General features: G+C 38.8%; 4 protein-coding genes across 10 annotated transcripts in view; 2 read left to right on the forward strand and 2 right to left on the reverse strand.

Moving 5' to 3' along the window:
* The first annotated feature begins 7146 nt into the window (after positions 1 to 7146).
* LOC123760658 (regulator of G-protein signaling 10) lies at positions 7147 to 25433 on the forward strand. 5 transcript variants are annotated; one of them, XM_045746422.2, is made up of 5 exons: positions 7154 to 7486; positions 9219 to 9357; positions 9576 to 9771; positions 10696 to 10866; positions 14311 to 18956. In XM_045746422.2, exons 3-5 carry the CDS (start codon positions 9598 to 9600, stop codon positions 14521 to 14523), a joined length of 558 nt encoding a protein of 185 aa, XP_045602378.2. In that variant the 5' UTR covers positions 7154 to 7486; positions 9219 to 9357; positions 9576 to 9597; the 3' UTR covers positions 14524 to 18956. The 5 variants fall into 5 exon arrangements, with proteins under 5 accessions (XP_069184372.1, XP_045602378.2, XP_045602377.2 ...); XM_069328271.1 differs by lacking the exons at positions 9219 to 9357; positions 14311 to 18956 and adding an exon at positions 24466 to 25433 and having other exon boundaries at positions 7147 to 7486; XM_045746421.2 differs by lacking the exon at positions 9219 to 9357 and having other exon boundaries at positions 7186 to 7486.
* Positions 25434 to 27250: 1817 nt separating this feature from the next.
* Positions 27251 to 35826, reverse strand: LOC123760657 (coiled-coil domain-containing protein 38). The gene is made up of 11 exons (XM_045746420.2): positions 34632 to 35826; positions 33919 to 34113; positions 33380 to 33543; positions 32799 to 33009; positions 32506 to 32620; positions 31195 to 31380; positions 30681 to 30768; positions 30144 to 30357; positions 29271 to 29388; positions 28458 to 28636; positions 27251 to 28259 (listed from the first exon to the last, which is right to left on the reverse strand). Exons 1-11 carry the CDS (start codon positions 34869 to 34871, stop codon positions 28131 to 28133), a joined length of 1839 nt encoding a protein of 612 aa, XP_045602376.2. The 5' UTR covers positions 34872 to 35826; the 3' UTR covers positions 27251 to 28130.
* Positions 35827 to 36059: 233 nt separating this feature from the next.
* Positions 36060 to 49031, reverse strand: sau (Golgi phosphoprotein 3 homolog sauron). Of its 3 annotated transcripts, none has more exons than XM_069328273.1 (6): positions 48523 to 49030; positions 45862 to 45993; positions 44418 to 44532; positions 43715 to 43890; positions 43326 to 43463; positions 36060 to 36772 (listed from the first exon to the last, which is right to left on the reverse strand). In XM_069328273.1, the coding sequence occupies exons 1-6, from the start codon at positions 48715 to 48717 to the stop codon at positions 36719 to 36721; spliced, it is 810 nt and encodes a 269-aa protein (XP_069184374.1). In that variant the 5' UTR covers positions 48718 to 49030; the 3' UTR covers positions 36060 to 36718. The 3 variants fall into 3 exon arrangements, with proteins under 3 accessions (XP_069184374.1, XP_045602375.1, XP_069184373.1); XM_045746419.2 differs by lacking the exon at positions 36060 to 36772 and adding an exon at positions 37735 to 42040 and having other exon boundaries at positions 48523 to 49026; XM_069328272.1 differs by lacking the exon at positions 36060 to 36772 and adding an exon at positions 42547 to 42886 and having other exon boundaries at positions 48523 to 49031.
* Positions 49032 to 69201: 20170 nt separating this feature from the next.
* Positions 69202 to 72089, forward strand: part of LOC123760761 (protein split ends) — a 7772-nt gene continuing 4884 nt past the window's right edge. The window contains 4 exon segments of the mRNA XM_069328647.1: positions 69202 to 69907; positions 69909 to 69984; positions 70020 to 71584; positions 71746 to 71851. Of these exon segments, the coding sequence (XP_069184748.1) occupies positions 69212 to 69907; positions 69909 to 69984; positions 70020 to 71584; positions 71746 to 71851 (2443 nt within the window). The 5' untranslated portion in view covers positions 69202 to 69211.

Genomic DNA, 72089 nt, shown 5'->3' on the forward strand with positions numbered 1-72089 from the left:
GCATTAGAGGGGATTAAAGGATCAATTAAAGGGCGATTTGAGTAGGATCATTGATACACAATTGTCTCACTAATTTATTGTAAATATTTACTATCTTCTGCTATTATTATCCATGTGTGGGCCTATTGGTGGGTATGAATAGGAGCTGCATCGTATGGGCCAATAGGCCTTCTGCAGTTCTTATGCGGCTCATATTTGTGTCCAGCTGATTCCCATTCATTTGTCATTGTAGTCAAATTGTAGGAGAGAGAGAGAGAGAGAGAGAGAGAGAGAGAGAGAGAGAGAGAGAGAGAGAGAGAGAGAGAGAGAGAGAGAGAGAGAGAGAGAGAGAGAGAGAGAGAGAGAGAGAGAGAGAGAGAAAGAGAGAGAGAGAGAGAGAGAGAGAGAGAGAGAGAGAGAGAGAGAGAGAGAGAGAGAGAGAGAGAGAGAGAGAGAGAGAGAGAGAGAGAGAGAGAGAGAAAGAGAGAGAAAGAGAGAGAGAGAGAGAGAGAGAGAGAGAGAGAGAGAGAGAGAGAGAGAGAGAGAGAGAGAGAGAGAGAGAGAGAGAGAGAGAGAGAGAGAGAGAGAGAGAGAGAGAGAGAGAGAGAGAGAGAGAGAGAGAGAGAGAGAGAGAGAGAGAGAGAGAGAGAGAGAGAGAGAGAGAGAGAGAGAGAGACAGACAGACAGGCTTCCAGTCTCATACCGCCGAAATTTATTATTATACACCAGGAGGTGGATCCTGGTTCTGGGAGTGTATACACAGGAAGTTTACAGCTTCTGGGGGTGTATACACCGGAGGTTTACTAAAGGCTTGCACTAAATTCATGACTTAAGTGTACTTTACAAATTGGCTGGAGTAAGTGATCTTCGACCTGATGTATACCCGCAGACATTTAGATATACTGATCCCCCCCCCAGACCACCGGTAGATTCTTTCACTCCTCCGGTATATACAACTTCACCTACATTCACCCCCCCCCCCCCCCGCCATTCCCCGGTCGATACATGGACAAGAGAGCCAGCCGCTACACTCACACCTCCCTATTGATCAATTTACACCACTCAACCCATACACTAACGTACTCTCCTCTCCCCTACACCCGCGATACACTCACCTACGCTCCCGGGGGTACACCCTGTCTCCAGGTGTTGTTTGGACTCAACACTAGCCACGCTGCTAAAGTGGACCACAACACCACGGTGGACCACAACACCATGACCTCCACTACTGCTCAAGTGGACCACAACACCACGAACCCCCCCCCCCCCCCCCCCACACCTCAAGTGAACCCTGCGCGTCCATTATATGAGTTCAAGCCTAGCACAGCAACCAGAAAATCGAAGAAACTGTGGCTATTGTCGCCCTTCCCACAGAAATCGATCCAACCCGCCTAGATGGACCGCCCTCGCGCCCCTAACTCCGGGTCAATGGCCGTGTTAATATCCCTGTGGGCGGTGCTGTTCCTTAACCTTGTCCACATATTGAGCTGTGTAGAATACGCCTGTCAATATGTCTCTTCCTCTCCTTATTTGGCAATTATTTTCACGCATGTCTTTAATCTTTGCCTGTCTGTCTTTTAGTGTGTCTACAACGTGCCTTTTATATATTTGTGCCAGTCTATCTCTGCCTGTACCTGTCTATCGCTGCTGTCTGTTTCTCAGCCAGTCTGGTTCTATCAGAATGTTCACCTGCTCCTCTTGACACTTTACCTACAAATGATGCTGTTTTATTCCTGATTGCTATAACTCCCTTGGACATAAATGCATCACGCGTGTGTCAGAAGCCAAACACAAGTACAACAAACTAATTAATGATGTAATCAGAATCTTACCTTATATTGACAATTAATGCATTTCAGACCTAATGAGTCAGTTGCTAACTTAAGCAAATGGTCTCGGAGTTTATTATAACGTTGAATTGTTTACACTCAGTCTCATGGCAATAATTCACAATGAATTTTAACAGAATTACATGGACCTGAGACAGAGTAATTAATATCAACAACAGTAAATTAATGTATCTTTATACTGTCATGCAAGAGTAATGTGTTTCGACGGGATTATCTAGTAAGATCAGCAAACACTATGGTGACACTACTCTGCTCTGGGAATATGTTCTGCTTCGACTAGGTTACAATATCAGCAGACTCCTAGATAGAACTAGGCTACAAGTGTCCCAGGTAGTTTACACAACTTGATAATGTAATATTTATCAGCAGAATTATTATCACTGTTTTAAGAATAAAACAAATTTTTATAAAACACAATGTCATGGATTATATTAAAGAATCAAGATACTGTACTACATACATGAATTAAAGAAAACTGATTGTCAATAGTGCTTATATTAGGTATACTAAAATAGATATGTAAATACGTAGAAAATACATATAGCATTTCCTGAAGTAACTCTGAAAAATGAAGTTTATGGAGCAATATTTTGGCGGCATCTAGCGAGGGCGCAAGGCAGCCTAGCGAACGACATCACCCAATGCACTCTCACAAATAGCTTCTTTATCAGACCTAAAAAAAACTCTTGTCTCTTTTTCGTGTCAATATTTTTTTAAATTAGTGTTATCTTTATTTGATTTCTATACTGAGACAGCTATACTAAAACAGGTGCGGTTAAATGAGTTTGTTAAACAGGTGCGGTTAAATGAGTTTGTTAATGTACACAAACGATTCAGAAGGGAAAAACATCATGCCGTCACAGTATCTTGCCTACCAGATCAGTAGCATAGCTTTATGTTACACATAAACTACGTATTAACTGGTCCTAACTACATTATCAAGCCTTGTTAAGTTCACCACCTATAATGACCACTATTGCTTTAGGCATGCTTATAATTTCTTGAGTAAGAAATGTATTGACATTTGACTTCAGTAGAATGTAAGTATTTATCTTCTGCAGTAGATAGATTTCCTTATGCAAGGAAACCTATCTGTTGCATATTGTTGCTTTTGAGGAAGCAGATACAGCTGCAGTGTATGAAGGATGATGGACACCAAAGGAGTATCCACATCACTCCTTCCACTAGGTTGCTGCTACTCTTCCCACACTACATCACCGAATGCCCAGTTATTCGACCTTTCAGACCAGTTGGCATGAGGTACCTGGAGCTTTGCAATTAATTTATTAACTCGTGTTCTTGAGGATATCCTCATAATGTAGCCAGAGTTTGCCAGTGCAGACAACTGATCCCACGGCCCTGTATGACAAACCCTCCGGTTTGGAAACCTATTACTGTGTTGTATAATCCTACAGCCAGAGAGGATTGATGTGTACTGGAGTTTATGGGGGAATGTCCAAGTGTATGTCTTCTTCTGAGACCAGTAGACCTACCTAGAGTCTTGACCTTGTAATTCATACTCCTGCCTATGTGGGGTATTGAAAGAAGAGTAAATGTAGAATGAGGTAGTACAAGTGGGTTTTGTTATGGTGGTGGTGATTACTTTAAAAAGTAATTTAAATTGAGAGCTTTCTGTGCACCAGCATGGGGTTATACTGATCATCCGCTGATACGGACAACTTGAAGGGAGTAGCTTCCCTGGGGGCCGGGCCTTGTTCAACTCTACCTGGGAGCCGGACCTTGCTGGCGTTTAACACATTATTGTTAAGGCAGTCCGAGACCAACAGAAGGACTAAGATATATATATAATGAAACACATTTAAGGCCACCGCTTGTAACATACATGGGACATAGTCTATCATAGGGCATTATTTACATCTATTACTGCGACAAACATTGACGAGGAACATGCAGCTAGGTCACTAATAAATTTATTCTTGCATGCACATATCCGAGCCTATAGTAGGTTGGACTATACCTCTTGAAAGAGAATCCAAAGTGGAATTCAGATATAGCAGTTATAAAAGACGATGCTCATTAAAGCTGCATTTAGCGGCGTCGAGAGAACCCTGAGGTATCGTTAAGCCATAATATGTAAAGTGGGAGAAAGGTAAAGAGACGAGACACACCTAGTTGCCAGTCAGACAGCCTATCACCAGGCCAGCCTGCCAGCCAGTCAAGCAGAGAGCCTGCCAGAGAGGCAACCAACCTGCCAGATAGACAGACAGCCAGCCATCCTACCAGACATCTAGGCGAGGTCTTGGGTTGGTCTCCAGGATTAACTGTCCCGAGACGCCTGATGGACGGCTCAACTTCATTGTGCTTTCAACATTTATCTTCTGTGTAATTACCTTGTGAGGGGAGTGGCAAGGTTTTACCAAGGCTTGATAATCAGGACGTTGCTAATACCAGCTCGGCTTTCCCTTATTTTGTACCGGGTTACTGTTTAGGCTCTTTATAGTTTAGTTCATTTATTATGCACCCCGTACTCATCCTGTGAGCGGTAGTGCATCTAGTACTCATCCTGTGAGCGGTAGTGCATCTAGTACTCATCCTGTGAGCGGTAGTGCATCTAGTACTCATCCTGTGAGCGGTAGTGCATCCAATACCCATACTGTGAGCGGTAGTACACTTCATACTCATCCTGTGAGCGGTAGTACACCTCATACTCATCCTGTGAGCGGTAGTACACCTCATAATCATCCTGTGAGCGGTAGTACACCTCATACTCATCCTGTGCGCGGTAGTACAACGGTTACACAACTGGTCGGGGTCTGGTTACACAACTGGTCGGACTCCGGTTACACAACTGGTCGGGCTCCGGTTAAATGACTGGTCGGGCTCCGGTTAAATGACTGGTCGGGCTCCGGGTGTGTCACTTGGGTTTCGGGTTGTGCATGGTCAGGCTTCGATTCGTGCATAGTTGTGCTCCAGGTTTGTTTGCTAGGGCTCTATGGTTATATGTTTGCTAGAAATCCGGGTTTCTTTTTTTCGTGCATAGCTAATTTTTTGTTTGCTATGGCTCCATAGTTGGTTTCTAGGTCAAGTGGAGGGTTTTAGGTAGGGCTAAGGAGATTTTTGTTTAGTCGAGCTACGAATAGAGTTTGGTTGGGCTCTGGGTCTGTTTAGCTTGGTGGGGTTGGATGAGATGTATACTTGCTAGGCTTGCGGTTACACAACTGGTCGGGGTCCGGTTACACAACTGGTCGGGGTCTGGTTACACAACTGGTCGGGGTCTGGTTACACAACTGGTCGGACTCCGGTTACACAACTGGTCGGGCTCCGGTTAAATAACTGGTCGGGCTCCGGGTGTGTCACTTGGGTTTCGGGTTGTGCATGGTCGGGCTTCGATTCGTGCATGGTTGTGCTCTAGGGGTTGTTTGTGTACTAGTGCTCCAGGTTTGTTTGCTAGAAATCCGGGTTTCATTTTTCGTTAATAGCTAATTTTTTGTTTGCTATGGCTCCATAGTGGGTTTCTAGGGCAAGTGGAGGGTTTTAGGTAGGGCTAAGGAGATTTTTGTTTAGTCGAGCTACGAATAGAGTTTGGTTGGACTCTGGGTCTGTTTAGCTTGGTGGGGTTGGATGAGATGTATACTTGCTAGGCTTGCGGTTACACAACTGGTCGGGCTCCGGTTACACAACTGGTCGGGCTCCGGTTACACACCTGGTCGGGCTCCGGTTAGATAACTGGTCGGGCTCCGGTTAAATAACTGGTCGGGCTCCGGGGGTGTCATTTGGGCTTCGGGTTGTGCATGGTCGGGCTTCGATTCGTGCATAGTTGTGCTCCAGGGGTTGTTTGTGTACTAGTGCTCCAGGTTTGTTTGCTAGGGCTCTATGGTTATATGTTTGCTAGAAATCTGGGTTTCTTTTTTCGTTCATAGCTATTTTTTTGTTTGCTATGGCTCCATAGTTGGTTTCTAGGGCAAGTGGAGGGTTTTAGGTAGGGCTAAGGAGATTTTTGTTTGGTCGAGCTAGGAATGGAGTTTGGTTGGGCTCTGGGGCTGTTTAGCTTGGTGGGGTTGGATGAGATATATAATTACTAGACTTGCGGTTACTCAACTGGTCGGGTTCCGGTTACACAACTGGTCAGGCTCCGGTTACATAACTGGTCGGTCTCCGGGGGTGTTAGTTAGGCTTCGGGTTGTGCATTGTCGGGCTTCAATTCATGCATGGTTATTCTTCAGATCTTATTTCTTTTAAATTGATTGTTTTGTTCAGTCATGATAAGCTTGCGGTTACACAACTGGTCAGGGTCCGATTACACAACTGGTTCGGACACCGGTTACATAACTTTGGGGGTGTGATTTGTTGGTCTTTGGGTTATGCACGGTCGGGCTCCAGTTCGTATATTACTCAAAGTAAGATTTTTGTTTGGTCAGGCAAGGAATGGAGTTTGGTTAGGCTCTGTGGCTGTTTAGCTTGGTGGGGGTTGGATGAGTTGTATACTTGCTAGACTTGCGGTTACACAACTGGTCGGGGTCCGGTTACACCACTGGTCGACTCAGGTTACGTAACAGATCGGGCTCCGGGTTGTGCGTATTCGGGCTTTGATTCGTGCATGGTTGTGCTTCAGGGGTTTTGTTCGGTTCGTTCATGCTAGGCTTGCAGTTACACAACCGATCGGGGTTCGGTTACACAACTGGTTGGGCTTCGGGGTGCACAATAAAACTACCACTCGCTGGTTGAATAGGGGATGCTTAATGAACTATCCATCTCTGGCGGGAAAAAATCAATGCAGTGTGCAACTATGGTCTAGTTGTAAACATTGCAAATAATCCAATGGATTATTGCAGTTGTATTGTTTGCATCATCTTGAGTCTATTCGTTCTGTAATGAGACAAAGCTCTCGCTGATGGATAATAATAAGATATACGACAGTATAAGCAGTGCGCTACGCACGTCAGCCCACCTTTAATATCTATATAATAATAATAATAATAATAATAATGTTTATTAAGGTAAAAGTTAATACATTCAAAAAGTTACAAGTAGAATGTTGGACTTCTAGATAAAGCTAGTACATACTATGCCTAAAGCCACTAATACGCTCAGTGTTTCGGGGATCTACCTGCAATGATTTTAGTGTAGATATTTTGATATGATTTTGCAATATGAAAGATGTTAAGACAAACTTATTTAATTCATTCAATTGTATAAGGATGCCCCTAACAATGATTCTTGAAGCTATAAATTCCCGACAACAGAAAACAATCACTTGTGTACATAGCATACCTCTTGAATGCCGATCCCTCGACCGTCGTCGCCCATATATCAACAACCTCTCGAATGAACAGTAAATAACATGTAATACTGTGCACTGAGTACTGTGCACTCTGCTGCTACTGCTCCTCGGAGTGCTCAAGCTATTCTCACCCCGTTCAGTACACCATGTTAATATATACATATACACACATCACAAACAATAAACATATTACCGAACATTCTGAGAGAGAAACATCTACATTTCCCCTTGTGAAGAAGTTATGTGAAGACCATGTGAGGATAGTCGCTAGGTTTGAAGCGCCAAGCGCTAACTTGCAGGAAGTTAGCGTAAACAAGAGTGACAAACATTCCCAAGAGATAAATATTCCTTATCGCGTGATCCCTGGCTGTGGACTGTGTGTTGGCCCTATATGAAAGGGAAGTTGAGTTATAGGGTAAGTTGAGTACTGGCGAAATAACTGAGTGCAGGTATTGGTTAAATAAGAGTGAGAAAGGAACACTAGTGCCTGGCTACGACTGGCCTTGACTACTCGTTTTTGTTCTGGTTCCGAGGATATAGGTAGTGCCAATCCTTTGTTGTTGAATTACTTGAATGTGGTCCCTATACCCACCCTGTGGGCAGTAGAGATAAAGTTAGAGTTGCATAATGTGGTAAAGAACTGTATAACTTGTTATTTAAGGTCAATTTAGGTCTATTAAGGTTATTTAGCAGTACTCGTGGCCTAGTGGTAAGACACTCGCCAGGTGTTTCGCGAGCGCTTTGGCCTGGGTTCGTATCCTGGCTGGGTAGGATTTACTGGGCGCCAATCTCTAACTGTAGCCTCTGTTTACAGAACAGTAAAATGGGTACCTAGTTGTTAGATGATTTGGCGGGTTCTATTCGTGGGAATATTAGAATTAAGGACTTGTCCGAAATGTTATGCGTGCTAGTGACTGTACAAGAATGTAAGAACTCTTCTATATATACATAAATAAATAACAAAACGTCAGCAACAAATGTTGAGACTGTTAAACTAGTTACCTTCTGTATTTATAGTCACAATTCAACTTAATACCATTGGCAGCCATTGTTATAAAATAGTCAATATACAAACAAATTTGTAAAGCCAAGTGAACTTTGTATTACCCGAGACAGTAATGTTCCGGTGCAGTTTGGAAATCCTGACATATTATACATTTGAAAACTTGCTGTGCCTTTTGAACCCTTATATAAAGTAAGGATTGTAAATATGTAGGATACAGAACCATGGTACATTGCATAATTTGAATACTAGCCCATGGGGTGCTGCATCAATTGAATTCAGCCCCAGGAGATGCTGCACTAACTGGATGCAGGCTTATGGAATGCTGCATTGACTGAATACAGGCCCATAGGACACTGCACTACTACTATGCAAGATAAAGAATTATTTGGCTTTGTCATACAGTGTTAAATATGTCCTATATATGCTCTCCAAGTAGTGCAGAGGCTGTGGTATCACAGGTTCCTCATCTTAGACCCATTAGTTCCGATGGTCCTGGAATCAATAATACCCTTGGCCCCACCCCATGCTCAGGGCCTGCTTGTATCCACATGGTATTACATTTAGCCAAACTTAGATAAAGGGCCAACAAATTATTGAAAGAAATGAAGCCTAATGTAGAGTAATCTTAATACAGCACAGAGAAAATAAAAGTTGTTAGTATTTATTTCCATCCTGCTTGCCAATTTTAAAGTACAGTATGTGTGCAGCAATTAAATTTTTGCTTTAAAAATATAATGATCCAACAATTTTGCAAATCAGAATTGGGGTACTAGATGGGCCTTCTCATAAATCCAGGTAGAACCCACCAATTCTTAGGTTCCAAGCTTTTTATAGCTTCAAAGAGGAATGGTAGGTGGTGGGTTTGTTGACATAAGACTCCAGTTTGAGCACTCTATAACCTTTACAAATTTATTTGAATTGCAGAGCACCTTGCAAATATTACTGGAAACTGCTGCCAGTTTATATAATTCTATTACTGTATTACAATATATTTAAATTAGTTTATTTTAGTTAACTCTCAGAATTATAATTTTTTATATTTTTTTATTTTTATTTATATATACAAGAGTTACCACATTCTTGCAAAGCCACTAGCACGCATAGTATTTCAGGCATGTCCTTAATCCTAATTTTTCCCCAGAATGCGACCTGCCAAATTGTTTAAGAACCAGGTACCCATTCACTGTTGAGTGAATAGAGGCTACAGTTAAGGATTGGCTCCCAGTCAATCCTCCCTGGCAAGAATACGAACCCAGCCCAAAGCGCTCACAAAGCGCCGGGTGAGTATGTGCCACAGGAACTGCTATAAATTAAATTACATAGACTACACTACTGTAATGGATGTTACTTTATCCTTAGGCTGTTTCTCTTATCAGTTGGTTTCATGTAGTTTAAGAATGTTTTTTTTAATTTTTGTTTTTATATATTTGATCCATTGAAGCAATTAGGGTTAAATTATAAAGACTAATGTCACTAAAGGGAAAATTGTATTTTTCAGGTCTTGGTTCATCACAGCTGTCATGAGTGCGACAAAGACGGATGAAAAATCAAAAACAGAGAATCTTAAAAAAGAAAAAGATAAGACAGAAAAAGATAAGAAAGAAAAAGAAGATGCAACAAAAGCCGAGAAAAATAAGCAACCAACTAAAGTTCAGCTAGAGAAATGGACTTCTTCTATAAATTCTTTATTAGTGGTAAGTATATTACTGTACTGTACCCTGTACAATACTCGTTTTCTCTGTATTCAATTCATGTTTTAGTGCCCTTGTAATGGATGTAAATTTTTTTTACAAATTTGCTATTTTTTTTTTTATACATCTAGCATAATTTGTATTACCACATAAAATAATTATGGATTTACATTGTTATAGTAGCATCTTCATATAATACATAAAACAGAATGACAATAACGTAAATTTTAACTTACCTTGGTGGAGTTAAGAGATCATTGAAGGATTAACTTTTGCACATTAACCTAACCCAAGAATTATTCCTCATCACAGCCCTTGTGGATTTGTTCATTTGATGCATCACGCTATTGTGATTTCTGTGTGTAATGATTTGTTTTGCTGGTGTGTACAAGTGTAAACATGATTTGTTTTGCTGGTGTGTACAAATGTAAACATGATTTGTTTTGCTGGTGTGTACAAATGTAAACATGATTTGTTTTGCTGGTGTGGACAAATGTAAAGATGATTTGTTTTGCTGGTGTGTACAAATGTAAACATGATTTGTTTTACTGGTGTGTGAAGAGTATTAGATAGAATGCCAGTGGAGTAGATAAGCTTACCTATAGAAGAGGAAAATGCATCGGATGTTTTTCCTAACCTCAAGGGTTATCAGTAATACTGTACTTCATTTATATTTTATCGTTAAAAAAACGTCATTACATCCTTGTCACTTTATTCCTATCGTATTTGCATGGTTTAACACACATATGAAGTTCGTTTAAAATGCCTAGATCTTCATAGTTTCTGTGCATTCTACAAATTTTTGAACTAGTAAAATTCACATACAGTATTCAGTATGCAAACATAAATGTTTGCATGTTGGTAAATACTTTGTTTTAGTACAGTATTTGAGAGGCATTATTATTCACTTTAAATCATTTTTTCTAGGATCCTAATGGTGTGGCAGCATTTCGAAATTTTTTGGTGGAATTAGAAGCAAACGGAGAAGAGGGAGAATATACAAAATATATTGACTTCTATGTTAGGTGTGAGAAGTACAAAGTTAAATTTAAAGAACTGGAAGACGAAGCAAAAGAAATTTTTGAGGAATTTCTTGCGGTGAGTACAATACTGCACTTGGACTTCACATATTGCACACACCTCATCTTATTCCTTACTTTTTTATATAATTTTGCAATGAATACTGTCACTAATATTCATTATGTATTCATGTTACAGATATAAAGATTTATACTTTCAATAGCTGTTTACTTTGGTGCTTTCTGACAAGTGTTGCAGTGAGCCTTGATCTTCATTTTGTGAAATTATTAATTTTACTCAGCATTTTACCATGTGTGGGAGTAAGGGGAAGATTGAGGTGGCTCCACGGTTCACTATTGGGTTATGGTTTATGCCCTATACCAAAGTAGATATTTTTGATGACACTGTTTAGTAAGAGAGATAATATGAATGAAGTAGGGATATTTTAAAAATCTTTAGCCTTCTCTCTCGTCTTATCTGTGCCAATGCTTCCCTAACTCCATGGAAGTAGGGGAAACAGTAATAATGGTGATAGTGATAAATAACTAGTGAAAATAGCTAATTGGAACACAGGAATGTTACTCATTTGATTATATTTACATATAATATAGTTTTAAAGAATATGATATTTCATGTACAGTACTCATGTCTTGAGGCTAGTTAAAATTGTTTTGTATGTTAAACAAAAAAAAAAAATCATGCCTAGGAAGTACATTTATGTGCTTTCATTGTTTGAAGTGAAATTAAAAAAATAATTTTTTTTAGAAGCATTCACTATTGATACTCAAAAACAATTAAACTTTTTATACTATATATTTTATACTATATACTATATTTATATATATATATATACACACCATGAAATTCTTCAGGCTTATAGGTTTTGCATATCAGTTAGTTCAGACTAAAATACTTATGAGAGACTTGCGTGATATTTGTATAAGAATTGTATGTTTGGAGCATTGTTCCTTTTTTGTTCCGGAGGGAGGGGAGGGTGGAAGGGGTTTGGTAGTTGAGGCCTAACTCTCAATAAGAGCTGTCTTCTTCCTATTCTTTAAGTGAGGGAGGTGATTCTTTCCTCAGGGAAAACTGGAGGCCCTTAGGAGGCTATGTCTTTTCTGTGCTGGTCTGGAGATCTGTTTCATTTGACACCCAGGAATGCATTTTCCAGCTTAGTGTAAATGGGCTGAGCAGGAGTGTTTGTTCACATTATTTCCAATCCTTTTGAGGCTTCAGAGCTTAATGTGTCCCATGAAATTCTTCACTTCTCTGTGGCCAGTTCAGTTATGGTTCCTGGCCTTGCTTTCCAGGTGCTTCAACCTTTTTCATATTCCATGTCTTATTATCCATGCAGAAGATCTGCCTTTAGTATTGTGAAGTTTTGGGATGGATGCACCACTATCTTTATGGGGAGACTGTGGCAATGCTTCTCATGCAACACCTAAGAGTTGATGATATGCAGTTGGAATTGGGTTAATGATCTTCATGGCCACTGTCCTGACTTCATCTTGTTTGTCAAGGAGATGTTTTTGCACTTCCTGACCCTAACCCTTAATTCTTTGTTCAAGTTAAGACAACTGCAGGCTTCCATTGCTGCCTCATATCCTCTGTCCTGTTGCAGCATTGTGATGTTTCCTTTAAACTTCTTGTGTTTCTCACTCAGGAGTCCTTCTGCTTGAATCATCTTACCATAATGCAGTGAACTAATGCCATGTCCTATTCTAGCACCAGAGCTCATGGGTTTTGAAAGTCACAAGAAGCATTTGTAGTCTGGTACCTCAGTAAGATTTCACACCTGTGTTGCCCTTTGGAAGCTGTCAACCAGATGAATATCTCTTCTTTGGAAGAGTTACTATGTATGTGGATATGGGACTTCCTGGGTTGCAGAATCTTCTTTCTTCTTCAACTTCACTCTGCAGAGCATGCGAGTTAAAGCCCCCTTTTCTTTTTATGGTAGTCTTTAACCTTCTGATCCTACGTTTGTCTTAGGATGCTTCTTTCTGAACAGGACACTTGGTTACTTCCATTCTCCTACTTCTTCAAAGTTTTATAGGTTGTTCAAGTCAGATTAGATGTGCGTTAGCTCAAATCAGGGAACCATTTATGCATCTGTGGCAGTGTGGAGTAGCAGCTAGGGTGGGGGTGGGGGGGGGCAACTAGCAATTAGTGAGATACTAAGTAGAGCTTGGATGAGCCTTGACATCACCTAAAGGTCATTCCAGGCTGGATCAAGTGTTTTTCAGTGTTGCCCTTGCTCCAGTATGACTTGGAAGAGATGTTTAAAAAGATACTGCAGTACCATGCACAATATTTTATCTGCTATAAATGATTGATAATGTCCATGGAACCAGAAAAACCTTGTCTAAGGGAGCAATTAAATGGCCAGCTTAGAAAGGAACTTTCATAACTCGGTCAGATTTTTTTAAATTACAGTAATATAAAGGTAATTATATGTAAATGCAATTATGCATGTACTGTACTGTATTGTAGCTGGAAACTGTGTGTGTAGTTTATGGTAATGTATGCAACCCATGAAGTTCAAGTTTGTAAATATTATTTGTGTGTGTTGTGTGTGTGTGTGAGCTTGCTTATTTGTGATTTAAAGAGAGCCCATACTTGCTAATTTCTTAGATACTGAAAATTTTTCACTTTTTGTTTCACCACCATATTGTTCAGCTTGCTTTAGACACCCACATTATTATTTAATAAGAAATACACTTTAATTTTTAAGAAACTTTTTTTTTTTTTTTTTTTAACTAATGCATGTCCTCTTGTTAAAAATTTACCTGAATTTAACTGAGGATCACCATCTCTATTGGCCTTGATGAGGACAAGAAGGCTTTCTCATTGTTTCTGATTTTTTTCAGCTGAATTTTAAATTGAAATATTGTCTTGCCATTTACAACTTCAGTCAGTAGGCCATTCCGTGGGTTGTTTACCTTATTGGTGACAAAGCATCTCCTGTTTTGAGTCCTATATTGTAGCTTGTTGAGCTTGAAGCTATTGCCTCGTGTGTGTGTGTGTGTGTGTGCCACAATAGACATTTTAGAGGAATGATAAAATTGTTCGTATCTGTCCTTTCCTATTATAGTAAACTACTGTACTTCTTCCTTCCTTTTGTGACACCACATAGCCAGGGTCTGTCCCAAAAGTAGGCTAATATCTGCGGTGAAGTCTGATGCTCCCACGAGGGTAGCTTTGGTTGTGTGAGTACCGCTTCGTTGTTTTAGTCTCAGTTATGCTCCTTATTTCCTGGTTACCTTATTATTTTTAAGGATTTGGATGGTGTTAACATGCTCTAGCTTGAGTTTGGGTGGGTGGCGTAAATATCTTAGGTGATTGGGTTTGATACACCAACCTCTTCTCCAGGCAATTAAAACCCTGAATTTACTGTACCATTTTAGTTGAATATTAATTTATACAACAGATATTCAATTTTTTTTTGTAACCCCTGACTTTTTGTTTATTTTTCATTCTATTTTTTACTTTAGTTTTATATTTTTGTTTATTTTATTTTTACAGGATGCTGCTCACCAGCTAATTCTTTTACAGATTGGAGCAGATAAGGAAGTTGCAACTGGTGGTAAGAGTGTAGAAATTGGGGACAAGTTAGAAGATGAAGGTCTGGAAGGTGTGACAATTTTTGATGAACCTATGTTGAAGGTCAAACAGAAGCTTGCTGATAAACTGTATGGAAATTTCTGTATAGATCTTAAAAACAAACTGAAGTTATAACAGCTTTTGAATCATGAATCATGACTGGTTTATGATGGTAATTTTGTACACAAATACTGAGGCTAGAGCTTTCACAAAAGTTTGTTGCATTAGGTGTAGTTACCTATTTGTAGTTAGATAAATAGAGCTATGCTCATTGTGTCCCATTTCTCAGAGTTTATTCAACCCATCTGCCAATACCTAGGGTATTGGCAGATGGGTTGAAATAATACCACCACCAAATACCACCAGGTATTTGTTTGTGTGTATAATATCTCGTCTTCTGTTCAACATGAGCCCATCCAAAATCTTTAGTCTTTCCTTGTAGCTCTGGAATCTATTTTATTGCATGTCTTTGTACTTTATATATATATATATATATATACATATATTTATATTTATTTTGCTTATTTCTTTCTTTGGGTGTTGGCATAGTATCCCAGCTGCCTGTTGTTGGGAACTGGAAGCTTGATAGGCTTACTAATATCTGCCTAGACCAATGACTGATCTTTTGCGGGATGCCAAATCAACAATTGCCTAATTCCTGGCTACCTATTTACTGTCAAATGAACAGATGCAATTAGCTGCACGGAAATGTGCCCAAATGTCTCGCCTGTCTGAGAATCAAACTCAGGTTCTATTGGTTGTGATCCAACTGTGCTAATGATTGCACTACAAGTTGTACTTAAAGTTATCCTAAAATTTTGCCTGCTCTGCTGAGGATACTCTTACTTTATTTATGTGGTTATAATTAATTAAGGGGAAGTCACTGGTCTTTTGGCCACTTAAACTTCAGTGCATTTTTTGATTTGTTGATAAGTGAAATCAAATTTTGTTATCATTTTTGGAAGAAACCTGGGATGTGAATTGAAAGAGTGTTAATTTATAAATTAACATCAGTCTTGTATGTACATGTAAGTCTTAACACGATGATAAATGTTTTGGTGGCTAACACACTTGCTGCCTTGAAGGCTGACCTCAGTCAGTTAATTACACTGCTCAATTTGAAAACCAATCTACTGGTTAAAACTTGCATATTATAATTTATATGTTAACCACTTCTCTCTCTTGACAGTATTACACAAATTCCTATACAGTAATACATTTCTGACACTCGCAGGAACAAAATACAAAATGCCGAAAACTGGCTCTTCTCTAGTCGAGAACCACCTTGGCCCCATCAGACTTCCAGTTTGAACCACCAAATGTTTAGTAGCTTTTATCATGGGAATTATTAAGCTTTAAAGTCTCTTATTAATGTACAAAGCAGCATTGTATATCAGTATGATTTGGTTGGGTTTTTAATTTGTTTGGAAATACTGTATGCTTTTAGACAACTTTTCCAACCCTGGTTCAAAGTGGTTTTTTTTTGGTGGGGGGGGGGGGCACTCGGTGTTAAGATCTTGTATTAATGTGAAATGTAGCATGATGTAATAACCTAAGTGTAATTACCTAAAGGTAGTTACAGTATGAAAGCTACGCTTGTGGTGCTCGGTCTTCCCAGTACTTTGTCATATGACGATGGTTTGTGCATCCACCACTTTCTCGCTTAACTTGTTCCAACCGTCTTCCATTCTGTTTGCAAAAGTGAACTTTCTAATGTTTTTTCAGCAGCTTTGTTTCCTTAATTTGAACCTATGACCTCTTATTCTTGAAACTGTAGTTTTCAAGAATTATTCTTAGTAAATTTTGTCGATTCCTGTTATTATTTTGTACATAGTGATCATATCACCTCTTTTTCTTCTATTTTCTAGTTTGGCATATTTAACACCTCTAGCCTCTCCTTGTAACACCTTGTAGCTTCTCTTTATTTCTTGGTTCCAGAAGTCATTTAGTGTCAATGTATTTTATTATTTTCAATTGATTTATATACAGTACAAGTAGTTGGTTTTGGAGAATTGAGAACCATTATTAGGCTTCTAAGACAACACTTTTGGCCCACTTTAACTTTTCCCATAACACACCTTTCTGGATCTAAACATTTAATGCTACATTTATCTGAAAACGAAAAGAACGAAAATAAAATGTCACAGCTTTTATTTGAAAAACCATAAAATATTGTTATAAATATAAGTGTAAAAAAATGTACTTAAACAGGAGGGAAAATGGGCTAAACAATTATGTATATTCCATATTTCAACATGTAATTATAGTATATGTTATGATTTTCAGACATTTTTCGGGGTTTAATTTATCTAACATTAGAGGCACTTTGATTTCCTTTCCCCCTCCCCATTTAAGTGATCAATGATTAGTAACTTATCCCTAAATCTTATTATTTATTTAATTATCTTAAAATTTTAACAGTATAATCTTCAAGAAATCTGTTTCATTCTTTTTCATTACATGGCATTTCCCTCCATTGAATTGTATTTTATTGGGAATTTTGTCAAGAGCTTTTTCTAAGTACAAATCGATGCAAATTTTCTATCTACAGTATTCCATAATGAATAATTTCAAAATTTGTATATGCAGCATTTTGCCTATCTAAAATCTGATTTGTTTATTAGCAAGTTCTTTTCTCTGTGTATGGCTGCATGCAGGTGGGGATGTGCATGATATATTGATGCTCTTGTTTCTTTCCAACATTGCTACATGGTATTCCAGCTTGATGCCCTCTTTTGATAATTACTGTACTTCTTCCCACCATGCATATACGCATGTATATTAAAATTGTTTTGAAGCATGCATAGAGATAGAGTAGCTGCATGACTGTTGCCTATTATTTGCTCACTGAGGGGCTTGTTATGTATTGAAAAAAAATATAAAAGTTTGTATAATTGGTTAAATAGTAATTTTCAAATATTAGCTTCTTGCATTTGTAACATTCAGAAACGTGTAAACCAGATAGGTACTGTCTGCATCTCGGCAGTCAGACTATTTCTAATCTTAGCCTACAAGCCAGAATAGTTATTACATCTTGTTGCTTTGGCAACCTTTTTAAGAAGTTTGTCTTGAGTTCTCCTTTGAAAGTATAGAAAGTTTTATATTAAAGCTGATATTGATTGCTTACAAGATTTCCTGTTTTGATGTTACGTTTTATGTTTAAAACGCTATTGTGATAGTGTTAATACTGTCATGTATAATTTTGTGTCTTGAAAATAAAAAAATACGGTTAGATTGATATTGTGCATCACTATAGCGATATTATGTTTTATGGATCTCTTATGTTTTCAGAAAATAAAAATCACAGTGAGGGCTCATGTACTTAATTCAGTTTTATAAAGTGCTGAAAATATTAGTTAATGATTTTATATACAGTGCTGTATATATATATATATATATATATATATTGTATCAGAAGCAGTGTAAAAGAAACCCTAATTGGTTATCTGATCTTGTTAAACCTATTCCTGATGTATTGGGCTTATTACACTTTGCACTTAGGTGAAAAAGGCTAGAAGTGTTGTATAATGGGCAGTGTAATACAATAATGTTTCAGGTAAGCTTAATTTTTATAATTATTCTTTTACTTAATGCTAACAGTTCCAAGAAGAGGGTTTCAGTGTGTATTGAAAGTGTTAATTCTGGTACTGTACAAGTGAAAATTATACAGTACCAGTACAGTTAAGTACTATGTATGGTATATAACTCCATTGTTAAAATTGATCATAGCTGACCATACTACGCTATCAAGACTGCAGACTGTGCCATATTTATTAAACTATGTGAGATGGTAAACAGTCTCCCAGGCACGGTACCTACTTTAGAGAATTACTTATGTGATATGGTGATGAAAATGTTACAGAAATTGTTAAATTAAGAGAAAAACTGCTTTCCCTTTTGTGATTATTATGATTATTGAAAACTGTATTCACATGATTTCTGGTCATTAAATTGTTTATATAGTATTTCTGTGAACACAGATTATCTTTATCTTTATATGATATGAAGTAGATTTGTAATTGGGGGAATGTATTACAGTAATTACAGAGTACAGTATTTCATCTGAAGGAAAATATCAGTTCTTCATGTATGCCTTTTGTGTGTGTGTGTGTGTGTGTGTACTCATCTAGTTGAGTACACACACACACACACATACACAAAAGGCATATATGAAGAACTGATATTTTTCTTCAGATGGAATACTGTACTCTGCAGTGTGTGTGTGTGTAAGCTATAAAATTTGTATTTTGTGTGACATGATTTCTGGCTTTGTTTCCTTCGAATCTGCACACAAAGCTTATACAGTACAGTAGTTGAATTTTGTTAATATTCACCTGTTACCTGTGCAGTATCAATAGTGGTATAATTCTTTGTTATATAAATTAATAGTGGTATAATTCATTTTTATATTTTAGATTTCCATTGTCAAATGAACAAAACTTATTCCTATGCCATGTTGCCTAATATCCAAAGATACTTATGTTTTTGTTAATCAGATGAATTTTTTAAGTGCTTTGGATGAAAACCTGATAAAATTTATATGCATTTTATAAATAACATTTTTCACATGTACTGTGTTCTTTTCCTTTTATTGCAAGGATTTTTAATTTTGTATTGTTAAGTCCTTAAATTATATAAGCAAACTTACCACTCATCATCATATACTGAAAAATCAACATTATAACCTGCTGTGATATACTGTATATATATCAAAACGTACAGTACCATGTAAACTGAATTACATGGAAAACATAGGGTTGTGTTCCCAGATATGCAAAGTTTGTGTGCTCAACTTTTTTATGGATGCCTTGAACCTGTGTTGGGGCTTTATGGTAAACTTTCACCTTGAATCTCAGGGTCGTTAGTTGGGTCCCTATTCATCGGGTGCATAGTATGGTTTGAGGATTGGCTTTTGGGTGGCATACTCTGCAGTTCATTCATCTTCCTTGAGGCTCTGTAATTTGGCTTCACTCCAATTACTCCTCGGTGGTTCATTGTCTGAATTGCAAGATTGAGCGGGGAGTTTCGGTCCCTTCCCTTATGGAACTGGACTCAGACGGTGGCTTGTCTTCTGGATTTGCTTGGTTTGGCTCTGCATTATTTATGAGTGCAGTGTGTTCAATTGGCTCACTTTTCTCCCATTTGCATGGCCCCATTCATATCACAAGGCTCTCACCATAGGTGCCTTTGGCTAGACTGGAGTCATAAACAGAGAGATACATATGTCATGGTATAGATAGTTCACATTAGATCTTCTAGCTATCTCATCGTCCTAATTTTGTGATGTCAATATGTCTTATTGTTCTAATGTTAAACCTCACTTTGTCTTTACCTTTGTTATATATCATCTTTGAAATTGTCAGGTAAATGTTCACTTACTTTGTTCCTAAAATGTAAGTTTGATGTAGTGCCAACCTGCCATCACCATCCTCCGACATAGAATAAGCATGTACTACCCTGTGCTTGGAAACATTAAAAATAAGAGACAGGAAAAATAAACTGAACATATTTGTATGCATTAGAATATGTGAGAAAAAAAAATTTGATAACTGCCAAAGGTAAGGATCATCCCAGATTGCTACACAACCACATAAGTTGGAGACCAATTAAAAATTATCATGTGAGGAGAGCAAGAGAAATGAAGAGCTGAAAGGTCTCTCAAGGTGAAGCATGAGCAACTTCCTGACGTGGAAAGGAGGACTTTCAGAGACTGGACCAAGTCAATAACACTAACAAATAGGTAAGAGGCCATCCCCAGGAACGTGTGCAGATTGTAATTAATAAGGCAAAAAGACCTTTTCTGCTCTCATCCTTTTTTGTGCTACTGCTCATTGAATGATCATGGGGTGCACAATAAACTTAACTGCTTCCAGTGGTAACAATCAAATCATCATTAAGGGACTTTATTAAACACAGTCTAGAACCAGAAGGATGACATTCTGGACACCTACTCAGTCCTAAATACCAAAGAATAAAAAAAAATGCGAGGAAGTGATGGTAAGAGCTTGATGCCTGATGGGACCATACAACACCATCTTCTGGTACCAAGGCAAACGATATCAGTTTGTTGTCATAATTAAGCACGGAATATCCAACACCCAGAATTATTTTACAGAACACTGCCAACCTCTGCATCTTGGGGCTGTAAACTACTCAATTAACTCAACACCGAGTAAACTTAGACGTGGCCAAAGACAAAGATACACGTATACAAAACCCATTTACAGTACAATACACTCACAACATGCACACTACTTGCCCCCTTACACTAACAACCACCTATACAAAACCCATATACAAAACAATACATTCACAACATGTACACCACATACAGAATAGACTATACAGAACAATATACACTTAAACGTGCACTCACACATTCTCACTTTCCTTTCTATCTCTCTCCTGTCTTCCTGCCTCTCTTTCCAGTCTTACTGCCCCTCTCTGTTTTTCTTTTTTTATATTTCTTTGATGGAAATCTAGGTGTCTTACCACATGCAGGACAAAGACTGAAAACATATACTGTACTGTACTCCATATGACCTGATCGAAGATGAGCAAAAAGGCTAAGAAAGAAATACTATACAATCAAAGAACACCTAAGTTTTTACCAGAATTTACCTGAGGCCCATTAACACACTAGTGGCCTCGACAAGGACACGAAGCAGGCTACTTGTCAAAGGTCTTCCCCAACTTTCACTGATTTTTATCCAGTTGGATTTTAAAATTCAAGTTTTGGTATTTACAGCTTCGGTGGTTAGGCGGTTCCATGGGTTTTTACCTGAATTTATCTTACATGAAGGCCACTAATATTAGTGGCCTCGACGAGAACAGGAGGCCGGTGGCTTGTCAAAGGTCCCCCCCCCACCCATTTGTCCTGATGATCTTTTCCAGCTGTATTTTAAAACTCAGCAGTTTTGACCTTTACAGATTCGGCGGGTAGGCGGTTCCACAGGTTTACACTCCCGTGGGTTAAAAACCATCTGTTTTCAGTCGTACATTGTGGCTTGTTGATCTTGAACACGTTGCTCCTCGTTCGTGTTACATCTGACCTTTTTGAAGAAACTGTCCGGATCATCATCCTCCAAATCGTTCAATATTTTAAAGGTACGAGAGATGATTAAGCTCTGGGATGATTTTTGTTGCCTATAGTTGCAACTTCTCCAGAGCAGCTGTCTTTCTGAAGATGAGGTCTCCATGTCTGCGCCCAGAGACTTTTTCAATTGAATGACTACCTTCCTTAAAGGTAAAGGTACGCTTGATTATTCCCAGGGTTTGGTTAGTCTTCTTTACTGCCGCTTCCACTTGTGCAACTTTTAGTGAATGATGGATTCTGACTCCAAGGTCCTTTTCTTCATATATCTGTTGTAAGGTTTTCTTCATCTATCTGTTTTCATCTTCATCTGACCTTTTGAAAAATTTTTTAGTTGTGAAGTGTTGTTAGCCCTGTGGCCTTCAACCGTTCCTGGTACGAGAGTTGACTTAGTTCTGGAATGATTTTTATTGTACCTTTTCGAGAGCAGCTATGTGTTTCTGAAGATGAGATCTCCTAGGCTTGGATACAGTAATCCAAATGGGAGCGCACGAACAACAATAAACAAAAGTTTAAATAGATTGATTACGTAAGGAACAAAGGGGAGCATAAATAACACTATTCACAAAAACTTCCTGTAGGCCAATTATAAGACAAGCCATTAAGGTCTGCAGTGTTGTTAATCGTGAGGCCCTCAACCGTTTCTGATGTGAGAGTTGACTTAGTTTTGGGATGATTTTTGTTATTCTGTGTTGTTCTTTCTCCAAAATAAATATGTCCTTTTGAAGATGAGGTCTCCATGCTTGAATACAGTAGTCCAGATGGAGGCGCATGAGAAACTTGTGCACTGAGTAACCACTTTTTATCCTTGAAGTCGAAGATTCTTTTGAGTATTCCTAAGGTTTGACTTTTTTTTTTTTTTTTACTGCAGCTCCCACCTGCGCAACTTTAAACTGGCTGGTGTATCCTATCTCCTAGGTCGTTTTTTCATCAATCTGCTGCATGGTAGTGCTGTTGATATGATAGTTGTGACAATCACTGTTATGTACTACAAATAAGGTCTCGTATTTTTCAATACTGAAAAGTGTTTACAAGTTTTCTGACCATTTGTCGAGCTCGTGTAAATCTCTGTATAAAGCATCAATATAATTTTCACTTTCACTTTACTATGAATCTTAGTGTCATGTGAATATCTGATGATGTATGTTGTAATATTCTCATCTTTGTCATTGACGTATATGAGAAAAAGGTTGCCCCATATGGAACTTGCGGTACTCATCTCACCACGTTTTTCAAATCAGATTCATTTCCATTTAGGACGATTCTTTGCTTCCTTTGTTTTATCAACTCTAATATTTTACCCCAACATTCCATGTTCTTGTAATTTCCTTGCCAGTCTTCCATGTAGTACCTTATCAAAGCTTTAAAGCCTATCTACATCTGCTGGAAGTCCTTTGTCTGAATTGTTGGTTACCATTTCCAAACATGTGAGCAGTTTTTAAGACAGGATCTATTTTTAATGAAACTATGTTGCGTTGATTTTACTAGACTGTGTACAGTGAGATAATGATTACTTCACTTAGGATTCTCTCCGTGAGCTTACAGATAAGCGAGGTAAGGCTGATCGAACGGTAGTTTTCTGCCGAGCTCTTTCTACATTGTTTGAAGATGGCGGGGGTGGGGGGGGGGAAGGACATTTGCATATTTACAATCAAATGGGACTTTCCCCTTGGTCCTGAGATTTTGTGAACATAAATTTCAGTGGTAGACACAATTCTTCGGCCAATTTTTTAATAATTTTGTATCAATTCCATCCACACCTGGGTACTTAGAGTTTTTAGTTAGTTTAGTTCATTTATTATGCACCCCATACACATCTTGTGGGGGGTAGTGGAAAGGGTTACAGAGGCACATAATGGGCTCAGGGACAGAACCCCACAATTCATTTAACTAAAAGAAGTTACAATCTTGATGAGCTAGTTACATAATTCAATACACATCGTCACTTAGTTACTACCAACAGTTAGCAAACTGGGGATATTTGGCTAATATTTCTGGTAGCAGATAATTTTGAATGAAATATTTACACACCTTTGGAACATTTGTTATAGAATTGTCTCTGAATTCACCTATCTTTTCGCACTCCATCACACAGTGACGGAGGGAATGCGAATCATTTTGTTGACAGTTGACAGGTCAGGTCTACATCAGCAGATAATGAGAATTCTCAGAGATACTTGTAACAGTCTAAGCAGAGAAGTAGTAACATCTAGAAGTCTGATGATTTTACTGGATCCATAGATGTGTGGCTCCTCTTGCATGATAGTATGATGATAGATGGAATTACTGGTGTCGATTTCACTTTGACTCAGAGCTACAAGATTTTGTTGAAGTTCTTGGCGTACTATTGCTTAGATTCCTTTAATTTGTCAGTGCTCTTCCTGATCGCTACGCACGATATGGAAATATTCTTAATTCACTCTCAAATATCATTAATTCATGTCCTTCAGACATTTGTGTGTGCACCGGGAGGTTGTCTAAGCTTTCAGGCGTGAACACTAATGTAAAGTGCATATTCATTGTTGGCTGCCTTTTTATCGTCAGTTAAAACTTGATTGATTTTTAAGGTTTCCACAGACTCTTGTTTTAGTTTTACTTGTTATATTACAGGAATGAAAAGCTTTTTGAGATTTCTAATTTTTATGAGCAAGTTTTCTGTACATCTCTTACTCTATATTTTTTCTGGTGGACTGATGCTTCTTCCAGAGGTTGCTGTTGTTATTAAAGCATTTGTTTACTGCCTTTGTCATTCATTTAGTTATTTTTCGTTTCTTTCTCCTTCTTGACATGTATTTTTAATAAGTTCAGTGATGACATTTATAAAATTTTCCTATGATGCTCCTATGCCTTGATCTGTTAATTGCCTCCAGAAGATATTTTGCAATTTCCTTCTCATTCCACGATAGGCCTACGTCCACTGCCCCAGCTGATCAACCTGCAGGTCTGGTTAACAGGATATTACTCACCTTATAATTCTTTTGCAGGTTGGAGCAGATAAGGAAGTTGGAACTGTTGGTAAGAGTGTAGAAATTGGGGACAAGTTAGAAGACGAAGGTTTGGACGGTGTGACACTTTTTGATGAACCTATGTTGAAGGTCAAACAGAAACTTGCCGATGGACTGTACGTGAACTTCTGTCTAAATATTAAAGATAAGATAATTTGACGACGAACATTAGTGTCCAGAGCAGCTTTCCCCGGGACCTTTGTTGAAGAATCTTGACTAAAAAGATATACAATACTTGCTCATGAACATGTGTGTGACTCTTGGTTAGTGGCCTTAAGGAAAATATATTTCATATCGCTAATTGTGTCTAGGGCTTTTCATGGTTATAAAACTGAAGCTAACATAATCTGATCTATGCATTGAAACAATAACTCAATAAGGGGACAGCTCCATCTTCCTCTAATGACCCTGTATCTGACCCCTTAAACATTGTTCCAGTATAGAAGTCTCTCTCTCTCTCTTGCTCTATAATATATTATAAGCACTTTTTATCATTGACACTCTGTACTCCCTCTCTCCTACACTCATCCTTCCTATCTCTGCTCCTGTGTATTCTTTAGAAACACAATTTAAAGACAAAAATAGTGGTTTTGTTTCGCTAATATAAAAAGAAAATTTACGTTTTCTTGTAAATATAGTACAGTGCAAAAAATGTGACCATCTGACATGGTCATAACAATCCATCCTTAGCCAGAACAAATGCAGAAATTGTCCCTGGTTACAGTACATGAGACAGACTGTTTGTCCATTCTGGTTTATAATGTAAAATACTGTGATATGTATTAATAATTTATTGGAAAACGTTAAGCACGCTACTGCTGTACATAACTGATCAAACAATAATGTAAATTAACTACAGATGCTTTTTGTGCGTAAACCTGATAACTATATTACTTGCTTAAATTTAAGAACTGTACTGGAATATCAATATGCTTTAAGATTTTATATATATATTATATATATATATATATATATTATATATATATATATATATATATATATATATATATATATATATATATATATATATATATATATATATATATTATATATATATATATATATATATATATATATATATATTATATATATTATATACATATATATATATATATATATATATATATATATATATATATATATATATATATATATATATATATATATATATATATATATGTGTGGGTGTGTGTATACTGGCAGCAGGTACTGTATACTGCATATTCTGTATTGATTATTTTCTGGTTTAGGGCTTCTATCCCTCTTACTAGTGCTCTTGCATCTGAGTTTAATTGGAAGTGGAGTTCTCCAAAAGTCTTGTTCGTTCGAGGTGAAGAAAAGAAATAACTATATATATATATACTGTATATATATGGAAGGTGAATATATATGGAAGGTAAATATTATATTTATAAGGATGAAAAATGAGGCACCCAGACGAGTGTGTGTGTGTCAAGGTAGAACAGCTATACGTCGATGTGTTTATGTCAGAGTAGGTGAACATGTAAATTTTTTGTGGATTTTAATTGATAGGCACCTTTTCATTTAACTGTATTTGATATATATATAGGCATGTGTTCGATATAAACTCATAAAATATATAATGCATCACGGCTAAAATAATAATACGCTTTTAAAGATACTCTTTAAACATGTTTCACCACATTGAGAAACAACAGTGGCTAAGTAAATAAATAAATACATAAATAAATTAATAAGTGACTGCAGATAGCCGGAACCCTTAGTGATAGAATCAATTGGAGCAATGGCGGGATTTGAACCCTCAACCTGGGTACTTCCAAGCCGACCCACAGGACGTATGGAGGCCCCCTACTGAAGTCAGTGTAGGTTTTACATATAACTGTGAAGATGCACTCTGTACTCTGGAATAGGTAATAGAGTTCTTCCAACATATACTCCAGATTTTGTGGAATCCCAGGCAGTATACTTTATACCATATTGTGGTCCAGAGGTAAGGTGCGTGGTTTGGGAGTTCCTAAGTCGAGGATTCGGATCCCCTCATTGCTCAAATTAATTTTATCATTCATGTCACGCGAGTATGATTTCCTTGTGTATCCTCCTCAGTATATGTTTACAGTGTTTAAACTATACTGAAACTAATGCTGCCACTACAAATAATAATAGTAATAGTAATATCAAACGGCCTTTTTATGCCCATATGTAACTCCTCTGCCTTTCCCTTATTAGACAATAATAATCACAAGAAATTAATGGTCAACCCATTTAATTCAGGAAGCCAGAGCGTATTCATACACGTTTGCCTTTAACCGAGGTTAACAACATTAATATACTTCATAATGGGGGAACAATAGCACACAACATAGAATAAGCACTGAACAATCCAGAAATAAACTCACACTTCAATGGGGTGAAATAACACCTCTAAACGCTGATCAGTGACTAATGCTACACAAGATAGATGACATATGTTATGACAAATAGTCAAACCAGACATCTTATCAAGCACAATGAACATAAAACAGTAACCAAACAACAGACTTACCCATAACACAGGTCCGCCCACCTCCATACAACCTACGCTACTGAGCTCTCCTCGCTGGCAAGCGTGGCGACGTCCAGTTACCAAAACATATCAGAGGCAAACTCTTTCAGACACTGACATACTGGGAATAATCGTTCCAAACACAAATATAAACTTATATATATATATATATATATATATATATATATATATATATATATATATATATATATATATATATATATATATATATATATATATATATATATATAAACGTTACATCATACAGAAAATAGTTCAGGAATATTAACATCATACACAAATATAATTACAAGGTTGGTCAAACAGCCCAGTTGGTCACAACGCGTGACAAAACTTCCTTATATGCAGGCGAGGAGTCACAATAACGTGGCTAAAGTATGTTGACCAGACCACATGGTCATGTTCACCAAGCAACCCCAACTGACTCTATTCAACCATGATAAACCCACAAAATATATAAAGGAATACTATCAATACTGACACACAACAGCATAATACAAAATCATAACAAAATACTTATGTAGCGAAACATAATAGTATGTCATTTCATCCTACAAATAAACTGCCATCCTACAAATAAACTGACGGGGGGGGGGGGGATAAGAAATTATTGCATATATGATACCTAGTTTTAACTGATTTGTAACGCTCACCCATGAATGTAAACTCACCCATAAGTGTAAGCTCACCCATGCTTTAAGCTCAACAAAAACAAAGTACTTAGCTGTGTTATTAGCTTAATTATTAACTATACGGTTGGCTGTGCTCTGTCCTTTAACAAATCCTATAACCCATTTCCCTACTTTACCTGTTTTATGTGGCAGGGCATGGGCTTGCGTGCATGGCACGAGATTAATAGGTATATTATAAACTTACCATTTGGATTTTGGTATGGAGTCAATTTCTGCGAGTTTTCACGGTGTTATCTTAACACTTCTCGCAAGTACGATTTTTTTAAGTTAGAGTATTGGATTCTCTGATACTTGAGGACGTCATCTAGGCGACCCAAGTTCATAAATGTTTATGGCACCTCTTGCCTTCTGGAGTCGAGGTGGTAGTCGGCCAAGGCTCGCTCCAAGTGGCTTTGATTCTGCGTGGATCACAGTGGTTTAGGCGGGGGTTCGGCCAAGGCTCGCTCCAAGTGTCGCTGCTTGCGTTCAGCTCGTTTCATCTCAGTCTCTAGCCGCTTCTCCTCTTTAAGACGAGCTCGTCGAGTTTGTTCACAGTTCTGTAACAATCAGTACTATTAATAATATTCACTAGCATCCCCTTAAACTGTGTATTCAGAATCAGGCTCAGAAGCTTTATTTTTGGGCTAGTATAGGCAGGTTATGTTAGTTTAGGTGAGGTTAGGTAAGCATACTGATATAGGGAAAATTTACTTTTAAGCAATTTTTTTTAAATCCTTATGACCTTTAGTCCTCACCAAGAAAATGGCGTCTCTCAGCGCCGGGTCAATGTTGTCAAGCTGGGCACACAGATCTGTGACTCTGGCCTCCAGGAGCGCTAACAGCGCCTCCTGGCCCATCCCGTGGCTCACAGAGGCTCCATCACTGACGGGGTCCAGCATGGGTTCCTCGCTGGGGCTCCCCTTGCCGTCCTTTGCTGCCAAATGGGTAAATATAAGACGAATCAAACCTATACGATTTATGTATCATCCTACACCTACACGTGTTTCCTTCATTATATATACAAGGAAATATTCATTTACTGATTCAAATACTAGTTGACATTATTGTGCACCAAGTACTCATCCTGTGAGTAGTAGTTAATTGTGGGTATAAGCCTGGATAAGAATAGGAAGGGAGTACCATCTCTGGCTGGAAGAAGGGGACCCTTAGCCTCAGAGAAAAGCACACATAACGCATTAGAGGGGATTTTTAGGTCCCCTCCAATACAGTTTCCATGTTGACCAAACTACACACTAGAAAGTGAAGGGACGACGACGTTTCGGTCCATCCTGGACCATTCTCATGTCGATTGTGACACAATCGAAAGGACCGAAACGTCGTCGTCCCTTCACTTTCTAGTGTGTGGTTTGGTCAACATATTTCAGGCACTTTATTGTGACTACTCGTCTGCAGTTTCTATGTTCTTTTGTCTTCCCCCCCCCCCCACCACCACTACCACCCCCTTCCTTTTAGGGAAGTGGGTAGTACAAGATACAGTTTGAGTTTGAAGCACAAGGTTGGAAACTACGAGGATGAAAATTCACTCCAGCATCCTACTGTTTACATACATTTAGGTCGAGTTGTAGTCTTGGGAACTTGTTGTTTACTGACAGTGGCTGTCTGGGTTGGAGGGACGAGCGGAGAGTACTCGCTTGATCCAAACACGTCACTCACAACTTCCGCAATCTGGAAAGTTTGTGAAGTAGGACTATATGGGGAAAAGTCTAACAATTTGTTAGAGGCAATGATTAATGTGTCCAAGAAAGTTGCAGCAGGCATGTTCAAGAGCGAGGAAATCTTGGCAGACAGAGAAGGAAGGGTCAGAAGCCAGCCCGTCTTACTAAGATTTACCAACGTCAAGAAAATGTCGGACTAAAGTCTCCTATCCTACCCTGTGCCTAACATGTGCCTCTGTAACCCTTTTCACTACCCCCCACAAGATGGGTATGGGTGCCTAATAAATGAACTTAACTAACTAACAGCGTGAAATACAAATAAACTTAAAGAATCAAGGAAAGTACCCTATAAGTACCTTAGGAAAGTAAACTGACTCTTTAACAGTTTTTACACACATTCTTTAATGTGTGTAAGTTAGATATATATAACAGATCTCTAACCACATCTTTTCTTATTGTACATCTAACTAAAAATATTTGTAATCATACGTGATTTACTTAGAATATAGACTACAATGAAACAAGTTCGTTTAAATAACAAACTCATAAAGCAATCAATGAAAAATTTTATATCTGAAGATTTTGCTTTGACAGTTACTAAGATAATAACACGATACAAATGTATAGATTTTAACTTTCCGTTCTTGTGCTGCTTTACTGGAGTGAGTATATTGCATCAGATGTTATCAGTGATGACTGGGGATTATATAGATCGAGGAATTACACATCAAAATCAACGCAATTTTGTAACGTGGAAAAACATACCTGTGCCACCAGCTGGTCGAGTTGGCACTGGGCCTCGGCATCGCCTGATAATCTCGCCCATTCCCCTATAAGTGTGCGAAGATCTCGTAGTTGATCTTCGTGTCCTCCGCCTTTAGCCTTCTCCTGCAGCTGCTGTATCTCCTGCAGGCGGCTGTCGAGTCTCTTCTGCCGGGTGTCCCCTTCCTTGTTGATGGCCTCTGTCTGCGCCCTCAACCTAAGTATTTCAGCTTTTTTACTGATTACTTTTCCTAATTTCGTGTAGATATTACACATAAATTATTTAAAAAGCTTAATTCTTCTACCCGAGTCATAGAATACAATTTATCATATCTACATCTATCATATACCAACTATCATATACGTCGGTCATAAGAAATTCAAAGGAAAATTAGATATATTATTTGATAAGAGATTTACCGTGATGTAATGCAGACAAAATTATTCTACTATGAACAGAGAGAAATGTAGAATGATAAATTATGATATAACGTCGAACTAGATCATACAAAATTTCTAGTAGAGTGAGGAGAGGCCTACCTGGTGAGAAGAGCCAATAGAGCGTGGCACTGAGACTCATACACACAGGCAAGGTCCACAAGGTGGCCGTCATCACCCAGGAACTCATCTGTCAGGTGATGGACCTCATGTTGTGAGAACTTGTATTTGAAGATTACAGTGGCATCGGAAAAAGTGTGAATGAAGAGGTAGCCACACAACACTACATAGGTGGCTCTAGAATCTTGATTTTGCCAGAAATTTATGTTGCTTGGAACTTCTATATTTATGTTACTTCAAGTTTTAATTATGCTGCTTCAAACTTGAATGTTTATGTGGCTTTAAACTCTAATGTCAATGTTGTTTCAAACTTTAGCGTTTATATTGCTTCAAACATTAATGTTTATGTTGCTTCAAACTTTAATGTTTTGGTGCTTCAAACTTAACCTTTAATGTTTATGGTGCTTCAAACTAAGTTGCTTCAAACTTTAGCAGCATTACATCTTCATCCAAATGATCATACCAAAGATACATTAACTAATATGATTAAACCTACCAAAGGCTGCGGCATCACACGTGTCTGGACCATCTTGAGGAATGGTGGCGAGCTCTGTGGTGTCTTCAGGTGTCTGCGAGAGTCTGTCTCCTGCTCGGGTTGGTGACTGACATGAGGGCTTCCCTGGCCTCATCATGCGTAGTGACATAAGGTCAGCTCCTAATGCCCCTCCTCCTCCTCCTTCACCTGTGCGCAAATAGAGACTATTAAAGCAATGCAGTGTTACAGCCGGGAAGAAAAATGCTTGAAGTACGAGTTTATATCAATGCTAAGGAATTTAGCTTTATGTGTAATCAAGTTAAGATTTATAATGATCTACAGCTTGGGGACCATTCAAGCTTTGTTTCACGTTTGTATACCCAGCGCGCTCTCACCATGTGACAGGATTTGATGAAAAACTATGCTCAAAACGCACTACAAGTGTTGCCGGATGTTGGTTGGTCGTGGAGCTTATGTGGTAACTTATGAGCTCCAGGACCAACCAATACCTACAGGCAGTCGACAGCGCAGTGGTATCGGTACTGTGGTAGCCAGTGGAGTGATACTTGGCCTCCCGCGTTCGAATCCTTTCGGAATCATAGAGTTTATAATGGTTATAGGCTTGGGTACAGTTGAGTTCAATGAACTATAAATTCTAAAAATTAACTTGTGTTAGGCTGCTTGGAGAAAGTTTACCATAGTGACAAAAATCACCCAGAACTCAGTCAACTCTTTTACTAAGAACGGCTGAGGACCACTGGACTAACAACACTATACACCAAACATGAACTGTTGATCTCATCGAAACCTTGAAAATACTGAACAAATTGAAATATTAATCTAGACTTCTTCTTTGTAAGATCCAATGCAACACAAAGTTCAACAATCCACAATGTAGGACAGAAAACAGATGCCTTTTCAATCAAAGGGTCATAACCCCATGGAATCGCTTACTCGATGAAGCTGTAAATTCTGAGACCATACTTCAATAATGCTGCCATCAGCCTATCACAATAACGTTATCCCTCATGTTAACCAGTGTTACCACCGGTTAATTTAAAAATGTTCTACCATCCTAACGTAGCCCAAGGTCTTACTACACTTTACCTAATAATAATGTAGCCTCGTCTAGCCTAGTAATAACTGTACCACATCTGTAATAATTGTGATACTATACTAGCCTCTGCGAGATACTTAATGTACTTGCATTCCTTATATAGCATTAATCATCGATCATCTTCCCTTGTTCAACCTTTGATAATTTATGGCTAAATCCACAGGTATCCTTGTTTGTGGCCCTGATTAAACTAGTTAACTCTGTGAGTGACTTACCACTGGGAGACACATTTCCAGAGGTGCTAGACGCGGCTACTGAGGCTGCAAGGGCAATATCAAGGGAATTTGAAGACGCTGGATCGTTGCCCTCATCTGCTTCCCCGTGAGTTATCTGTATGAAAGGCACATTCCAAAACCAAACTGTATATAACTAAATATTACTTGCAGCTGACAATTGTCTCAGTGTTTCACCGTCATATAAAAACAATATTTATGTTATTATTCTAAGGATTTTTGTGTCTCAGTAATAAAACTCAAGCAATGACGAAATACTGAACAATATTTCTTACCTTCACTTCGTCCTGAACCTCCTGTAGGCGCCGCTTGAGATCCTTGAGAGAATGTGACGGCGTGACAGCTGCCAAGAACTGCTGGAAGGCTGTGAGCTCCTGTAGGCGCTCCTCCTCTTCTTCCTGGACTGTCCTGGCCTCAGCCAACAGACCCGAGAAGTAGTCGATGCGAATTTCTTGTTCAGTTAAGTTACGCCGTGCAGTTTCACCTCTGTTCGAATCTTAGATTTAGTATGGATAATAGGCTATGTGTATAAAATATCTATTACGGATAATACATACATACATACCTTTACATACTCAGTGTCATGATAATGAACAAATGTAATGTGATAAGAATTGAAGTAGTGGAGGCAAATTCTACGCACAGCTTTAAGGAAACGTTTCCTTCTTATCTCGATCGTGATGGCTACGACGCGATTCAACAATTTTGTTATTAACAAACTTTGTTTTATTAGCAAGCCTAGGTTCACACAGCAATGTGCTGCCACCCTTGTATATATGAGGGACTTCAGAGTATGTAACAAGCTAATTACGACCATCAATATTCCTAAGAAGACCTTTATAATTTCGGCACTAACTTTGTTAAGGCTTCAGTCACTTGGCGATAATGATGCTGGAGAAACTCCTGCAGTGCAGCCTCGTGATGCTGGAGCTGTGACTCCAGCTCAGTGTTGATGGCCTTCTCACTCTCCAGCTCTTTCTGCAGCCGCTCTGACTCAACCTTTGCCACCCGAGCCAAGTTCTGCAGGAAGAGATCTCGAGCTTGACAACTAGGAATCATTTAAAGAACTAACATTTAGTATTTGTTGGAAGACTAACATTCTGTATTTAATGGAAGTGCACTGTTAAATTCCTAAATTTATATATTTCTGATTTAATCGTGGAAATATCGAAGTTCGAAGAAATTACATGATTTTGGGTTCCTCGAATTGAATTTGTCACTGATGTTAATTTTAGAGAAAGAGGTGGACCAACCGGGCTGTGGTGGATATGTGGGCCTGCGGGTTGCTCCAAGCAACAGCCTGGTGGACCAAACTCTCACAAGTCAAGCCTGGCCTCGGGCCGGGCTTGGGGAGTAGAAGAACTCCCAGAACCCAATCAAGCAGGTGGGTGTTACCTTATCGCGAGCGGTGGTGCGGACGGCCAGCAGGTAGTCATCTGCGGTGTGTGGCTGTGTGGGGGTGACCTTGCTGCGTCGCCGGCGGGGTGGACCCAGCTGCTCCTCCACACGTTCCTGACGAGGCCGCCCACCGACCTCGCCCCGCCTCACACGGCACGCTAACTGCGCCTCGGTGCCACTCTTAACCAGATCCTACGAAGGAACTCTTGTTAGTCAAGATCGTATATATTTAATATATCAGCACGTTAATTTTCTGCACGAAGGTACCCAGAAGAGTATTTTATGTGTAATAAATGACATTATTATTTTAACCAAATTAGCTATAGAGAACATTATTTGGCGCTCATTTCTCAAAACGGTTATGCAGACCCTGCCAATATATACTGTCAATTATGCAAACTTCGAGACTAATGTATTTAATTTAATTATTGTAAATAGTTCGCTACTATTGTAAATTGTTTATTTAGTGTCATTAAACACCTAATTCTCATATATAATACAACTATTATTTAATTTAACAACTATAACCCTCGTAAAATATAATACAACTTTCGTATTATCTAATAAAACATTTGTATTACCCAATGCAACAACTGTACTGCGTAATATAACAATTAAACAAATATATAATACAAAAGCTGCATTATAACATTTGTGTTCGCCGCTGCAACTCGAGTGCAGCGAAGACCAGCGAGCGATCGAGGACTCGCCTGGTGGAGCTGCCTGGCGGTCCGTCCCGTGTACTGGAACAGATCCTTCTCAGGGGGAGGCTGGAACGGGGTCTTCACCTTCACCTTCTTAGGCACCTGGAACTTTGCCCAAGCCGCCCTGGCCATAACCTCGGCTCTGGACGAGGCCATGGCCGAGCCGCTCGCCTGCAGGCCACTCCTGGCCAAGGACGGCGCCCCAGATGCTTTGTCATTAGCTTTAGGGGCTTTACTATCATCCATTGTTAGCTTTCAATGTTTAGAGTATTGCGTGCACAGTTTACAAGTTTAGGTTTGATGACATTGGAGTTACAAGTATACATGTAGATACCTTTAGCATTAGTTAGAAGCTTTCTATCGCAATTGTATTTGTCTGAAATTTACCTGACAACCATTATTTCTCTAGTGGCCTCGACGAGGACAGAAAGACAGCGGTTTATCAAAGGTCTCCCATTTCTCTTTTTTTTTTTTTTTAACTGAAGTAATGTCTTGTAATTTATGGCTTCGGCGGGTAGGAAGTTCCGTGGGTTTATAACCACTGGAAAAACCACCTGTTGTTCTACCCTATAATGTGGTTTGGTGAGTTTCAAGCTGTTGCCCCTCGTTATGTTCATTATTTGTATATAACCGAACGTGACATGTTTTTCATCAAACTGGCTTCAAGGTTTAATCACACACGATAATAGTCCGAGCTAGTTATCTCTTCAAAGTGATTTAGTGACACGCTAGTTAATCCGCTTTAGTGATTTAGTGATATGTGCTAGTAGTCTAAGCTAGTTGGCCCACCTCACCGTGATTTAGTCATATAGGCTTGTTAGCCTGCTATTGAGAAGTGATGAATGCTAGTTAGTTTGCTACACTGGTAACATGCTACAGTGATTTAGTGACACATGGTAATCAGTGACACTGCTAGTTAGTTAGCTAAACGTACAACGTTTTCAAACGCATATGCTACTTAGCTCGGTTCCCAGAGGTTAAGTGACACATGCCAGTAATTCCTGTTGGTTAACCCACTTCCTAGTTGTTTCATTATCAAGGTTAATGGGCAGAATTTATGTTACAACTCTACAAGAGTGAAGTGTAGTGATGTGTGCGGGTGTTGCCATGGCAACGGCGACGCTGATGGTTCACAAACAGGGATTTCATGATGGCCAGTGTCTAAATATTTTGTGTTTTTAGATATGTGGATTTATATAAATTGTTTTTAAAGTGTTAAAAATGTTGTATTCTGATTTTTACCTCTAAGGAGCACTCTCGGCTTTGCACAATATTAGTCGGCCATATTAAATATTGAGTTTGCGTGATCCCTCACTTGAGAGGGAAGATTAAATGACAATAATTACACAGTTGATGATTCTTGTATCATTTAATTTATTGTAATGGGTAGGGGGAGGGAGGGGAACATACATGGGTAAATGAAATTCAGTTAGGTAATAGAGATCTAATTTAATGGACCAAAGTAAATAATATAAATGAATATGCACGAGGAAGATCTAAAGTCACACAGATAATTATAGAAATATTCATATTTCTAGAATCACCACAGTTATTTCAAATGGAAATTTTGAAACAAATTAATGCCAGCATTTCGTTATATTTGCAACACAAACAAGAAACAATATACAAAACACAGTTGGTTAATGTTATCACTGGCCCAGATATAAACAATGAAGCATGACTGATGTGTAATGTAGCAGCACTCAAGCTCACCTCTACTGGCAGGGAGCTGGTGTCTACAGGACCTCTCTCTCTCTCTCTCTCTCTTAGAAGGGGTGGGGTGGTGGGGGGTAAACTTATGGTTATATAGGAACTGGCTCTATATAATAAAAAAAACTACAGTACAGTGAATTATTAAAATTTATAACTTTCCAACCCATTATCCTTATCTTATACATCGTGAAATTTAAGACAAATTAATCTGTATAATAATAATAATGATAATGCAAACGTACATACAAATAATACATGAACACTGGAGTGTACCTGTCTTTCTGTTTGTGGATGGAGACCAGATGCTTGGGGTTGGCTAGCTTCATCCAGCTTTTCAGGATGACATGTGAGTGGTGTGTGATTGTCATATGCTGATCAGGTTAAGTCACATAGCAACCCTTTAGGAAATACCAGGTTCCACAGCAATTGATGGTCTGAAATCAAGGATTTGTTTTCTGTAGTTTTGTAGCAGTTTTAAATCTTTACATAAAATGACATCATCTGAGACAGAGACAAGTATATTTCAAAACAGGTCATATTTTGTACATTCAATTATTTTGGAGGATGGATTGGAGTTCAAGTGGCAGATAAAATCAAGTCAACTGATCACTTATTGCCATCCAGGAATTGTTCACATTGAGTTAAATTTATGTAATATTTTCCATGATTCTATCCTTGTTAGAAACACTTTTTTAACACAAGAGAAACTAAGTTTAATCTTAGTGTTTGTTTAATATTCCCTAATACAATGACTTTTGCAAAGACAATTGTTGTCAACACAATGGCCAAAACTCTGAAGAAATTCACCAAACATGTGTGTTTTGTGTACCCATTCCTCTATCATTAGTTACACTCCGTGCAGTGCCCTTCATAGTCTCTTCCATGCTCTAAACCTTCAAAAGTATATATTAGTATATAGGCTCCTCCCATCCTGTGCCTCCAAACTTTCGTTTCCTTCTCTTTTTACTATCTTATGTATTTTGAGCTTGATAATGGGAATCCTCACTTTCAAATATTATTAATTTTCACTGCGAGCTAGTTTACTTCTATGACACCCACATCAGCATGGAAAATTATTTGACAAATATTTACTCCATACACTAAAGATATCTGGTAGTCATCCCTTCCACATGGAAGGAACAAGGCATCAAAGATCGAGATCTACAATACTGTATAGAAATACGAAAACTTTAATGTACAACACAACACTGAATTTCTTACTCTTTTTCCATGTGTGATTAGTGTTCTTGGAAAAAATTACAATTACTTATATTTGGCCTGTAAACTCTTCTTATTTATAATAGAAAAAATATGATATTTCTAAATGCACACTACCTGAACTAAATAACATAAAAGAATTCCAAAAACCAATTATTAAGGGATAAGAAGACAAAAATTAACAAACTGATTTTATTATTAAACCTGTTCACAGTGCAGATGTTTAGAAGTTATATTTATATATAACATAAAACAAGTGGGAAATCACCACTACCAAGCTCAATGTCTTCTATGGAATGCTATTGGTAAAATCTGCCAGTACCGATACAAAGATGACACTGTCTTTGACAACATGCTTATATTAGCTGACATTTCATCTTACAGATGCACAGTACAAACATTTTCAACAACTTTTATGTACATAAGATGCACACCAAGTTGCTTGTGTTACTTCACAAATATATTATAAAACCCATTTTAAATGTACAAAACTAATAATGGTCACAAACTTATTAAAGCTGTAGATATATCTTCTGGTGCTGCTAAAAGCAAAATCCTTACTTAGGTACAAATAAGCTTTGTGCTTACAGCAAGGAACAATCACATATATAGCTGCACTTGAAATATCTGTAATATGCAAGCAGCTTATAAAACATTTTGCCTATACGGTACTAAATTGTTAAAAAAAAAAAAAAAGTAATATTGGTCTTTTTGCTGTTAAGAGATTATAATCTGGGAAAAGTACTGTATGAACTTCCACTGCACAGATGTTAATTCCAATTTACACAGCAGTAATGTGCATGCATGTTTACTTTTCACACAAACTAAAAAATACTGTACAGTATATAAAAGCTTAGTGTTACTAAGAATGCTGAGCATGAAATAATAGCCAATGTAAAATAATTTCAAACCTTCAATGCTCATCAGAAAAAAAAGCTTACCATAACTAATACCGACACAAAAATTAAGGAAACCTTTTTAAATAAATCCATTTCTTACAATAAGAAGGAGGGAAAAATTAGTTGACACATCCAATGATAGTCGCACTTATAGCATAACACCAATCATGTCGTCCACATCAACACACACAAGAGGAAATGTTTGCATGACTAAGACAACAGATTATCTCACAGAGTAAAAAGAGTTATTATGCTTTGTTACTATTTCTCAGGTTCTCTCATTTTAGCAACATTAATTAGTTTCTTTTCAAGGTATTATGGACTTAATATAAGGCAGAGGGCAAAAATTCTTACAATAACCTTATGTTAATTAATGATCGGGACCAGTATTGATAAGGTAAGGTTCTTCAATCTGAGGTGAACTGACAGAATATTTATATTTCAAGACTTGAGCCATGTAATTAACCACTAAAGTACGTAGTACACAACTAAATAAATCAAATGATCCCATTATACCCAAAAGCAAGTGTCAAAACAGTTTTCACATCTAAATAGAAAACTCAGCAAAACTACACATAATGCCTACGAAAATGTATTACATTAAGAACCTGATATAAAATAGTGCTTTATAACACAACTTTGATTAAATATGGAAAAATTTGATTGATAATACAATTAAACACTTAAAACTAATTAAATAATTGTGAATGTTTTTTGTTTTGTTTTATTTTATTTTATACTATATACTTTTCCGATATTGGTTAGATTTCCTTTAATACGATTCTTAATTAAAATACTATATCACTCCAATGTAACACGCTGAAAATTAAATTTAGGCGGAGATACCTTCCCAGGTACCACATACAAAGTCAACAAATTCAACAATACTGTATACAATTTAATGAAAATATCTCAACTGGCTGGGAGAAAATAAGACAAATATTCACTAAAGCTGGGCAAGACAGTGCTTTAGGTTATAAATATAAAGACTTGCATTGCTATAAAAAATACAACAATTTATTTAGTTTAAAGAACATTTGATTCATAAATTCTTATAATTAATTATATGTATTTTAGCAAACAAACTTTTGTAGATATAATACTTGGGATAAGTTAGCTTTAAATATTAAAATACATTTCATCCTGAATGTTCTGTACCAGTTAGCCTATAATAACTAAAATTTAATCTGAAGGCTCTAGGCCCATAAAAAAATTATATTATGAGGAAGAGGTAACTATCATAGTAAAGTTGCCAAATATAGATCATCAAGATACTTCTCAAGTTGTGCAGTACTCAGTAATGTATATTTACTGGGTTCCTTAACGTATGCATAGACACCCAGCAGTTAATTTACCATTCACCAGCCACAACGTTTCAACTACTTCACATCTCTTGGTCAAACGGATTTAAGGAACTTCATCCTTTGAAAATAAACAATGCTTATAACTTGTTTCAAAAGGAACTATAAGCAGGAAGATCATCCTATACTACTGGTTTATACTTGGCAATGCCGAGGGGGGCCACAGCTCTGAAACAGCCCAGGATCATTATAAACAGCAGTCTCCAAGTGTGCTTGGATATCTCACAACCTACAGCACCAACTTGGCGATTTATTAGCTACGTATTATCAAAGGACCAAAAATCCATATTTTTGCAATTCTTACAATCTGATTGTTGGTATGGAATGCAAATTGCTTCTATAAAAGCCCTACATAAACAACTAAAAGTTTGCAAAATAAAAAAGGATTACTGATATGGTCACTCACTTTAATATTTGTTATATTTAAACACTGTACACAAGAAACATTCAACTTGATCAGCAAATTTCATCTGCTAAAAGGTGCTCAATGTCCCATTTTCCAATATACATTATGGGAACATTTACCTTTATGATGTTTCAATGAAAACATTTGCTAATCTGTTTTCATGTACATACTGACAATGTTGTACACAACAAGGTAAACAACACACAGCACCTCTAGTGGAAAGACATGAGAATGAGTGAAAAATAAGATGCTGTGAACAATCCTTAATTTTTATTAATTTTCCTTTATTTATGGCCATAACCTACCAGTAACTGATGCTAATAGCTTTGTATACAGTTTTGCATTACACCATCACCATTTTTATCAATATCATGTGATAAAAAGCAACTTAATGCTAGAGATAAAAATATTTGCACCAGCTAATATTATCCTTACGCTCCTCACATGGTAGTGGTGCAGGGGTAATGTAACAGAACAATTGAAAACTGAAACAAATCAAGTTTTTATGCAAAGGTATTAAACAAATTTCTTCTAGCAAATGCAACTATACAGATGTTGGAAGCTTAAATGTACTGCAAATGAACGGTAACAAAATAGCATTAACCGTAGGTGCTGCAATACCCGTACACTTTGTAACTTCAACATTGCTCTTTGGAAATAAAACTTATTTTTTAAAAACTTTAAAGAATGCACTCGTGAGATGCATTAATTAAAAACGCACATCACTACCCAGACGCCAGTAAGATGATTTCCCATGCCTCAAAAAACGTGTCAGGGTCCAGTTTGATTATTTACAGTACAGCCAACCTCATACCTCCACACCACGACCATGCAGGCTCGAGTTGTGTAAAGTTACTGTAACTAATCTAAGCATCACACCTCTGCCTATACACTTTGTCTATGTAAACAACACATAATGCCATGACAAACTCATATACTCTGATACTAAAGAATAATTAGAGTATATGCTCTGAAATACTTAATAAAATTACAGAACTTTTAATCAATAATAAAAATGCAAATTGTATGTTTTATGACTTTTCCAGGGCCAAAAAACACCAATACATGAGTGTGGTTAATCAAGCTATTGCAGCTACCAATTTACAAACTGGAAACTAAGTACACGAGAGAACAAATAACATGTTGAATAGGTCGAAAGAAATTCCAAGCAATGAAGTAAATGCCCTGAACTACCTAAGCATTTATGTATGCATGTATATATGTAAATGTATACTGTATGTATATGCATGTATGGATGTATGTATGATAGTATCTACATATGTATTATATAAATATACAAACATAATACATACACAAAATCATTTGCTTAATCTTTAAATGAATAATTTCTGAATGTATCTATAGTTATGCAGTCAATCCATTCCATGCTGCTGAGAAAGGAGATAAGGATAAGAACAATAATCTACTGATAAAGCAATGCTACACAAGTTTTATTTTTACTCACAAAATAAGTATGTGACTTTGTAAAGTTCTGAGCAACCATCACCTAATGCATAATACAAAATCTTTTCTGTGAAACTTTCTTAACGCAACAAGTATGTGGATTACACGAAACAAAATTATAATCATGATATATCACACAGCAGATAAATAAATATGAAATATATTTTTTCAAATCGTGTTCATCAGAATCATCACAGGCACTAATAAATGTTTCCTCTGCTTCAACCTTCAGACACAAGAGACTTATTTAATAAATGCCGCAAACACTGACCACATCAAATCATTGGCATTGGGCTTTGCAGCTTCCACATCCAAGTCAAGATCCAAGAGGTCTCGCACGCGCTTCATAGCAACCTGAATATTAGGAGAAATAATTCAGAAATGGAATGTATTCTCATGCTCTTAATATTCTAATGTTAACATACATCCATGAAGAATTAAATGAAGCTCGAGAAACTCTAAAAAGAAATGACATGCTTACAAGCAGTAGAAGTCTGAGAATATTTAAGCAGAGCAAAATACTGATTAACAGACTGTATGGTAGTGGTAAGTGCAGTTGGGCCACAGCTGAAATGCTCTGGGTTTGATTTCTGCAGTAGGACAGCAGCATCTAATTGTTTTCTATCACCCAACGCTTCTGTTTACCTAGCAGTAAATAGGTTCCTGGGAGTTGGGCAACTGTTGTGAGTTGCCTCCTGGGAAAGGGCATTAGCTGGAATAGGGACAGCTCGATAAGACTAATAGGCTTTCTGTCACAGATTATGGGAAACCATGAGGTGAACCAAATAAAAATATTAAATCAGTATGCATAACAATACACACATTTATTTAAATTATAGTATGATAACACAGCAGGGAGTGTGATCACTGCTCCCAAACATCAAAGAAAACAGGAAAGCAGTATACTACGAGGCAGTGCTTTAAGCTAATAATTACAGCTTCCCATTTACCATATACACACTACATAGCATCATGAATAACAAGCAGTCCAGGATTTTTTTTTGGATTTGTAGTCCTGAGGTTCCGGTTTGGATCCCCGGTGGAGGCGGAAACAAATGGCAGTTTCTTTCACCCTGATACTCCTGTTCATCTAGCAGTAAATAGGTACCTGGGAGTTAGACAGCTGCTACGGGCTGCTTCCTGAGGATGTGTAACAAAAAGGAGGCCTGGTCGAGGACCGGGCCACGGGAACGCTAAGCCCTGAAATCATCAAGGTAACCTCAAGATAGTTACCAAAGTCTGTTTTTCCAACTTATATATCAGTCATTTGTAAGGGACAATATCAAAAGGCTTTTTGGTAATCCAAGAATATACAATGCACCCAATCCCTCTCTGTAATGCTGAATTTTGACAACCTTATTGTAAAACTATCAGATTCATAAGGCATGCCTTTCCAGTGGACTTCTTGAAGGAATCTTCTCACCCCCCTATAGTCCAGTCCAGACAAGTGCCACTTATCATTCTTCTCTTCAAAAAGGAAACTGAGGAAAACTGAAACAAATCTATGGGTAATTAACCATTTTTTTAGTGTTTTCTTTCATGAAAATGCTTACTGGCAAGCTTTAGAAAAAGCTCAACTTTTAACCCAGAGAACAGACTGCATTTAGTGTACATTAATGCCATCACACAAATATCTTACCTCATAGTCATCATCAGAGAGAGGAGCGAAGGCATTTTCTAAGACGTCAGAAGCATGGGCAAGGTAGATAAGTGAGAGTACCCGCCGATCCATCCTTTGGGGATCACCCACCCACCGACTCAAAACACTGTCCTGAACCTAATTAAAATTAATAAAATTATTAAAAAATAGACTATTAAACTGTAAGAAATATTTTGTCTTAACATAGTGTGATGTAGCTTAATACATTCTTTCCAACTCTCATTTCAATTATATTAAAAATTCACACAACACATGTATTTCATCATGAGAAGGCCAATTAATTTGCCATTCTCACCCTCAATTCAACTGCATTACAGTCAAAAAGATTGTACCAAGAATTAAGCATTAAAAAAAAAAAATTAAAATACCTTTTTCACAAGTTTTGTTTTTGTAACATTATCAGTAAGCGGATGCGTAGTCATATCAAACACAAGAAAGTTTTGTTTCTCTGTAGTAAGGACTCCCTTTTCCACCATGTTCTTAGCTAGCCGCTCTCGTACATTTCGCAGCTGATACCTCAACTTGAGTGGGTTCCAAGATTCCCCTGAAATAAAGTGTGTCAAAGCTCAAATGATATTGAGACATATACATACATTTTAATAAATAAATAAATAAATAAATAAATAAATCTATTACAGTACATTTTAAATAATGAAAATGAAGAAAATAATGTAAAATAAAATAAATAAAATGTGACCAAAATTAGAAAACATTATTGTCTCCACACAGAAGGGACCAAAGAGCCGAGGCTCAATCCCCGCAAGCAAAACTAGGTGAATACACGCCCTACTACTCTTAGATAAAAGCTTTTCAAATAACTTTTCTGAATTTACTAACTTCAAATATTTGAATCACTATATTAACTATTTTATATACTTTCTCCATGTCCATAAAGCAATGTTCACTTTCCAACTGTTCTTACATGCCTTTCCTACCAGCTTTGTTCATGTTAGCATCTCACCCACACAACATCTTCCGACAGAGCACCCACTTTATTCATCACTGACCACGTTCTTAATTTTCCCTAAACTGCACTCTTCCATCCAATATCCTGCCATACACTTTTCTTACCTGAAAGAAATTCAATCCAAGATTGAACAGTCTCTGGTGGGTCTGTTTCTTTTATATGTTTTAGTGCTTCGTCCAAAAGTACATCTCCAGTCGGCTGGTCAGATCGCAGAATTACCTGGAACAAACTTAGTTGAGTAAACAACTACTCAAGATAAGGTAATATGATTTCAATAAATACAGTATATGTAATTCCCAATGACTGGTTAACTAGTAGTCAAACTAGTTAACCAGTCACTAATTAGTAGGGATAAAATATTTCTTTCACCCTGATGCCCCTGTTACCTAGCAGTAAATAGGTACCTGGGAGTTAGACAGCTGCTACAGGCTGCTTCCTGGGGGGTATGTAGCAAAAGGGAGGCCTGGTCGAGGACCGGGCCGCGGGGACGCTAAGCCCCGAAATCATCTCAAGATAATCTAAGATCTCAAGATAGATAAAATACTCAAAATGAATAAGTACCCATATTTTGTGGCTGCTAAAATGTTTAAAATAAAAACATGGCATCAAATATTCTGTTTACTTCCTATTTATCTACACTGGGTAAAAAGGACTTTCTGATACTGCAAAGGGTTTTGGGTAATAAAGGAAAAGGTTTTGGAAGCTTTGAATTAAAAAATCGATATTTATTGGATAAATTTACATTTAGAAAAGACCTGGTTAAATATGGGTGTGGAAACTGGGTTGTCTATTTATGGAATAAATAACCAGGAAAAATAACATGATCAACAGTGTGTTTTGAGTATTCGTGAGTCATACGTCAGGTTGTGAGCAGCCGCATCCAACAGCCTGGTTGACCAGTCCAGCAATGAGGAGGCCTGGTCAAGGAATGGACCGCGGGAATGGACCGCCTTGAAATCATAGCAAGGTAACCGCAAGGTAGGTTAGACATGTACATAAGTATGTTTGGGTGGATATGAACAGGAGCTCTCTCGCATGGGTCAAACGGTCTTCGTCAGTTTCTGTTATTCTTATGTTCTTGGGTATTTGGGTTACATATTAAGAGGATATGATAGTAGGGGGGGTGATAAAAACAAATTATTCAAGGCCTAATATTATCCACATACTGTATGTACCTTTAGTTCTAGTAAACATTTAATTAAGGTAAGAAATAGTTTAATACTGTACTATATTACATAAAGTATATCTCTTGTAGCTGCTGTAATTTACTGAATATTAAGACTTATGATTTAGCTTACTTGACAAACTATATTAGGATTATTTTTCCTATGTGGATGGGGGAAATCTTGAGGACTTTTGAGCCTTTATATTTTTGCTCAAGCTCTTTCAAAGAATAGCTCGCAGAAGATAAATGCACTAAAGGTCTTGGAATAAACCATGTACAATAACTATTGCAGACCTACTAAACATTTTCAATTGACAGAAATATTATTACATTTAACTTACTTTCAATTTTTTTTATTAAGCACATGTATACTAATATCTCACCTTGCGGTTCAGAAGAGATTTTCGCCGCAAACCAGCTTTTTCCAGCTCTACTCTACCTCTCAGCGCTAGTTCTATTAAGATGCATCCCCTTAGACCTGAGGATATACAGTCATTCCAGAAGCTTGTATACCCCTGCAAAAGAAGTACAGTAATACACAAATTAATTACATTGTAGTGAAAACCTAAGAAATTTTCAGCATATACAGTGTATCAAATTTTTCCTAATTTCTATAGGTCGAAGCTCTAAAGAAATGAAAAAGAAAAATCCTTATGTAAGAGGCAAACAGAATGAGAAGATAGTATAGCAGTGACATGAGACAAGGTTGGGTAATACAAATGAAATCAGGCACCTCTCTGCCATCCCTCCCTAGTATGAATTCAAAGTGACTGAGGAATTACTGTATGTTGTGTAGCTGGTCGATCATTTAGCAAAAATTAGCAGTTAATGAATGTACATGCATTCCATTACATATTGTAATTTACTTTGTGTTAGTGTTATGCTCACACCCATTTTAGGGTGTAAAGGTACAGGATGTAAAAATATTGTCTTGTACAGGTATTTCCTTTGTTTAGGTATTTAACATACAGTATATAATGTGTGTTATTTACCTATGTCAAGCAAGTTACCATTTAAAGATTTGCTTTGGACCTCTGTGTACAGGACAGATACAGATTGCTAGTGTGGGAGCCTAAACAAGGTTACTTGAAGCCAGTCTGAACTGGAGATGTCTGAATGTTTTGGGGACTAGGCCAGGGGAGGTTAGGGAGTGAGATGCTCTAAGAAGGGCTTGGATATTACTGTGGTGCTACGAGATACTCTTTAAATGTGACCCATTACTTATTTTGGTATTATGTCTAATATTTATTTTAGCTTATAAGTGTTACTTAGAAGTGTAAACTTTATGTGGATGGTCTATGATTGTAATTGTTGATGCATTATTGATGTACAGTGGAACCTCGGTTTACGAATGCCCCACTTTATGAATTTTTAGGTTTTCGAGCTCAATTTCTTTGAAAAATTTGACTCGGTTTACGAACTTTGTCTTGCTTGGCGAGTTTGATAAAAGTATGGGTCGACCGAGCGCATGGTTCCATATATTTGAGCTTTTATGTATTTTCTATATTTTTTGCAATATTTATAAGAATAAATTATTATATTTCTTGTATTAATTTTATTTACTGGTACACAGGCAGAGTGGGACCTTTCATGATGCAAACCAATTAGTCGGAAGACCAGTGATTTAACCGTATGTTTAAATTATACACAAGCATTCACATACAGTATAGCTATTTTTCTTAATTGTTAAAACTCTCTATTTTGGTTTGGTTGCATTTAGTTTATGCTAAGTTTGGTTGGATTAGGTTAGATAGTTAGATATGGTAGGTTAATAGGAAAAAATCTGATGGTAATCTGTATTATATATAAAATGACCATGTCCCTTTAGACATAGCATTCCAATAATAGAACATGTTTAAGTAAATACGTTATAAGGTTTCAAAAAGCAACTAGTGTAAATTAGATCACCCTTGCATGGGCTAGTAGGCCTACTAAAATGCTCATTCGTTCTTCAATTCTATGAGTTTTTAAATCTATATTTTAAATTAGTAAATGGCTCTTCTTATTGATATAATTGAGTACTGTATTATTATTTGAGTATTAGTATAATTTAAATATTCTCTGAATTTGTAATTTCAAAATTTTACCAGCACCCTACAGATATTGAGAGATAAAAGTTGTGTGGAATTTCATCGCAATAGTTTTAGAAATATTGAAGGCTGTGGATTTGTGATTTAAGAACAAGGCTCTGATCCATACCAAATTGTTGGCTACAAATTATGATGGCAATGTACATAATAATATACCATCAGTTATAAGCTCTTAATCTACTAGCAAACCACAGCCAGAATTGTTGACAAATGTCAACCTCACAAATGACACCAGTGTTGCAACAGTTCTTAAAAACCATAAAACGTGAATGAAACTGGAACTGATGCATGGCTGTGCAAGGGTGCCAGGAGAGCACGAGCAGAGGGCCAGGGTGCCAGGAGAGCACGAGCAAAGGGCCAGAGTGCCAGGAGAGCACAAGCAGAGGGCCAGAGTGTCAGGAGAGCACGAGCAGAGTGCCAGGAGAGCACGAGCAGAGGGCCAGGGTGCCAAGAGAGCACGAGCAGAGGGCCAGGGTGCCAGGAGCACGAGCAGAGGGCCAGGGTGCCAGGAGAGCACGAGCAGAGGGCCAGGGTGCCAGGAGAGCACGAGCAGAGGGCCAGGGTGCCAGGAGAGCACGAGCAGAGGGCCAGGGTGCCAGGAGAGCACGAGCAGAGGGCCAGGGTGCCAGGAGAGCACGAGCAGAGGGCCAGGGTGCCAGGAGAGCACGAGCAGAGGGCCAGGGTGCCAGGAGAGCACGAGCAGAGGGCCAGGGTGCCAGGAGAGCACGAGCAGAGGGCCAGAGTGCCAGGAGAGCACGAGCAGAGGGCCAAGGTGCCAGGAGAGCAGGTCACACCAGCTGGATATGCGGCTCAGGTAAAGCGGCCACGTCGGTACAATGACCAGGAACCCTCAGGGGAAGGTGGTGCCAGCACGTCTCCCATATGAACAACCAAATACCATTTTCCTTTCAATTGGGAGGGATGAAGGATGGGGGGGAGGGACGCGGGACTCACCTCCTTGTCCTTGAGGCCCAGCAAGAGGACTTCTTCCATTAAAGTGAGTCTTGTTTCCTTAGAGTCCCCATCGTCCAGATCGTCGTCTCCGCTCGAATGTCTTCGCTTCTCCTCGTCGCTCTCGTTCTGTGTGTTCTTCTCTTCCTTGTCTTTTTGTACGTTCCTTCGTTGAATAAGTCCATCTGGTCGATTCATCTTGTCAGGCTTCCATAAATTCACAGGAGAATGAGAAATAGAGAGTCGCCAAGTGCCAACTCGACACTCACCCCAGCACAACAGTAAACACTGAGCCACTCGCTGCTATACGCATGCTCTGTTAACCCTTTACTGTCTCATACTATCTCTTCTATCTTGGATCCCAGCCAATAGCTTCGTACTATATTAGTTCGTAAGCGCATCTGCGCAAGCTCTGAGTGTGGATAACGATAAATAGACAGTATTATGAACACATTACAGCAAAAGTAGGCGTGAGTCCCTCCACAGAGAACGGAAGTTAAAGCGCCGTTTTCCTTCACTGGGATTCTCCTTCCCTGATAACAGATAATAACTTTGATTACCGATGCAACTGTGGTTCTTGGTTTGCCCTTTGGATATAATAACAATTATTAACATGTCCAGAATTTGTTTAAATATACGAGCGTGACCATAGAGGATTGGTAAAGCTCATTCTAATTCGGTCTTACTCCCCCAAGTGGAATCAGTCCACAGCCACGTACTGTAACTTCCTTGTTTAATATACTTCCTTAAGAGCTGCCACATACCAGGATAATTGAAATATAATGCTCATCTTCATGCGATAACTGTTTATTCGAGGACGATCGACTTATCAATCATAATTTTAGCCTGAACGCAAAATACTAAGCATATTAGAAGTTTTATCTTAATGCGCGATCATGTAGGCAACATCATATAGAGATAAGGGATGAATTTTAAATACCCTTATCCAGGATGTTAGCACCTTATGTGTCTGAATAAATTATCTACCTTTGTATACTTGGCTATCTTCCAGACGTTCATGCCAGCATATGCAACATATATATTTTAATTATTGATATAGATTAAATCTGTAAGTTATTATATGTTGCCTTATTTTTTATCAGAATACATATCAATATTTAGATACATGCATTTATGAATTTAACATTACTGTTGAAATTTTATATAAATAAACGCGAATATAACAAAATTTGAGAATAAAACTTGCAACCTCCACCATCATAAAAAAAAAGAGGAATCTTGAAGAAACTGGTAAAAATGATTATAATATAATCTATCCATGGTTCAGTGCTTAGCTCTTATGAAAATCATAAAGTTATTATTTAGTCAAATTTAATTTATTTTTTTTTGTATTGAGGCAGGTAGACGGGACACCACGACTGTATCTTGTAACTACACTTCAGGAATAACACACATACACACACTCACATTGTGTGTGTGTGTGTGTGTGTGTGTGTGTGTGTGTGTGTGTGTGTGTGTGTGTGTGTGTGTGTGTGTGTGTGTGTGTGTGTGTGTGTGTGTGTGTAATTACCTAAGTGTAGTTACAGGATGAGAGCTACGCTCGTGGTGTCCCGTCTTCCCAGCACTCTTTGTCATATCACGCTTTGAAACTGCTGACGATCTTGGCCTCCTCCACCTTCTTGGCCTTCTCCACCTTATAAATCCAGCTGGAAAACTCATCAGAGTAAATGGGGGGATCCCATGTTCCTATTTACTGCTAGATGAACAGAGGCATCGGGTCGAAGTTTTTTTTTTCAAAACAGTAGGTTAAGGGTCCTCTGGTAAATTAGGAGGGCAGGAAATTCTCATGAAGTTTCAAAACGTCATGAAAAACGTTAACTGAAAGTTTCCTCTCCTAACCTTACCAAGTAAGCCAGACGACTCAAACAGAAAACGGGACAGTATGTCACGTTCGTGAGCAGATTTCATTTCAAATTATGTCCATATTTGGCCATAGCGCACACACGGGCGAAAAGTGACGTTATATTTAACAGGACGGGTTGCAGGGAGGAACTCCAAACTGGGAAAGAATGTACTGAGGAAACCTGGGATCGCAAGGGGAGGAATGTGAACTCGGACTCTCAGAACCACCGATTTACAGTAAGAATATGAACGTATGTGACGTGAAGAATATAATAACTAAGACTATAAGAAGACTAATGAAACTATTTATTCCTCAGAACAAAGGAACACAGTTCATCTATAAAATAACCTACAGTAAAGAAATGTAGGAATGAAAAAGTGTTTTTAATAACACAATAAACACATGTATGGTCGTTGACAGAATAACAGTACAGTTCAGCCTGCCAACACCGTGGTTATGAGACTGTAATGTTTATTATAGTGGCTGGCTTTATGTCAGTGAGGCTCGCTTGTCAAACTCATAAATCCCGCCGGAAACGTGTCTAAAACTCCCGCTAAAACGTTACAATCACACCAGATATACTTATTGCATACTCTGTATAAATCCCAGTGAAACGTTAGGGCCAAATAACAATGTGAACTTCAGCAAAAATATATAAAACAATGAGATTTGCGAACATGCATTACATGTAAGTGGCGAATGCATGAATACGAATGACCTGAAATTACATAATTCCAACTGGCTGGCGACCTAATCCCACATCTATATTACATAATTCAATTTGCACATGAACTTATAAAACACTGAAAAATGAGATATGTGTAGATTTAATGCGAACAACCATATAGCGGGTCTCAGGAGTTAGCGCTCGACCCTGAAAGGACATTTAGGCGAGTATATATTTTTTTTTTTTTTTTTTTTTTTAGATATATACAAGAGTTGTTACATTCTTGTACAGCCACTAGTACGCGTAGCGTTTCGGGCAGGTCCCTGGAATACGATCCCCGCCGCGAAGAATCGTTTTTTCATCCAAGTACACATTTTACTGTTGCGTTAAACAGAGGCTACAGTTAAGGAATTGCGCCCAGTAAATCCTTCTCCGGCCAGGATACGAACCCATGACATAGCGCTCGCGGAACGCCAGGCGAGTGTCTTACCACTACACCACAGAGACTGTAGGATATTAAACGGATATTAAACTGTCCACGGATATTAAAGTAAGTACATTTAGGGCTGTGTACGAGCAAGGACAAAACGCCTGTGAGACCACGCTGGCCACAGGAAACAGTGCTATCCTTATTATAAGATGTACAGATCTATTGTATAAACCCCTGTCAAACAATAGCCACTATAGGGTCTGATTAAGACCTTCAGCGCCCTCTGTAACCCCTTTGCGCTCCCGCTCGTAAGTACGAAGTGCACAGTAAGCAGCTGCTCGTAGGATGATTGATTGATTGATGAAGATTAAGCCACCCAAAAGGTGGCACGGGCATGAATAGCCCGTACGTGGTGGCCCTTTGGAGCCATTACCAGTATCATTAACTGATACTGGAGGTCTGTGGAGGTGCGACTGCACCCTACTGAGAGGTCGTAACCTCTGGTCGTAGGATGTACATTGGGTGTACAATATACTACCACTCACCGGATGAGTATAGAATCCACAAGTTTCTCTTCCGGAGTATTTCTGGATCATGAACTTATGTGACACATCGGTCACAGGACATGATATACAACACAGGACACGGGGCATTTTCCACTGTCCGATTATCGGAGACAGGAAGCATAGCTCGGCATAACTAGGGTAGTAGTCTAGGCCATTGTGACTACACCTTCCCCCAGGATACAACCCACAACGGTAGCCTAACTCCCGGGAACCTACTTTACTACTAAGTGAACAGAGGCACCGATTGCACAACAACAAAATTGTTGTAGACAATAAGTCACAACATTGTGGCTGAGAACCAGACACTCAACATCTGAAGATCAGGGAGGTGAGGACGCCTCGTTGCCTCCTCAACCATTATCATGTGATGTAAAGCAGAGAGTGTGAGAGAAAGTCAATATATACGGTGAGAGTGAAGGGCGAGAAGGTTGAGGATTGAAGTATAGAAATAAGGTTGAGGTATAGAAATAAGATTAAGTATAGATAGAAGGTTAAAGTTAAAGTTACCCCACTCTTACAACTTGATTGTAAGATTGAGGTAAAAGAATAAAGTAACTAAAGGTTGAAATTCAGGAAAAATAAATGGCGAAGAGAATAAGTTGAAAGAAACAAAGATAGCAGTATGAGCGAGGGGAAACGAAAGGAGAGTACAACATTGATGTACTGAGAAAAGCAAAGGCGTATGCGGGTTATGTTTACAACCCTGATTTGGGATCAGAAGATGCCTCAGGAACCTTTGAGGATTCAGTGGAATCCCAGGTAACATTACTTTTGCAGCATATCGTGGCCTAGTGGTTTAGGACGTGTGGAGAGTAGTACCCAATGTGTAGGTCTGAATCCTCCTCATGGCTCCTACTGATTTTATTAACTTGATTGTAAGACAATACAATTTGAGAATGAGCAATGTGCATAACGCGGTGTTGCAGGTCTCTGGGATTCAAGGCAACAAGTTACCATGGATACCCATTACTGGATACCTAATATCATTAAGGAATTACTCTCACAAAGCTTGTTGACAAGGAATTTCAATCCCGCTGAAAACAAATCCCTGTGACAAGAGCTGAGTAATCAAAATGAGTTTGATCCAGTATAGCCCGTGACTCAGCTGATGATGTGACATTCAGAGGCTGTGCAAATTTCTAGAAATTCATGTTATATTTAGTCAATAAGGCACACATTGAAAAACTGAATGATTTTATTGATTTTCTCTCTTTGCCAATATAAATGTCACCCCTCGTATTGTCATCAAATAGTTTTTACAATTATTAAAATAAAGTTTCTGAATCAGAATCAGCTATTTATTCCTATACAATTGAAGATGTATAAAAATGAACTCGTCTCCTGTATTTTATAATGTATATGTGAATGTCGATAACATTGTTACAATTGGTGTTGCCTTTTGTATTATAGGTGCCATGTTACGTTTTATGCTATTATAATGACTTTTTCTTGAGCAAATGAATAATCAACTTATTTATTTTGTAACTAAATCATTTATAAATGCAATATCATATATTAATTAAGATTTTAAATTTGAATTTAAATTTTAAATTTGAATTTGATGTTATGAAGTCGAAGAAACAGTAATGAAAGTATTACAACAACTAATTACTACTCATTTTGACTCCTGTAACTCAGTAAGTGGGGGTTCAGACTTACGTGAGAGAAGGTTAAGGCTTGTAACCCCATAGGTGGAGGTGGGGGGGGGGTTCAGATTTACCGAGGGAAGGTTTAGATTCACAAATTGGGAGTGTTTGGGAAAAAAACTTTCTCCTTGATACTCACGCTTGAGCTCTAAGACACCAGGCCAACCTGCTGTTTTAGGGGTAATTTGCGCTCTGATATATTTGTAAGACTCGCTCATAAATGCAAAGTACTGGATCCCACCGCCTTGAGAAAGTGTGATTTACAGCGCCTGCTGCTGCTGGTGGGACGCACCGCTCAGCTGGTCGCCTACACTGATCTCAAATCCAATCCAACCGCATACTGATGGATCATCTCATATTACAAAGTGGCTACAGACAGGAGCCACATTGTTTACATTCACAAACCTGTAAATGTAAACAGACCCACGCTTGAACCCAGATGCAATAGAAGAGAAAACACTATACGAAAAAATGGCAAGACAAAAAAAATAATAGCATACAAAATTCAATGCGAGACTTAATTAATTCCAAACTATCAATTCCCCTCCATATAGATCTTCCTCTATATATCTAAATCCCCCTCGTAACCACACCTTCTTCCCCTTGCACATCATGGTGTTTCCCACGGTCTGGATCCGTCCAACGAACACGCTTAATGGTGTGTAAGACGGGAACTGAGATGCCACTGGAGGACGTGACTGCTGCTTACTACTGTTAGGCCACGCGCTCGCCCACGCCACCTACCAGTACGCACCTCCTCCCATGCAGACACCCCTCCCATGCAGACACTATTCCATGCAGACACCCTCCAATGCAGACACTCAAATGCACATATCCTCCCATGCAGACACCCTCCCATTCAGACACTATTTCATGCAGACACCCTCCCATTCAGACACTATTTCATGCAGACACCACACCAATGCAGACGTCCTTCAATGCAGACACCTTTCCATGCATACTCAATTACTACCATTGTTCAACTATATTAGGTAGAGGGTGAAGCTAGGGCCGGCTGTGTATCTGAACATGCATACAGACGGATCACTTGATTTTACCAAATAATAATAATAATAATAATAATAATAATAATAATAATAATTATAATAGTAACAGGGTAATAGGATTAATATCTAAAAACACAAATAATATAAGCCCAAATATTATTCAATATCTTTATCCTACCCTTGCATGATCCTGCATGAATTATTTATCTGAATTTACCTGAGGGCCACTAACACTCTAGTGGCCTCGACGACGACAGGAAGCCGGCGGCTTGTCAAAAGTACCCTCATTTCCCCTGATGATTTTTTCAGGGTGGATTTAAAAATTCAGCAGTGTTTAGGCCTTTACGGCTTCGGCGGGTAGGCGGTTCCATAGGTTTATGACCCTATTAGGTGAAAGAGCATGTTTTCTGTCCTGCATTGTGGCTCGTTGAGCCTGAAACCGTTACTTCTTGTATGTATTATGCAGTGCAGCTTTGGATATCGTACAATAGAATGAATGCAAATTATCTTTTTAAAAGACAGAGGCTCCTCAAGAAGAGAGAGAGAGAGAGAGAGAGAGAGAGAGAGAGAGAGAGAGAGAGAGAGAGAGAGAGAGAGAGAGAGAGAGAGAGAGAGAGAGAGAGAGAGAGAGAGAGAGAGAGACTTTGAAAACTTGGTATGGAGAAGGAATATGATCAAAGAGTAATAATGGGTAATATCAACAGGAAACTGAAGAAAACAATCAAAGATAGAACACAAACTAATGAATTAAACTTCAGATATAGAAAATAAATAAGTAAACGCTAGATGGGAAATAGGGATAAAGACCTGTGCACGGAGTGACAGAAACAAGGTCACTATAAATTCAAGAATAGGCTCGACACAAACGACCAGGGAGTAGTTGGAAATACAAAGACGCTGCCTCGTATGGAACAGTAAGCCTTCTAAAGGACTGATATTCAAAGATATTTGTATAGTATCTGTTACTACCAGTACTACTGCTACCAATACTAATGTTACTGTCAATACCTCCACTATCACTACAACAACTACTACCACTTTACTGCTACTACCACCACCTCCACTACTACTACTACCACCACTACTACGGCAGTGATGATGATACAGTGTTAGGGAGATGGAAGGAGGGGAGGGAAATCCATATAATGGGTAGTGTTGAGGTGAGGAGACCTGTAGTGAGGCGCTGATGTTAACGGCTCACAGAGGACATTCACCTCCTCCACTCTATCCACGCCCTCCCTCTCTCTCCCTCCATACGCTCCACCTTCTCCCTCTCTACACTACACCCACTCCTTCTCTACACTGTACCCACTCCCTCCCTACACTCCATTCACTCCCTCCCTGCCAGAAATAAACACATAGAACAAGACAGAGAAGGGGGATGTTTGGAGAGGGAGAAGTAAGAGAAGGTGGGGAGGGAGTGTGAGGGAAGAAATGGAGAGAGGGTGAAGAGGAAACGCGGGGAGAGGGTTGAGGTGAGACAGTTAGATAGGGAATAAGAATATGTTCGAACCCTCGTCACGGCCCTTGTGGATTTGTTCATTTGATGCATACGCTATTGTGATTTCTATGTGTAAAGAATAAGGGATAAGGGAATAAGAGATGAGAGGAGAGGGGGATATTGTGAGAGACTGGGAGTGGAAAAGGGGAAAGACCCCAAAGACACATTCATTAATTTTAACATGATGTTTATTCAAAACAGGAATTTTCTCAGATATAAATTATTATTATATATTAGCATATTGTGAATATTTAGACATTGGTTAGGTTATATGTTTAGGTACTGTTGACGATTATTTGTATTTGTAGTATATGGGTGAAGCATACACTGGGTTGTGGTTTGAACAAAATTCGTCAGTGAAGCACTTGTTCCGGAAGTGTTCGGACGTCATCAGTTGTGAGAAGCCCGTCCTCTAAACAAAGACCTAAAGTATCCTCACTGCACAGCCCGTCCTCCAAACAAAGACCCAAAAGTGATTCCATGCACCCGCCAAACCCCCTGTTTATGAATGAAAAACAGTTTACACACGACTCACAACTGATTTCGTTCGAACACTTCCGGAACAAGTGCTTCACTGACGAGTTTTGTTCGAACCACAATGCTGTAAATGCTTCACCCACGTACTACAAATACAAATAATCGCCAACAGAACCTAAATACCTAACCTAACCTAACCTATGCTTATATATGCACAATATACTAATATATTATAATATTAATGTATATTTGAGAAAATTCCCGTTTTGAATTAACAACATGTAAAAATTTATGAATGCATCTGTGGGGTCGACCGCTGGATGTAATGGACTTGAGTCGAGGACGGGTTGCTCCTTCACCCACGTACTACAAATACAAATAATCGCCAGCAGAACCTAAACACCTAACCTATACCTATATATGCCCACTATCCTAATATATTATAATATTAATTTATATTTGAGGAAATTCCTGTTTTGAATGAACAGCATGTAAAAAATTATGAATGCGTCTGTGGGGTCGACCGCTGGATGGAATGGACTTGAGCCGAAGACGGGTTGAAACGCTTCACCCACGCACTACAAATACAAATAATCGCCAACAGAACCTAAACATCTAACCTAACCTGTGCATAGATGTGTACAATATGGTAATATAAAATAATATTATTTTATATTTTAGAAAATTCGTTTTGAATGAACAGCATGTTAAAATTTATGAATGCGTCTTTGGGGTCGACTTCTGGATGGAATGGAAATTCTATACAATTTTAGGTTCTCCCACCGGAACTACCAAAAACCATCTTGTGGAAGTATTATTATTACCCTTTCTCTTCTTTCTTCAATCAATTACAAACATAAAATGATCCAAGACGGCTCAATCATCAGCTCCTCCACAACAACGTTGGTAGCTCCAGAGACTTTTATTTAAGTATTCCCCAATGAAAAATTATTATTTCTTTACATTTGTATTTATCATTTGATTTCCACTTTCTACCCTAACAGAGGAACGTATCCAGAATTATGCCCTCTCCAATACCTTTAATAACTGCACCAGATGACAGATTATAAAAGAAAGCAGCAAGCCTAACGCTCAAAAGTTCACTTTTATGTTACTTTTGCGACTGAATCATGACAGTCTCACAGTTTTTGGCTTTCTCTACCACAAACCTGAAAACATTTCGCTGTCGAAACTCTGCTAAAAATATTTGTTCGTTGATTTCAAGGTCCGCAGTATGAGAGGGATTTAAAGCTTCTCTAAAGAGACTTACAGAATATAATTATTTATTTATCTATTTATTTATATATACAATAAGGTACATTGAGTTTGTGGGAGTACGTAACATTGGTGTTTTACATTCTTGCAAAGCTGCTAACACGCATAGCGTTTCGGGCAGGTCCTTATTCTAACAAATAAATTTAAACGATTCTTCGCGGCAGGGGATCGTATTCCAGGGACCATAGGATTAAGGACTTGCCCGAAACGCTACGCGTACTAGTGGCTGTACAAGAATGTAACAACTTTTGTATATATCTCAACAAAAAAAAAAATAGGTACATTGTAGCAAAATTTGAAGACTATTAAAATAAACATTGTAGCAAAATTTTGTTTAACATAATATCTACGATATAAGTTGGTGGCAGTGATTACCATGACGAAGTTTTATGTCTTAGGCAATATACTCGCCCCGCGCTTCGCCAGCGATTTGGCCTGGGTTCGTATCCTGGCCAGGGAGGATTGACTAGGCACCAAGCCTTAACTGTACGTCTCTGTTCACCCAGCAGTGAATGCGTACTTTGTTAAATGATTAGGCGGGTCGTATTCCAGGGAAAATTAAGATTAACGACCTGCCCGAAACGCTATGCATGCTAGTGGCTTTACACGAATTTAAGAACGCTTGAATAAACAAATAAATATTGGGGGAGTGGGTAGATAGCAACAGTAGCAGAAGCACGAACATCGATAAAAGTTACACACTTATCAGAAGTATGGAAAACATTCCAATTAGAAAAAGTCAATATCATAAATAACTTTACAACTGCCCAAAACAAAAACAAAAAAATGCATAAGGCATCTTCCTCATTAACAACAGCCATTATCGACACTGATACTGGTACCACCACCATCGGTGCCAGAAGAGCATCCTCATAGAGCAAATAGAAAACCCACTACCTTCAACAGCAGCAGCAGCAGTCACAATCATTATAGCCTATGATGAACTTGCAGTTAGTTCCGTGGAGCATCATATAGAGAAAGTTGGTGCCTGGCGTAGCCTAGGTGGCGGTATGGGCTGGAACCCTACCTCAGTGTATCGCTATAGTGGCTCTCTACAGCGTGATATCGACGTCCTCACTTCACCACCTGCTGCCACTCCTTCAAGAGGATCTCTCGCTGACGGCTTATTAAGGCGCACGGAGCTGAAGAACAGCGCGGTGTGGGTCATTTCTGATTTGTGTCACGCAACCGGTTTCTTCTATAAAAGAAAAGGATAAAAATTATTGAAGAAATGAAACTAATTACTCAAAATATAACTGATAAAGCTTATATTTGATTTATAGTCAATTAAAGGTTGTCACGTAGAGATACACAACTGAAAATAATTATACGTAACTAATACAACAAATTGTGTTATCAAAGCACTTTAACGCTTAATATGAGTCACGAATATTTTAAATTTGTATATTTATATAACTGCTAGTAATCAAGTTGAATACTAAAACTAGAGAAGGAAGGGCGTGGAGGTCTGAGACAGACAGACTTCACCAACACCATGAGGCTACCATGGGTAAGTTTTCCTTACTCTTGATGTACCCTTTGCTTAATTAATGCATGTTTGGTATATGGTTAATGGGGTTTAAACTTATTGCCTTAGTCTACTTGACTCTACTGCCTAGTTGGTGGCTCTAGAACTGCCCTTAATGTTTATCCAATGGAATTCTAGTTTTTCTTGGAGTATTTTAGCCTGAGGTTTTAACCGATGGTGAATACATGCGTTCCTTGAAATGAATTTTACAAGCTACGCTGATTTATGCAATATCTATAATTTGTTCCTTTATTGTGAAAATAAAAAAAAAAAAAACCATAGGCAATAAACACTAAACTCGCATATTAGAAACTGAAAAAGTAGAAACGTTTCGGTCCACCCTGTAATAAAGCCTCTACTTACAACGGTTCAAGGAAAATAACCCAAAGGTCAACAATTTTCATGTTTAATGTGTGGGTTTTATATTAATTGTTCCAATTTCGGTATTATAACAAGGTGGAGAACAGTACAATTTATTTTAACACATTTAGGTACATGGTTACATTTGTACCTAAATCAAATGTAGCTAAACCTAATCTATCTGCATTTGTACAGCTACCCTAGATTCTATGAAGGGGAGTACAACGTGTTAAGTTACTAGCTACGTGATGCTTAAAAATGACAGGATGACACGATACACACAGGATGGTTAGTCATACAGAGGCATGTGATAAGTAGTCTGCACTGGCAAACTCTGCGTGCATTATGAGGATATCATCATGAACATAAGGTAGCAGTGATATTAAAAGTCCCCATCTCGCAGGATGGTTAGTCATACAGGGCAATATGTTCAGTAGCCTGCTCTGACAAATTTTGGGTGCAATATGAGGATATTCTCAAGAATACGAGAGTGAATAAAGTAATTGCAAAGCTCCAGGTACCTCATGCCAACGGGTCTGAATGGTCTAATAACTGGGCATTCGGTGGATGTAGTGTGGGAGATCATGCCGCAGTTCCTGCTCACAGAGTTTGCACCTGGCGTGCTCAGGATTGGGAGATCCGTCACCTGTAGCCACCTGCCACAGGTAACGGTAACCCAACCTGATCCTTGCAACCACTGTGTCGCACAGTTTGGTGGACGTTTTTTACTGACCATAAACATAGGTTTCAGAGCTGAACAAATCATAGCTTTTTATACTGGTGCTTTCAGGTAGTTGGGAGTCAAAAATTTCTCTCCTATCAGACCTGAGTGTTTGGTTCAATATAGTTTTGACAGTAGAGATGGGGATACCAAGGTCTAATTCAACTTCATCTTTGTTACACGCTAATTTGTATGCAATGTCTGTGTCATTATGAGCATAGCTCTAGTCTAAACCCGTTCTGGGTTTAGAACTGAAAGCGGGTTTTTGGTGGGACTGGTCAGTATATCAGAGCATTCAACACTGACGAGATGTTGGCAGACTTACTGTTATGTGTGAGGTAATGTTTTCAAGGTTCCCCAGCTGTCTAACTTCGTGGATAATCTGAAGTTGGCAATACTGTAGTAACGCAAGTCACTCAGCCTTCTAGAGACTATGATTCGTTACGTTTATATATATATATATATATATATATATATATATATATATATATATATATATATATATATATATATATATATATATATATATATATATATATATATATATATATATATATATATATATATGTCGTACCTAATAGCCAGAACGCACTTCTCAGCCTACTATTCAAGGCCCGATTTGCCTAATAAGCCAAGTTTTCATGAATTAATATTTTTTCGTCTACCTAACCTACCTAACCTAACCTAACCTAGCTTTTTTTGGCTACCTAACCTAACCTTACCTATAAATATAGGTTAGGTTAGGTAGGGTTGGTTAGGTTCGGTCATATATCTACGTTAATTTTAACTCCAATAAAAAAAAATTGACCTCATACATAGAGAAAAGTGTTGCTTTATCATTTCATAAGAAAAAAATTATAGTAAATATATTAATTCAGGAAAACTTGGCTTATTAGGCAAATCGGGCCTTGAATAGTAGGCTGAGAAGTGAGTTCTGGCTACTAGGTACGACATATATATATATATATATATATATATATATATATATATATATATATATATATATATATATATATATATATATATATATATATATATATATATATATATATATATATATATATATGTGTGTGTGTGTGTGTGTGTGTGTGTGTGTGGCGGGGGGAGGGGGGGAGGGGATGCGGTAACTGAGAGGAGTATGTAGTGAAGTAGTGGATGTGATAGTTAACACACTGTGTGCTGCCACACGCCAACGTGCACTCAAATGAGTCACCTGCGCAAATGATTAACATTAAAAGACTGGAAGTGCAGATAATGTTATTATCTGAATTACAGCTGTAGCACGTGCTCTGTTACAATTTATGCTTTGTGGACACATGCCTGTCAATCATGACCTTTGTAAATGTCCAATGTGTGACAATTGTCATTTCTTGTCACCTTCATGACTACCCATTGTGTGATATAGTTACAGCCACCCCAATAATACCCTCCCCCCCCTTGTATACCACTGGCAACCCAACCCACACCCTCATTCCACCTTTTTTGTGTACCACAGGCAATCCAATCTCTGCCGCACCCGCCTCCCCCATCTGTATAGCTTCATGATTTTAATTGCAGATTGAGTATATACGAAATATTTTATTTGCGTTGTTTATCATGTACCCAATTTTAATTTGTCTAAAGAATGGACGGTGTCCTGCATGACAAGTGTCTGTACGACATGATACATCTCAGTCTCTCCCTAACGGTACACGTGATAGGCCTATTTAAGTAACCAGGGCATGTTAGGCCTACTCAGTACCAGGGCATGTTAAGCCTACTCAATACCGGGGTATTGTAGGCTTCCTTAGCATTAGGGCATGGTAGGCATACATTACTCCCGGGAATTGCAGGCATACATAACACTAGGGCATTGGAGGCTAACTTACTACCCAGCGTTCACAACGTCACTAAAATGTTGTATTAAATTACTCGGAACTAACCGAGAACACACGAATAGAAAACGGGACATCTCGTCAATTTTGCGAACGGGCTTTGATTTTTAGTTCATCATTTTAGGGGCCGGGCAGAGTTTAGGGTGTGTCTTCACCGTCGTGGTTCTGCGGTTATTGCTAGTTGTCGAGGCAGAATACGTGAAATATTGTATGAAGAATATCACGTTAAATTTAATTACTGCTTCGTCCCAACATGTTATACAGAGGTTTCACTCAATGCATGTATATCCAGTGACTTTTTATTTTAAACTTGTTAGCGTGTAGATGACTGGCTAATTGGTGAGCATGGTAACTAAGACACATATATCTTTATTTCCAATGACTCGAATTCCTGTCTCGGATTTGAACCGTTTTCTCTTTTCATTTAACGAGTGAAAGTTAAAAAAAGAGACAAATGGAGAAAATAATGCAGCTATGGTTAAGTTTAGTTTTAGTTCAGTTTATTTATTATGCACACCCTTCAATGCCATATGGTGACGAACGTGTGGATTCTCCCATGCAACTTCCGCCATGATGCATGTTCTCACTCATCTGTACGTTCAATTGTATAACAGCGTACGAATAGTTATATACGATAATGCAGTTTGCTGGCGGTCACTGGGGATTCAGGTAGCCTATGTCACCACTTTATAAATGAAATAAAGATGGAAATTTCAAGGCTAGCTGAAAGCACTTCGTGCACATGGTGTTGGTATAAGGATAATAAATGTGTGTACCGATATCTTTACCGTGGGCAAGGAAGGTGTGGTACATGGAGCATTGTGGTACACGGAAGGTTGCCACCACTGGAGTGTAATTGTGACCAAATTGTGATGAAAGGAATATTACCTCCTTCAAAAAGGAGGCCTGGTCGAGGACCGGGCCCCAGGGACGCTAAGCCCCGAAATCATCCCAAGAAGGAAACAGAATCTGCCATAACGATTACATTATTAAATATATAATTTCTTACGACGTGAGATTTCGTCACAAAATCAAAATTATGAGTTCCTAAATTATTGTAATTCAATTTTAAATACAATGAGAGTACCCGGTGAAAAATGGCCAAATAATACATTTTCGGATGTGTCTGACTATTTAACCCGTTTGGTCGAAAGCAGCAGTTGTTTCAATAGATCACGTGTTTTAGATTCAGCTACTCGGAACAAAGGTTCTAAGCAGCACGGACTATGGTGAGCCCCGTAGTAGACTTCGAGCCTCTCAGTAACCCACATGTATGGCAGAGTTCCGAGTGGTGGACATACAGAGAGCGACGATAGTCCTGCACGCGGAAACTGCAGCTCCAATGCAATATAGTGGACATAGTAGGGCTTATATCGCCGGCATAGGTGGGGGGGAGGAGTCTTGCGAGATTGCTATAGGTCGTCTGAAAGCACTCTCTGGCCTGTACTCCTAAAAGGCAAACAATATATTGCATAAACAAACATATTAGTTAGGAAAAGAAGGTAACAAGAAAATTGGTGAATTCTTGCATGATTCATTAATCGGAGATGACACAGGATTTAAACCCATCGCGTTTCTATTTAGGAAAGGGGAAACTTTTTGTGTGATATTGAATTATATACGTCGCCATAGAAAAAAAAGCAAGCGAGTGGAGCATCTCTCACTGCTATTAACTTTCACGGCATGACCACAGAGTGAGATGATAGCCTAGCCCAGTTTGGGAAGTGGCGCACACATATTACGGTGACCACTTTGTTGACGCCGGCGGCGATGGCTGGTATCTAGTCACTGAAAACCAACTACCACATCAATTATTTGGGGAACTAATACATCCACCTCACTGTTGATGGATGAACTATAACATCAGCCTGATTAATAATGGGTAGACTACTATATCAACCTTACTGATGATGGATGAACGTGTTGGGTGGACACGTCCTCCTGTTGCAGGCGATGAGTCACAATAACGTGGTTAAAGTATGTTGACCAGACCACACTAGAAGGTGAAGGGACGACGACGTTTCGGTCCGTCCTGGACCATTCTCAAGTCGATTGTGACTTGAAAATGAGGAGGAGAATCCATTCTCCTCCTGTTCATGCATGCGAATATGGTGTTATTAAATGTAACACATATCAAAGGAATATTACGTTTAAAAGCGGTAGGTATCGGACTTAATTCTTTGAGTATTACATTTTGTATGCCATCAAATATAGTTTAAAACACAGGTTTAGGTTAGGTCAAGTAAGGTTTTTTGTAAAGGTAACGTTAGCTTAGATTAGGTTTAAGTTAGGTTAGTTATTGAAAACTTTAATACCGGGAAAGGCTTAGCACTTCAGTATTAACAACTCTGCAAACCGGACACAATAGGGCTGATCTCATTGATATTATAATATTGAACAAGGTAGAAAAGGTTAATCCCTTCCTTAAAAGATACAAAGTGTTACATAGATACATAAGAGGCAACAGCGCCATGTAGTGATGTGGTTAATTTTATTTATTTATTTATTTGTTTATTTATTTATATTTAAGAAGGTACATTGGGTTTATTAGAGTACAGAGAATGGAAGTTTTATATTCTTGTAAAGCCACTAGCACGCATAGGGTTTCGGGCAGATTCTTAATCTAACATATAATTTTAAGAAGGAAATTTCTAGCAAAATTAAAAAATGTTTAGGTACATTGTGAGAAAGTATAAAAATACATTGTAAGAAAGTATAAAGATACATTATAAGAAGGTATAAAAAATGCATTGTAAGCAAGTATATGAAAAACATTGTATAAGAAATTTGACAGAGAAAAAAAGTAAGTACATTAAAATAAATTTCAGGGTTATCCACAGGTACATTTTAGCATAATTTGAGGATTATTGCAAGATATAATGTAGTAGACCATGTGTATAACATGATATAAGATAACAACAATGATTACAATGGTAAAGTTGTATGGCATAGGTACATTTTATGAGGAATTGGGTAGCACTAGATACAATGCGAATTTCAAGCACTAGGCAGGAAACTATGAAGATGAGATTAGGTACATTTTATTTTTATTTTTGAATAAGGCAAAAGTTTGACAGCGTTTTAATTCGTTAGGGAGTGAGTTCCATAGACTAGGTCCCTTTATTTGCATAGAGTGTTTACACAAATTAAGTTTGACTCTGGGGATATCAAAGATATATTTATTTCTGGTTTGGTGATTATGTGTTCTATTACATCTGTCCAAGAAGAGTTTTAGAACAGGGTTAGACCTGTTAGGGTCTAGACCTCTATGACCTCTATGGTTATATAGACCTCTATGGGACCTACTCATTCACAAGGTCGCCTCCCAAGCAAGAACTACCACTGGGGATGGGTAGACATTTGGGCAACTGAGGGCATGAATGTAAAGCGATCATGTGTTAGGAAGAACATGGCTATGAATAACCTAATCGATTCCAGTGCCTTATATAGTTTTAACTCCCAATATTTAAAAACAAAAAACTGCTTCACGCTCAGCAAGACGAGACGCTTGTCACCCACAGCACAATATACACAAAGGATCATCTATCCGCCCTTCCCAGCTTGAAAAACTCTTAAAGAAAAAATAAAGACGAATCACAACTCACCAACTCCTTTGTCCCGGTCACTATTAATAATGATCAGTAAATATTGTTTATATTTAGTCTTAGATAAGGTCCGGTGGTTAGATTTGTCGTGTTGTGTGTCAATATCAAACGTATTTTATATCTTAACAAAGGGGAATATTTCACCTTATGTCGTGGAATGTTGAATGGTGAAGGCAGCGTATGAATCTATAGTGTAACAGGAGATAATGAATATGTTCAAGGCGGTGAAGGTGAAAGTAGAGAGGGTGCATGACAATAGCCATATATACCATTCATGTATAATATTATAGGGGAAAAAAGATCATTCACGGGAGAGCTGGGAGCGCATGTAACGAAATCTGCCATATCACAATCGTCACTGTCATTAAACTACTTAAAAGGGATATTTAAATAACGGTTATTTCTGCTGATAATAAGAGCAATTACAATTGTATAATATATTTACACGTGTCGAGAACTTTCAATTATCACAGTTTAGAATATTATACCGCGCCTACAGAGGTGTAGAGTAGTGTGTGGCCGATATAATGGCCATAATTGGTCTGTAATCCTACTGTTGAAGCGAAACCTATTGTCGGAGTTAAAAAGTGGAACATTACGTGCATTTCTAGACACTTTTCTATTTTTGCAGTATATATTTATATGATTCGAGGTGACATATGTTTGTGAACGCCAGGCAAAAAAATCCAGCACGTTTCCTGTATCAGTTATCGATCAGTGGGAATGCACTAGGAAGTGATGTGGCGGAGACACATTCCATATATATCTTAAAATATAGATCACATACACCAGTTGACTGTCAGTTGAGAGGCGGGACCAAATAAGCTAAGCTCAACCCCTGCGAGTACTAGATGCACTGGACAGTCCCTCAGGTAGCCCAGGCTAGCTTCAGCAAGAGGGACGTAGCCGGACTCACAGGTTCGGCTAGAAGGCGAACTTGCCATCATGTGCCTGGTTGGCGACGTTCCTGAGCTCATCAGGCTTCTTTAGGGCGGCCTTTGTGCTTTTAAAAAGAAGGGGGTGGGGGGACTCAGGCTCATTGTTTTTGGCAACACCATCCGATGCCTCGGTGAGATCGGTCAGCCAGGAAGCAGCAGCAACATGCTAAATCCTAACCAGCACTTTAAGAACATTTTAAGGGCTGGCGCCCAGGAGTCTGGCCAGGACGAGGGAGACATCTCCCGTCAAGCAGTGTGCAGTCGCACCTCCACAGATCTCCAGTATCATCTATTGTTAATGGTGATGGCTCACAAGGCCCACCACTTACGGGCTATTCATGCCCGTGCCACCTTTTGGGTGGCTTAATCTTAATCAATCAATCTGGCCAGGACTCAAACGTAGGTAGACACGCCGCTCGCGAGGGGCGTTACCTATGTGTTACCTAGAAAATTTTCATAGGTTCCTGTCAATAGGCTCTGAGACCCTGGGCACTTGGGGTACATGTGCACTAAAGTTCCTGTATGTATGTATGTATGTATGTATGTATGTATGTATGTATGTATGTATGTATGTATGTATGTATGTATGTATGTATGTATGTATGTATGTATTCATACAGGAACATACATAAATACGTACATACATATATACATTAATAATCTTTGGACAACACCCACCAGTGGGCCTCGAACCCAGAAAGCACAACTACCTTCCAGTAGCTGGCATAACTAGTACGCCTTAACCCACTACACCACATCAGACCCTTAAAAGAAGTAGAGATTTCGAGGTATATATACACCTCAAATATCCTACATATATACATATGTATGTAAACCTGCGTATGGTGTTTGTGGGTCCTCAGTTTGATAGTAACTCAAATTCTATATATCCCTTATACAATATTGACCCGCTGACAGTAACTCAATATTACATTTACACAGGGAGCCACGTACGTAGTCTTCCTCACTATATTTGTAATTAATACGCCGGTAAAATAGCCAAGCACTCATCAATTATCGTCGCCCCAGGCGGGTTTTCACGGTTTTCTCCGTGAAAAAATCCGTGGAAAATAGTTCGTGAGGGTGTGGAGGGGAGGGGGGTGGTAGGGGAGATGTGCGAGGCAGATGTAGAAGGTGGCACTGTGCAGGTGTGTGGCACCAGCCTCCGGGACACCTGTGGTACACCTGCTGACACTGCTGTTGTACTGATAGGTAAGGGGTGCTGCTGTACTGATAGGTAAGGGGTGCTGCTGTACTGATAGGTAAGGGGTGCTGCTGTACTGATAGGTAAGGGGTGCTGCTGTACTGATAGGTAAGGGGTGCTGCTGTGCTGATAGGTAAGGGGTGCTGCTGTACTGATAGGTAAGGGGTGCTGCTGTACTGATAGGTAAGGGGTGCTGCTGTACTGATAGGTAAGGGGTGCTGCTGTACTGTACAGGGGAGGACACTTTAATTTGACCATTTTCTTGACGTGGGGACACCTTAGAAGGACGGGCTGCTGAGTGTGGATGCTGAATATATCTGGGCTTCCATTCTTCAGACCGAAATATTGGTCATACTACTTGCACTTAAATGTGTACATGTATCCAAAAGGCATATTACTTGCAAGTAACTATTATGTATTTATGATTGCACTAAACTCCTTAAGACATATCTGTAACATCTTTGTGTCACAAGCAAAACACGGACATTTTAAAATTATTATCATGGAATCAGATATGTCTCTAATAGATTCCATCTCATACTGGTATCTGGATGCATGATAGAGCTGATGAGTCGGGCAGCGTCTGGGATGCTCTCGGACGCAGGTTCGAATCCTCGTCACGGCCCTTGTGGATTTGTTCAGCGTCTGTGTTTTTACAGAGAAGGTCAAGGATGTTCCTGTAGGAATTCGTAAAATTTTTCACATGATCTATGTCACTATGTATTTAAATGTGAAAAATCCAAGACGTGTCAATATTGCCTAAAATCCTAGGCAAGTATCCCAAGGTTGCCTCAGAGTGCATACAAGGTCAGTAAGCTCGGACTGACTCTTGGTTTCTTACTTGTGTATTTTATGATCATTGTAACTGTAGGTAAAAGAAAACTGTATCTAGCTCACAACAAATGTAAATTTGTTGTGTAAATTCGCCACCACACATAGGATGGATATATGATTTACAATGACCTAATTTAACCAAACAAAAAAGTAAACTATTTGTGGACGTTGCAGAGTGCGGCGGTGTGTGTGGTGATGGTGGGAGTGACGTTGTGGGTTCCAACCTCGCCCTCGCCTCTGGGTCAGGTGGACGCCACTGAGGCTACCTCCGGAGCTGGACCTCGAGCTTCACACACCTCCTGGGAAAACGACACTCCTCTTGAGGCCAGAGAAATGGAAATGACGGCTTCTGATGCAGATAAGTGGGTTTGGTCAACATCCGAAGAGACCTCCAAAGACGATAGCCCCACGAAGGTCAGTCAGAGTCGCAACTTGTTCACGTCCCTTATCGCTCCCTTCATGGGCGGACGCCAGCGTCCCCGAGGCAGTCATCGGGGACGCGAGAAGCCCAAGCCGGCGGTTTGGAGACCAGGTTATCCCCGGCACCCTCCCCGGCGTCCCGTCGCTGTACCTAACTCATTCCATCCCTCCGGTGTGGGACCACATCATGTCCAGTCGGACATCCGGCGGCCACCACACTTCATCCCCGAACAGTCTCCTGGTGACTACTTCAGCGAGCTTGACGCAGCACAACCTATAGCAGACGCTAACTCCATTTCCTCCGTCAACATAGACCCTTCAGAGTTCTCTTTCCCCAGAGATGAAGATGTTGTTTACGTTAATGATGATAACAATTTCCAACAAGACACCGGGAGCTTTATCCCTGTTTCCTTGGGAAATAAGCCAAGCATACACCTTCCGACCAGTTTTCAACCACCTCCGAAATTTTCCGAATGATGAAATCTCGACAACGACTTACTCGTCGTCGGAGAACGTTGGCATCAATGATTTCATGTTACCTCCTGCCAGTCAACTGATCTCTCACAGATAATCGAGGACACAGATAAGTTCTCACTACCTTTCGTACCATCAACAAACACTTTGAATTCATTGAACGTCGAAAATGACAATCTCTTTTTCACCGGAGACTTGCCTGCTTCTAACAATAAAATCGAGGGGCAAGGTTTCACGCCCGCACAACACGTTCAGGAACAACCGTTACAACCAGAAGAATCAAAATCACAACAGCCATCGCTAGAACAACGTGAACCTCAGATTATTTCATCGCCGTTTGTACCTTCACAACCCGAAGAACACTCCTCGATATCCCCGCTGCCAGAGCCACAGGCTCTTCTGTCTCCACCACTGGCGTCACAACACCAGCAACATTCCCTGTCATCTCCACCTACAGCATCACAAGACAGTCAACAGAGTTCTTCTCCGACGTTACCAAATCAGCATCAGCTTCATTTCTCGACGTCACAGACTACATCTTCGCAACAGCATCAACCAACGCATCAACAACATCAATCACTGCAGCAACAACAACATCAGTCACAACAACAACAACAACATCAGTCACAACAACAACAATCACAGCCACACCAACATCAGTCACAGCCACAGCCACAGCAACAGGAATCACAATCCCATCAGTCACAACCAGAGCAACATAAATTACAAATGCATGAACATCATTCACAACAACAGCAATATCAGTCACAGCCACAACAACAACAACCTCAACCACATCAACATCAGTCACAGCCACAACAACAACAATCTCAACCACATCAACAGCAATCAAACACACATCAACAGCAATCAAACACACATCAACAGCAATCAAACCCGCATGAACAACAATCACACACACATCAACAACATTCACAACCTCAGCACCAGTCATCAACCACATCAATAGCCGGATCATCAGCATCTTCCCAAACTTCCCAGACTACCCCCCACGATTCTCAACTGTTCCTAGTAACATCTCTTCCACAAAGTCCCGAAATAACGACGCCTCAAGGCATCTCTGACTCAAACCCCACAAAACGTCAAGCAACTTCAGAGTTCAGGCAGGAATCATCGTTCTCCCAAGGTCTGAACCATATGTTAGACAACTCATTCAAACAGATGTCGCAGCCCTCGCTCTCCCAGAACCAAAATCACTCATTCGAGCCTCTGCCAGGCTTTAATAAAGAGGACCTGGGACCTCCAGGGAGTACAACTGAGGGGTTCCAGCCCTTTGAGAGCAGCGACGAGTTCTTTGATCACATCTTCGCAAAGACCAATTCCTTTGGAGAGAAGATTGTAGCTGTGGTGACTGCGATAACTCCTGCGCCTCACCAGCAGCCTGAGACACGGGATAATCCCAGTCAGTCTACACCCGCCGGAACCTCCCCGCTGACGACCGGATCCACGTTCCAGACTGTGTCATTTTCAGAAAGCATCTCAGGAACCCTGAGCCCTTCTTACCAAACTTCATCTTCGTCTTCCGCCGTCTTTCACCAGCCTCCCACGATCTCCATATCAACACCAAGCTCGCCTCAGGGAAGGTCCACTTGGTCAGCCAACGGCATCACCAACTCACCTTCAATTGATGGCCCGTGGAGACCCCTTTCAGAGGTCAGTTACCATACATTGAATTCTGCATTATAAAAACTAGAGAAGCTGTCAAAACTAATTAAAATCAGTGCATGTCAGCTTTAGAAGCGATTTATTTTTTTATTATCATGCATAAGAATTAAAGCCGAGATATCTGTGCACTAATGAGTAACATTTGACAGGACGAGAGCGTGACGGCGCCCTTAACTGAGGTCGGTGACGCCCCCCACCCGACCACCACCACCACCTCCCCCCTCCACGATATGTTCCAGCCTGGAGGAATTTCAGGTGATATTTTTGTGTAAAGTTAGCTGTTGTTTACGTGAGTGGAAGCCATTTCTTTCATTTTATTTTTTAACAAAATAAGCGAACAGACACGCTAGATGTACATAATATTCTGGTCTCCATAATACACTACCCGTCCCTATAATATACCAGCTGTCCCCATAATATACCAGCCGTCCCCATAATATACCAGCTGTCCCCATAATATACCAGCCGTCCCCATACAGCCGTCCCCATAATA

The sequence above is a fragment of the Procambarus clarkii genome, chromosome 21, assembly GCF_040958095.1.
Source record: "Procambarus clarkii isolate CNS0578487 chromosome 21, FALCON_Pclarkii_2.0, whole genome shotgun sequence".
Taxonomy (NCBI): Eukaryota; Metazoa; Arthropoda; class Malacostraca; order Decapoda; family Cambaridae; genus Procambarus; species Procambarus clarkii.

What these genes read in the sequence shown, in the direction of transcription:
- LOC123760658 (XM_045746422.2), top strand. Translation starts at nt 9,598, where the DNA reads ATGAGTGCGACAAAGACGGATGAAAAATCAAAAACAGAGAATCTTAAA. An exon ending in CTATAAATTCTTTATTAGTG is followed by an intron (nt 9,772 to 10,695) that starts GTAAGTATATTA and finishes CATTTTTTCTAG; the next exon opens with GATCCTAATGGTGTGGCAGC. An exon ending in TTTTTGAGGAATTTCTTGCG is followed by an intron (nt 10,867 to 14,310) that starts GTGAGTACAATA and finishes TTATTTTTACAG; the next exon opens with GATGCTGCTCACCAGCTAAT.
- LOC123760657 (XM_045746420.2), bottom strand. Translation starts at nt 34,871, where the DNA reads ATGGATGATAGTAAAGCCCCTAAAGCTAATGACAAAGCATCTGGGGCG. An exon ending in GTGACTGAAGCCTTAACAAA is followed by an intron (nt 33,010 to 33,379) that starts GTTAGTGCCGAA and finishes AGATTCGAACAG; the next exon opens with AGGTGAAACTGCACGGCGTA. An exon ending in TCGACCAGCTGGTGGCACAG is followed by an intron (nt 29,389 to 30,143) that starts GTATGTTTTTCC and finishes CAAACTTTCCAG; the next exon opens with ATTGCGGAAGTTGTGAGTGA.
- sau (XM_069328272.1), bottom strand. Translation starts at nt 48,717, where the DNA reads ATGAATCGACCAGATGGACTTATTCAACGAAGGAACGTACAAAAAGAC. An exon ending in TGGGCCTCAAGGACAAGGAG is followed by an intron (nt 45,994 to 48,522) that starts GTGAGTCCCGCG and finishes CTTCTTTTGCAG; the next exon opens with GGGTATACAAGCTTCTGGAA. An exon ending in AAACAAAACTTGTGAAAAAG is followed by an intron (nt 43,464 to 43,714) that starts GTATTTTAATTT and finishes AATTTTAATTAG; the next exon opens with GTTCAGGACAGTGTTTTGAG.